The sequence below is a fragment of the Sorghum bicolor genome, chromosome 4 (assembly GCF_000003195.3).
Source record: "Sorghum bicolor cultivar BTx623 chromosome 4, Sorghum_bicolor_NCBIv3, whole genome shotgun sequence".
NCBI lineage: Eukaryota > Viridiplantae > Streptophyta > Magnoliopsida > Poales > Poaceae > Sorghum > Sorghum bicolor.
The window spans coordinates 44,041,396-44,113,484 of NC_012873.2; the positions used below are offsets into that span (position 1 = coordinate 44,041,396).

General features: G+C 41.4%; 3 long non-coding RNA genes across 5 annotated transcripts; 2 read left to right on the plus strand and 1 right to left on the minus strand.

The window, feature by feature from the left end:
• Window positions 316-3,941, minus strand: LOC8056670. 3 transcript variants are annotated; one of them, XR_002452526.1, is made up of 6 exons: window positions 3,290-3,858; window positions 2,746-2,861; window positions 2,477-2,595; window positions 2,083-2,401; window positions 1,710-1,763; window positions 316-1,140 (listed from the first exon to the last, which is right to left on the minus strand). It is a non-coding gene; the product is annotated as an uncharacterized LOC8056670 (long non-coding RNA). The 3 variants fall into 3 exon arrangements; XR_002452527.1 differs by having other exon boundaries at window positions 1,710-2,401; window positions 2,477-2,603; window positions 3,290-3,941; XR_002452525.1 differs by having other exon boundaries at window positions 1,710-2,401.
• LOC110435092 lies at window positions 26,314-30,072 on the plus strand. Its single transcript, XR_002452755.1, has 6 exons — window positions 26,314-26,728; window positions 27,964-28,109; window positions 28,229-28,351; window positions 28,526-28,579; window positions 28,745-28,833; window positions 28,908-30,072. It is a non-coding gene; the product is annotated as an uncharacterized LOC110435092 (long non-coding RNA).
• Window positions 31,727-33,011, plus strand: LOC110434438. Its single transcript, XR_002451937.1, has 3 exons — window positions 31,727-32,052; window positions 32,131-32,157; window positions 32,814-33,011. It is a non-coding gene; the product is annotated as an uncharacterized LOC110434438 (long non-coding RNA).

A 72,089-nucleotide genomic window follows, 5' to 3' on the forward strand; every position in this document is an offset into this window, starting at 1 on the left:
TACGTGTCAAAAAACGGTGTCAACGAATCTTGAAGACACAAGCATAGGAACCATTGTAATGCTACAAAAATTGAATTTTGAAACCTCTCCACAAGATATGGTGCTGACGTTGCATAGAATTTAATGTTTAGAGAAATCGAAGTTATTTTTGTTAACACATAGAAACCTCTCCACGAGATAGACATTCCACAGCACAGATGATTGCTCTAACAATATATAGAATTATGTACCAACAATGTATAAAATTGATACAGACAATATTGTATAGAAATGTAGGAAGTGCACAGACAATTATCCTAACAACATATGCCTAAGTGTTCTAACAATGCATATAAGAGTGCTTCAAACATGCATATAGCATATAGTTGTATACAGATGAACACATAAATGCTCAAGAATGTATACAAATTTGTTCTTATGAGTAAGCCATCAATTACATGAGCCATCAATATTTTACATTGACCCATCAACTCTATCAAAAAAGATCACACTATGCCACTGACACAAAAACCATCAAAGTCAGGCATAAAAAACTATGGAAGACATCTTTGACCATGCCACGCCATTGCCGTTGTCCACACCACCATCCGCCACCACTGATTCACTCCATGCTCATACATGTAGTTTCACAAATAATGAGTAATTTTAGTCGTTTATCATAAAGTTTTGCCTCATACATGTAGTTTCATAAATAACAGATAATTTTAGACCTCTTCACTTACCAACATATATGCATAAAAAATAACTAATACTAGAAGATTTACGAAGCACATAGAAAATAATTAGTGATATATTTACAGGTACAAAAAAGCATATGAAATCATGCTTGCTTGCATTGCTAGTTCTTAGTATTGCATAAAAATAGTTGCACAAAGACATGAAAATTCTAGAAACACATGAAGCATAGATACATCTAGCTACAACATCTCCATCTTGAAAAAAAAACATGAGACAGCATGGAGCATAGAAAGCTTTTACACATGAAACATAAAAATTGTGACCACATCCGTCCCGAACTTATCATGCAAAAGAAAGCTCGATCTAAAAATACCTCCAGCTAACAACATCCATCACACATGAAGCATAAACTTTTACACATGAAGGATGTCATTTTCACATCGGCGCTTCCTTCCAACCATCCTACATCACAATAAGGTATAGAAACATGTTTTAGATGGCGCAGAAACCTTACAGTGGCAAAAGAAAAAGCATGGAAACAACTTTTAGTATGCACATAAACCTTATAGCTGCAAGAAAGACATGTAAACTTATTTTACTGACACAAAAATCTATTATGGTCCCAACCCAAACCTTGCCTCCCACTTATACGAATGAATAATCAATAAAAAACAATGCGTAGAACCCTAAACCATTATTTTAACTTTGAGGGTGTATAATTAACAAAGGAGCAATGCATAAAACCTTAAATACCCTCCATTCAAGGGGATTATTGTACCAGAAACGTGGCAGCCCCAACCCAAAGAATACATAGAACAATGTATAGAATTGTGTACCAACAATGTAGAAGTAAAACTTTCAACTAAAATACACAAGTACACACACATACACAAACAACAAACTAAGATTCTTCATGGACATATGAACATACTACAAGTAAATATCCAAAATCAGGTTCGGGCATATATGCCAAATGCCATGGACTTATCGGTATAAATACTGAAATAGTCACCCAAAGATAACAACGGTACCTATGATTGGCCAAAAGCACCATGGGCAGCAGCTCTGCAACACCACTGCATCCTCTATGGCATCCATGTCCATGCCGCCAAAAATATATTAGTCTCACATATTTGGTCAAAGGGTGTTACTTGGGTCTATAGATCATGAAATGCTTTGAGACAATGAGAAAAGCAAGCGCAAAGTGATGCCACTAATGTATAGAAAGCCTTCCATGAATGCATGGATAACTATTAATACAGTGTATAGAAATGTTCCAACATTAAATATAAATGTGTTCCAACATTAAATATAAATGTGCTCCAGCAATGTATAAAACTGTGTTCCAACAATATATAAAATGTGTTCCAACAATGTATATAATTCCACATATTTCTAGCTTACCCGCTGGTTCAAGAAGCATAGAAAACAAATCATAGTACCTGAAAAGAAACTGAGAATCATTATTTATCTTGTTTGTTTCAAAAACCTGCACTAGTTATCATAAATAAATATTTTATTTAGTGAGATTGCCAAATCATAATTGCTATGTATAGAAACTCATGTATGCAAGTATATGGGCCGTCCCCTTGGCTCGTGTGAGCCAGCCGTGGCACCCCGCGCGAGGCCCTGCAACAGAGCCGCGCCGCCGGCACCTCATCCGACTCCATGGCAGCAGCCTCGTCGCCACCGCCCCCGACCATACGGGGCACCAGGATGCAACCTGCATTTAAGGCAACTTAAGTATGCATAGAAACTTCTTTATGTATTGCTGTGAAACATAATTTTTGTTCGTGACCTGCCGATTGTGACGTGCTGCTGGGGTGCCATCCGTGTGGGATGCACTGCAGCCAGGGGCCTCTGTGCATTCTTGGATTTCTAGCAGGCTTGATACATGCTGTGCATTCTTGATACATGCTGCAAAGCTACAACGCCATCAGGAGTTTACCATAGTTCAGCACTCATAAATATTGCAAACTTTCTAGAGTTGCATTCCCTGCACATTTCTCCACATGTTGTACACTAAAGTCAAGCTACCAAGTTCTACTTATTTTTTAAAAAACTCACAGTATCATGGCACGGTTACAGGCTCGACGAGCGATTGGCATACTCCTGAATCATCGCACTGAAGAGGGACGGTTGTTCGATTAACCTCGACGGTGAATCAAATTCTTTTACCAGACCTGAAAAGAAAATGGTAATACTTTAGAATGACATTTTGGAACACGAATTTTACCAGATACCAACAAACACCACTCAAAATGAATGAATATCTAATATATAAGCAGCATGACTGAAGAGACCTACCTGCATCCAACACCAAAACTCTATCCCAGACCATGACTGTTGGTATTCTGTGTGCGATGCTAATTATTGTACATGATGAAAACTCCTGTCGCGTGATCTTCTGAATTGTGGCATCAGTTTGGGAATCAACTGAAGCAGTTGCCTGATCCATAAATAAGATCTGGGTCTGCTTCAGTATGACACGGCCCAGACAGAGGAGCTGTCTTTGGCCTACACTCCAGTTCTCTCCGCTATCAGCCACTATGAACAACGCAAGGGAAGGGGGATCCACTGAAAGTGGGGGAGCTAGAAGATAGGACCGAACCTGAGGAAGGGAAGGGGCCGACGCCGCCGTGCTGATGGTGCGTTGCTGCACAGGGTTGCCGCCGGGCTGATAGACAGGGTTGCCGCCGTGCTGATGGTGCCTGGCCGTGCGGCCACCAGGATTGGACGCGCCGTTGCTGCATAGGGTTGCCGCCGTGCTGATGGTGCGTCGCGCTGCCGTAGCCTTCGCCTCGAGGGCCTGGCCGTGCGGCCCCCTAGGAGCACCGCGGTCGCTGGTAGGGGAGTAGCAGCCGTGGACGCCTGTGGTGATGAAGGAGGCGCCACCGCTGGTGGGGATGAGGAGGCCACGGTGGCACGGATCGCCGCCGACTGAAGCCCTCCACCTCCAGGCTCCAGCAACCAGCCGGTCTAGATCTGAGAGAATGAGCCACAACGACAAGAGAGAGAGGAGAGAGGATTTCGAAATAGCATGGTCGCATGGAGATAAGGCTGACGTGGGATTGGTGGGTCGTGGGTGGAAACATCCCACTCAACCATACACGAGATTTGCACCGGTCCGTGCATAATTTGGTCAAACCACCTACCAGCAGTTTTGGCTAGGGCAGCCGTGGACGCCTGTGGTGATGAAGGAGGCGCCACCGCTGGTGGGGATGAGGAGGCCACGGTGGCACGGATCGCCGCCGACTGAAGCCCTCCACCTCCAGGCTCCAGGAACCAGCCGGTCTAGATCTGAGAGAATGAGCCACAACGACAAGAGAGAGAGGAGAGGGGATTTCGAAATAGCATGGTCGCATGGAGATAAGGCTGACGTGGGATTGGTGGGTCGTGGGTGGAAACATCCCGCTCAACCGTGCATATATATATATATATATATATATATATATATAAAAGAGAACCCGAAGCTACAATGGGACCCGTCCCCGTTGCAAGTTCTTGAATCAATGATCCAAAAGAATGAAAATACTTAAAAAAATAAGTACATCTTGTTGCGTGCAACAACATCAAACAATCAGTTACAAATCACAGATCTATTTTAGATATGTAACACCCAAAATTTGATTTTAAATTAATAGGATTTAATTGGATTTATTTATGTATTTTTGTGAGCATTTAAATTTAGCACTTAAATAATTTTTGCGGAAAATAAAATTTATCATAAGTTTAGAAACATGTTTTGCATTCATGCTGGGGCATAGTATTTTTGTGAATTGCTGTTTTTGTTTATATCTTTAACTGTTCTGCCAAAACTCTTTTGGGACAAAGGATTTGGAAAATTAAATAAAAAAAAGAAAGAGAGCCACCTGCTCTCGGCCTGGTGGCCAAATCGGCCGAGGCCTAGCTTCTCCCCCCCCCCCCCCCCCCGCGCACGCTCTCCCCCCTCTCCCCTCTGGCCTGTTTCTTTTTTTCCTGGCCCAGTTTCCCCCGCAGCCCGAGCCAGCCCAGTCGTGCGCTCTCCTCTCCCCTCCCTTTCTCCCTAGACTCGCTGACCTCCAGGCCCCGCGCGTCAGCGCCTTTCCTTCTTCTTCTCCAATGAGTTTCTGAACCGGAAACGATCTCCGGAGGAAAGCGATCTCGGTTTCCTCGAGATCTTTCCTTCCTCGCGACATTGCAGCCATATAAAGGCCCAAAACCTCGCCCGCACCCCGTCTTTCCCCTCTATGCCGCTAGACTGAGCCCTAGCAGCCGTCTAGCTGAGTTTTGAATCTCGCTGACTTCCTCTCTACCTTCCCTCGCGGCCATGCTTCTCCGCGCTCTCTCCGGCCAAGAGAACGCCCTTGGTGAGCTCGCCACTTCCTTCTCTTCACTCCAGTGCCTTCGGTTTTGTTTTTGGTGAACCGTAGTGTCGTTTTGGTGAACTCCGGTGAGGAGCTTGACGTCGGCAGTGGAGGTCCGCCGCGGCCGCTCCTGTTCCGGCGAGGAGGCCGGCCAACCCTGCCCAGATCGAGTCTCAGCCGTCAGATTGTGAATCGATGATCGTGATCGGAAGATACCCCTTCGGGGTGAAAATTCTTAAAGAGACCCTCGGCTTTCTCTTAATTGAACCCGCGGTCCCTGGCGCCCTGGAGGAGTTTACGTTTTCCGGTTTTAAAAGCGTATTCCTGTCGGCTGAGATCTAAATGCGTTTTCCAGTATTTACAGAAATGCCATTGATTTTGTTTTGCTTAAAAAATACTCATATTAACTCCGTTTTTGTCCATTCAAATTTCGTTAGATTTGTATTTACGAGCTCTACATGTTAGAAATATTTATTCTCTGTTTTGAAACTTTTTAATTCTGCAGTAGCATTTAATTAATTATTTCTCTATAGGAAATCTTAGAAAATTCATATCTTCCACGTTTTAATTCCGATTTTCGTGAACTTTACGTTTGTGTGATTGTAGGGCTGCGTAGAATATTTTCATAAACTTTTATCTTTGGTTTATCACTGTTGGTGTAATGTTCTAATTATAGCTTGTTTGCTTTGTGTATGATTGTATACATTGGATTGCGTGTTGTTGATTGATGCTTGGGAATAGACGGTAAGCTGTACGTTGGTGATCAAGACCAAGCCTTTGAGGACCAGCAGGCTCAGGAGAGCTTTGATCAAGGCAAGTATAACTTGGGATCATCCTTGTTACCTATTCACTTATAACTACACATATATATCATATGCATGCTATCACCTTGTCGACCTTAGCAAAATCATAGATGATTGTTACCTATATTCCTTGCTACCTACTTGATATGCATTTGGTGTAGATGTGCTAGTGCTTGATTCAATCCATGATCTTGTAAGATGATTAATAGCTATACAATGAACGTTAAAAGATGACAAATAACTATATGAGATCTTGTCTGTAAGTGATCACCGGGACAACAGTGTAGCCATGAGGGCTATAATGGCTCTGGCTTTAGCTCAGTATGAAGACCTTTTCTAGCTTGTTAGAGGTTACCCGAAAGGGCGGAGCGGCTGAACCGTTTTGGGTATAGTGCGAGCCACTATCCTTATGTGTATAGGCTGCGCGTCATTGTGCCATTTGGAAGGGGGGTATCTATATCTGCGCGCAAAGGAAACATTGCGGCCCTAACATGTTAGACGAACTTTTGTAAGGCTTCATAGTGATCCCTGCCGACCTCCCTAGGAAGGGGGTTAAGACACTAGCTACCTCGGGCGAAAGGGTAAATCATGACTCATAGGTAAAGATGTACAACCTCTGCAGTGTGTTAAAACTAGTATACTAGTCGTGCGCAAGGTTGAGAGCGGCCTTGGGGGTTCTTGCTGTGACGATGATGAGCTTGTTAAGTTGTTATGTTCATTTGATTATCGTTTATGCTAGGAGATTAATTATGCTTACACTTGATCATGTGATTAATGGATTATTTATGCTACCTTGACAATTGCTCATTAATTAGGAACATGCTATCCACTATTAAAAGCTAAATGCAGTTAAACCAATGTCAGCTATTTGAGCCTCATGAACCTCTGGTTATACTTGCTGAGTACGATGTGTGCTCACTCTTGCAATTTCCCAACACCACAGGTTATGCTAATGATGATGATTGGAATGAGAATTATCGCTATGAGTACTAGGTTTGAAGTCAACCAGACAATGTTGTCCCTGTGTGGAGCTTCCGTCGAGAGCGTTGTTTATTTCATGCTATTATTTTTGTATAAGACTATGTGATATATTATATTCCGCTATGTAATAAACACTACAATGGTAAATTTGAGATTTGTCTACTTATGTGTGCGACTGTTTCTGGGGCACATATGAGTCTTTTATGCATCCTATTTTGTTCTTAAAATATGGGTGTGACAAATTGGTATCAAAGCTTTGTTGACTGTAGGACGCAAACCTAGTTAGCAATGGTCGAAAATCTAGGTCCTTTATTTTACTTACTTCATGCTTCCCACTATGGTCTTGTTATTTGCTAAAAGTTTTATGCTTCTCTATCTTGCTCTATTGTGAAATTATTGCATCCATCTGATCTATGTCTAAAAACTTTTTGTAGATGTCGCCCTGTACCCGTAGTGCTGCACGCATGGCTACTGAGGAGTACCGTGCCCTGTTCAACCCAAGAGGACAGCATGTGGAAGGTGTTCCTGAGCTGGCAGATGAGGAATCAAGGGTGGAAGCTCAGGAGGATGTGCCTGAGGATGAGGAGATGCAAGATCCACCTCCACCACAGTCTGCTCAATTAGCTAATGCAAGGATGGGGTGGACTACCGAGCTGTGGTTTCCAGAAGCAGATCCCAAGGCTTTCTTCCATGAGAATTTGGTGTTGACATTGGAACACCATTACCCAGATTTGCAAGCCACACTGGAGTATAACTGCACTGTGTACAAACACCCTCTGAGGAGATCACTTTGGGATGCAGAGCTGGTAGTCAAGACACTGGATGCCACTAATGGGATTCGAAAGGTGGAATCAAAACACATCTCTCGAATCAGCCGGGACACGATGAAGGAGAGCATGGCTGATGCAGCTTACCAGGCCTTGATCTTTTACCATGGTAGACGCTTTGAGGATGTTCAGTACAATGTGACATACCACTATCCTCGCTTTGTACTAGAGAAGATGACTTGGGCCATAGAAGTTGTATATGCTTCACAACCAAAGCTTCAGGCGCAAGTGGAGTTGACTTATGAACTGACCGTCAAGGTGATAGAGTTGGAGAATGAACTGCACCGTGAGGGGAAGCTGTTGGAGCAAGAGCAAAGGGAAGCAGATGACCTTCGAGTAGAGTTAGGCCGTCCCAAGCTCCACAAGAGGCTGCGTCTCGAACCAATCCTAAAGGATGCTGCTCCCGAGGAATAGAAAGAACCCATATGTAATAGGAACGTTAGTAGTTTGCGAGTTATTTTGAGTCTCTTGTTAGTGTGGTGTGAACTTGGTGTGCTTGCTGGATTGTTATTATGAATATATGTGATTTGGATTTTTGTAATGAGTGCTGGAGCTTTGTGGGCATGTCCACAAGTTCCCTAGTTAAGAACCTTAAGTAAGAACATGAATAAATAGTGGTTTGGGGTCATATCCTGTTTCTGTCTTTTGCTGTTTTTCTGGAGCAGTCTGCAATGATTCTGGTATAAATCAAATTCTATTCATGCAATGTTCATCAAATTTTTCTGGGAACAAGTAGACTTCCATATCTTTCCAATGCCACAAGAATGACCATATTATCTATTATGAGCTGTGAGTTATGACTGTTTAAAGTTGAGGTTTCTGCGCAGTCTGGAATTCTGGAACAGTTTCAGTTGTACCCAGTTTTGGATTAACCTAACGTTGGAATCTGTTAATATGATCTAAATGAAAGTTGTGGATGATTTCTTTATCTTTCCAAAGGTGTACAGAATGTATCCTTTTGAATTCTGGAACACGAGATATGACTGGCTTTCTGATGTGCTGATGTTGGACGTTACCCAGAAAATTTCAGATTCCGTTAACTCTTGTAATTGTCATGTTGGATATTACTAAGATGTGTTTCTATACTTTGGAATGCAGATGGCAGCAAGGGGAAGAGGCAGAGGCAGAGGTCATGGCAATGGTGGCAATGCCCCAATTACTGTGGAGGAACTTATGCAAACCCAAAATGAGATGATGCACGTTTTCATGCAGCACTTACAGCAGCAACCTCCACCACCACCACCACCTGTTCATGTGAGAGATAAGCGTGGAGAGTTTATGAAGGGAAGACCCCCAGTATTTACACACTCAGCTGATCCCATGGAGGCAGATGATTGGTTACGTGCTGTGGAGAGACAACTGAACATAGCCCAGTGCAATGACTTGGAGAAGGTGTTGTATGCTTCTGGACAGCTTCAGGGGGCAGCTCAGACATGGTGGGAGTCATATCAAGCTGCTCGTTCCAACAATGCTCCTCCTGTCACATGGCTGGAATTCTATAGAGACTTAAGAGCTCGATATATAAATGAAGGAATGATGGAGCTCAAACAAGAAGAATTTAGATCTCTCAGGATGGGCTCCAGGACTGTGGCAGAATATCATGACACATTTGAACAGTTGGCTCGCTATGCTCCGAACGATGTCAGGGAAGATGCTGATAAGCAGCGTCTATTCATGAAAGGCCTATACTATGAACTCAGGTTGCAGTTGGCTGGAAACACCTATCCTACCTTCTAGGCTCTTGTGAATCGTGCTATTGTGCTTGATAATATGTGTAAGGGTCAGGATAAGAAGAGAAGGATGCTGGCACAAGGTTCTGGGAGCAACAACCGTCAGCGTTTCAGTTCTCAGCAAGGCTATCAGCAGAGGTTCCAGTGACCAGTTAGTCAGTGGAACCGCAACCAGCAACCCCAACGTTTCCAGAATCAGTCACAGAGTGGGAACCAACGTCCCCCATTCCAACAACGTAACCATAATCAACAGCAGTATGGTCAGCAAACACCTCGCTCAGGGAATTCAAGTGCTACCTCCATGAAAAGAAGTGCTTCTAACACTCCTACAAGGTGTTTCTGTTGTGGGAAAGAGGGATATATGTCATATGATTGCCCGGAGAAGCTCAACAAGCCGAACAGCAACCAGAAGTCTACTGCTTATGCGGCAATAGTGAACAATGTGGCTACGGAGACAGTTCAGGAGGGACCAGAGATTATGATGGGTACGTTCAGCATCAACTCTATCCCTGCTACAGTTTTATTTGATTCTGGAGCTTCGCATATATTCATTTCACAAGCATTTGTTAGAGTTCATAGCATACCACTAGTTGTCATGAAAACCCCTATGCTAGTAAACTCACCGGGTGGGACTATACTTGTTTCTTTTTGTTGCCCCTCAGCAAGTCTTTCTTTAAGGGGGGTAGATTTTCCTATCAGTCCCATGGTTATGAGAACCTCAGGCATAGATGTGATCTTGGGTTTGGATTGGATGAAGCAACATGAGACAAATATTAATTGCAAAGAAAGAGTAGTGGCTCTGACAACCCCAAAGGGAGAACGAATCATTGTTGATGTAACAGTGCAAGCACCACTCACAGCTAAAGTGAACCAACTGAATGATGATGTTGATCCTCAGAATCTGGTAGTGGATGAGTTTCCGGATGTCTTTCCAGATGAATTGCCAGGTATGCCACCTGACCAAGACATTGAATTTATTATTGAATTACTACCTGGTACTGCACCCATAGCTAAAAGACCATATAGAATGGGGGTTAATGAACTAGAAGAACTTAAGAAACAAATTAAGGAATTACAAGATAAAGGGTTCATTCGTCCTAGTTCATCACCATGGGGTGCACCAGTTATCTTTGTTGATAAGAAGGATGGTAGTCAGAGGATGTGTGTTGATTATCGGTCACTTAATGAGGTCACTATCAAGAATAAATATCCCTTGCCTAGGATTGATGACTTGTTTGATCAACTAAGAGGTGCTTGTGTGTTCTCTAAGATTGATTTGTGTTCTGGTTATCATCAATTGAAGATTCAGAATTCTGATATACCAAAGATAGCTTTCACAACAAGATATGGGTTGTATGAGTATACAGTTATGTCTTTTGGTTTGACCAATGCACCAGCTTACTTTATGTACATGATGAATAAAGTATTTATGGAGTATCTTGATAAGTTTGTGGTGGTCTTTATTGATGATATTCTGGTATTCTCTAAAACCAAGGAAGAACTGATGCGACACGTTGTCCCGATCTTCACGACGTAGGATGAACACCGATAACTAGCTGAAGAACAGCCGGATAACTTGCTGCAAGCAGCGATAACTAGTGCAACCTGGCAAATAAAACTCGAAGCCAACCACCGTCTTTAACCGGCAACCTGAATCGAGGATTCGCCCAACCACACTCTCAAAGAACCAACCAACACAACCTACAATCAATCAAGGAAAACCTTGAAGGGAGTAGGAGCACCAATTGGGAGCGGATGAAGCCGCCGCCTATGTAATCCTGCGAGGAAATCACAAGAGCAAAGGGGTAGAGATTACTCTCTGAATTTGTTAGCACGCAGCTGAACAAAGGGGTTCTGTATTTCAATTATCAAAAGTCTGAGATTACAATGAGTCTTAGGGGGTATTTATACTAGCAACAGCCTTGCTAGATAGGTATGAAAACGAAATAGAGTTTCTGAGGGAAGGCAATGTGAAAGGTCCCCTCGAAATGGATTCCCGAGGTGGCTTCGCGTGACTGTTGGCCTCCAGAGCAGTTTCTAATAAACTGACCATAACGTTTTATTGGGAAGTCCAAATGATGAACCGTTTCTTGGGTGTGAAACTATACTCAAAGGGCTTTCCAGCAATGTATGCCAACTAGCATGAAACATTGTAGATTGGTACAGTTTTACTTGGCAAATTGTACCAACATTCTGTCACGACAGACTGTTGACGTTCTGAGCAGTCTGTACTAATTCTGGTCTGCAGGCAATATGGAGTATCCACACTGGTCGCCACTAGATTCATTGGAAAGTAGACTCTTCAAGCTTTCCAACAAGTGCTCATGGACCTTCATAGCTTTTGTGAGTAAAAAGTTATGAAGATTCTTTGCACTGGTCCGTTTTTGACTTCTACTGGTCCGTTTTTGACTTCTTCTGGAACTTGCACTGGTCCGATCTTCATGGTCCGATTCTTCCTTCTCTTCTTCTATATACCTGAGTACAATCAAGGTATAACACTTAGGTAGTATATAATTCTCATTAGTATTAAAATGAATCTCACAAAGTAGCGCGTGGACCTCTTGTTGTAGCTTCTTTGCACGACTACGTGTAATCGGTCCATCGATGACTTGAGCTGGTGTCGGTTTAGGTGAAACTTGAGTGGGTGTAGCTTGACTTGGAGCTTGTGACATCTTGCTTGGTGGCGTGGTCATATCATCCTCCCCCTTGAAAAGAAGTCGTCCTCGACTCTAAAGTGTCTTCACTTGTGAATGGTGAGAGATCAGCAACATTGAAGGAGTTGCTCACGCCATAACTTGCTGGAAGATCAATCTTGTATGCATTGTCATTGATCTTCTCAAGAACACGAAATGGACCATCTCCTCGTGGCAGCAATTTTGATTTGCGCTGCTGAGGAAAGCGATCCTTGCGCAAGTGTATCCACACCAAGTCCCCGGGTTCAAATAACACCTTCTTTCTATGTTTGTTCATACTTGTAGCCTTGCGTCCTGCCTTGAGTTCAATTGCTTTCTTGGTCTTCTCGTGTACCTTTTTGATGTATGCAGCACGCTTGGAGGCTTCCATATTTGTTCTTTCCTACAATGGAAGGGGCAACAAATCTATCGGAGCAATAGGTTTAAACTCATATACAATTTCAAAAGGACACATATTAGTGGTAGAGTGTACTGCCCTGTTATATGCAAACTCCACATGTGGCAAGCATTCCTCCCAAACCTTCAGGTTCTTTTTCACCATAGTCCGTAGCAACATTGACAATGTGCGATTCACCACTTCAGTTTATCCATCGGTTTGAGGGTGACAAGTGGTGGAGAACAAAAGCTTGGTTCCAAGCTTTGCCCATAATGTTTTCCAAAAATAGCTCACAAACTTGACATCACGATTAGATACAATGGTTCTAGGCATTCCATGCAGCCGCACAATTTCCTTGAAGAACAAATTAGCAATATGTGAAGCATCGTCGCTCTTGTTACAAGGAATAAAATGAGCCATCTTTGAAAATCTATCAACCACAATAAAAATTGAATCTTTTCCTTTCTGAGTTCTAGGCAACCCCAAGACAAAATCCATGCTTATGTCTTCCCAAGGAGTTTTAGGAGTAGGTAAAGGAGTATATAAACCATGAGGGTTCAGTTTAGACTTAGCTTTGTGACAGGTAACACATCGCTCCACGAATGTGATGACATCTCTTCTCATCTTGGGCCAATAAAAATGATCTTCTAGCAGCTCATAGGTTTTCCTTTGTCCAAAATGGCCTGTTAATCCTCCCCCATGAGACTCCTGCAACAAAAGCAATCTAACCGAAGAATTTGGAACACAGATTTTGTTAGCTCTAAACAAAAATCCATCATGTATATGATACTTTTCCCAACCTTTTCCATTTTTACAATGATTATATGGTTCTGAAAATTCAGGGTCATTATTGTACAGTTCTTTCAAACTTTCAAGTCCCAAAACCTTTACTTCAAGTTGGTTTAGCAACACACTCTTTCGTGACAGAGCATCAGCAACAACATTGTCCTTACCTTTCTTATATTTCACAATGTATGGAAATGTTTCGATGAACTCAACCCATTTGGCATGATGACGGTTCAGTTTTGCTTGTCCTTTCAAGTACTTCAAAGCTTCATGATCAGAGTGAATAACAAATTCTTTTGGCCATAAGTAGTGCTGCCATGTTTCAAGCACACGCACCAAAGCATATAATTCTTTATCATACACAGAATAATTCAGTTGAGCACCTCCTAGTTTTTCACTAAAATATGCTACAGGTTTTCCTTGTTGCATTAAAACTCCTCCTATCCCAATTCCACTAGCATCACATTCTACTTCAAAAGTTTTAGTGAAATCAGGAAGAACAAGTATAGGTGCTTCAGTCAAACGTTTCTTTAATTCTTGAAATGCATTTTGTTGTGATTTTCCCCATTTAAAGTCAACATCTTTCTTTGTCAATTCATTCAAAGGAGCAGCGATGGTACTGAAATCTCTCACAAACCTCCTATAAAAACCAGCAAGGCCATGAAAACTTCTTACTTGACTTACATTTGTTGGAGTTGGCCAATCCTTGATGGCTTTCATCTTGCTTTCATCCACTTCTATGCCCTTTTCTGAAACAACAAAGCCAAGAAACACAACATGGTCTGTGCAAAAACTGCACTTCTCAAGATTAGCAAACAATTTCTCCTTTCTAAGCTCTTCCAAGACTTGCTGAATTTGATTCACATGTTCCTCAAAAGACTTGCTGTAAATTAAGATATCATCGAAGTAGACAACAACAAATTTTCCAATGAAAGCTCTCAAGACATGGTTCATTAATCTCATGAAAGTACTAGGAGCATTAGTCAAACCGAAAGGTATAACTAACCATTCATACAACCCAAATTTTATTTTGAATGCAGTTTTCCATTCATCCCCTGTTTTCATTCTTATTTGATGGTATCCACTTCTCAAATCAATTTTAGTGAATATGGTGGAACCACTTAATTCATCAAGCATGTCATCTAAACGTGGGATAGGATGGCGATAGCGAACAGTGATGTTATTTATAGCTCTACAATCAACACACATTCTCCAAGAGCCATCTTTCTTAGGTACTAAAATTACAGGAACAGCACAAGGACTTAAACTTTCACGAACAAAACCTTTATCAAGAAGTTCTTGCACTTGCCTTTGTATCTCCTTTGTTTCTTCTGGATTGGTTCAGTATGGTGGTCGATTAGGTAGTGCAGAACCTGGAATGAGATCAATTTGATGCTCAATCCCACGAATTGGAGGTAGTCCCGCTGGTGTTTCTTATGGAAAGACATCTCCATAGTCCTGCAAAAGATGAGACACAACACTAGGAAGAGAGGTCATGTCGTTAGCTGAAATTAAAATGTCTTTGTACACAAGTACAAAGAGCACTTGTTCGGGGTTGTTCCTCCCTTCTCTCATTTCAGATTTTGTGGCTACCATGACTAAATTCTCTCCCTCTCCTTTCTTTTTCTCCCTCAAATTTGGCTTGTGGCACTCACTCACCAAATTGTGGATGGCACTCAATTTCTTTTGCTCTCCTTCCTCTCTACTCACTGGAACAATTTCAGATTTCTTTTGTAAATGTTCAGCCATGATTTGTTGGGGTGTCATAGGCTTGAGAACAAACTTTTTCCCCGTTAGATTGATAGTAAACTGATTTGTTCTCCCACAATGTTGGCTATATCGATCATATTGCCATGGCCTTCCAAGCAGCAAGTGACACACCGACATAGGCGCCACATCACACTCTACTATGTCAACATATTCACCAATCTTAAATGGAACGTTTACTTTATATCCAATCTTGATATCTCTCGAATCATTCAGCCACTGTACATGATATGGATGTGGGTGTCGTAGCAGCTTCAGGCCAAGTTTATCAGCCATCTCATGACTAGCAAGATTATGGCAGCTCCCTCCATCAATAATCACCTTCACCACCTTATCATGCACCTTTGCTTTGGTTTGAAATAAATTATGTCGCTGCCCATTTTCAGCTTCTTTCATTTGAACACTCAAGATTTGAGTCACCACAAGAGCAGCACCTTGCTCAAATTCACAGCCAGTATGTTCCTCATCTTGATGGGCCTCACCAACATGTCCTTCCTCAGCTTCCTCTTCACTAGCTGATTCAAATTCTCCACTATCATTCACAATGACCACACGATTATTTGGACACTCTCTTGATACATGTCGACGGCCTCCACACTTGAAGCACTGAATTCCACTACTCTTGGAAGTGGAACCTACTGAAGTAGTGTTTGATGCTGCTGGTTTTAAACTTGGGACAGCAGCGTTCTTTCCACTAACAGTACCCTCAAAATTAGATCGTGAGCCTCCACTTGAGCCTTTCACCATGGATGGTTCAGCAGAAAACTTGGTGATTGATTTGCTTCCTCCAGAGAAGTTCCTCATACCAAAGGACAAGGACTTGCTGCTCTTAGCATCTTGCTGCAATTGACGTTCAGCTTTGGTTGCTTGATGTACTAAATCAATAAGAAGACGGTATGGCTAAAACTCAACAATGCGCTGAATATTGCGATGCAGCCCAGCCATAAAACGTGCAATAGTTTGCTCTTCATGTTCATACACATTGGCTCTAATCATAGATTTCGCCATCTCCTTATAATACTCTTCAACAGAGAGACTTCCTTGCTTCAAATTCTGCAATTTATCAAAAAGATCACGCTGATAGTGCTTCGGCACAAAACGACTTCTCATTTCTCTCTTCATTTCATCCCAAGTTGCAACAGGATGTCTTCCATCTTCTTCACGATCACTGAGGAGCTGCTCCCACCATATCAGAGCATATCCTTCAAACTCCAGAGATGCCATTGCCAGCTTCTTCTCTTCTGAATAATTATGCAAGCGAAAGATTTTATCCACTTTCAGCTCCCAAGTGAAATAAGCTTCAGGATCAGACCCACCATCAAACTTTGGCATGGTAAACTTCAGTTTTCCCAGCCTCTCCTCATGATTGCCTCTTCTACGATGTCGGCGACCATATCGATATTGAGAATGATCATCATCTTCTTCTTTTTCAGATTCTTCATCATCATGATTTCTTCGACCTTGACTTCTTCCCCTACCTCGGTTCCTCCTTCCTTGTTCCCTTGAGCTTCTACTAGCAGCACTTCTATCACTCATATCTCCATCTTCACCATGGTTGCTTGCTCCAACATGAGGTTGGCGACGCCTTTTGATTTCAGTCATAAGGTTCTGAAGATCTTGTGTCAACCTATCTTGCTTTTCTTCTATGCTTTGTCGGAGTTCATTAAATTGTGCCAAAGTGACACAATCCTCTATTCCATCACCCATCTTCCTGTAAGGTTAGCTGAATACAAATAATTTGTATTGGTGGAATATGAAAATTTGGTGGCCCTCACAACTCACCTCTCTAACCACCAAAGCTCTTATGAATTCCTCTGCTGCAGATTACAAGAAAAACACATGTGTGGTGGCAATTGAAAGTGATGGCGAGGCGAATACAAGAACAGAGAGTACCGATTACGATGGTTTTTCTGTGGAGCTTGGTGGGGAGTAATACACAAGGAATGCAATCTGACTTCTAGTTGTTGTAAAGTTAAGCAACGATCCAAACTAGAAGTTCTCTGCCTAGTGCTGATCAAAAGATTCGAAGTGTATAAATAGATCACACACACGCAAAGAAATTTCAGAATTGATGCAAACAAGGAGTATGATTGGGATGCAAGTGTTGCAATCAGACCCAACCAAAGTAATGCACCAAACAAAGATAGCAAACTGGTTGCAGAACTTGATATGAAACTTTCAGCACTTGTGCACATAAATCAACTAATCTTTCAGACTTTCTCTCTGAACCTTTCTCAACTTTTTTTCACTTCACTTTTTTTTTGCACTTTCTTTTCTTTTTTTGACACACTTTTTTTTATGTAGAACTAAAAATAGAGATCATATTATGATACTTGCACAACTAAAGACAAATAAAACAACAACCAGTAGCTAGATAGGATCAAAGTTAACACAAAGGATGATATAGGTTATAGAGATTTTTTTTATGGGGATTTTTAGATATAAAAGAGGCACAAAGAACACGCGAAGGATAAATGATCAGCAACTAAAACAAAGACTCTAATGGACTGCGACTCAACCGAACTCACTAAAATAACAGATTGAAACAAAGGTCTAAGCAATATATTTTTCTGGCTTTTGTTGGATAGGACGAAGCAAAATATATATATAGCTAGGGAAAAAATTCCTACCGTGGTAACGAAAGCTCTGATACCAGATGATGCGACACGTTGTCCCGATCTTCACGACGTAGGATGAACACCGATAACTAGCTGAAGAACAGCCGGATAACTTGCTACAAGCAGCGATAACTAGTGCAACCTGGCAAATAAAACTCGAAGCCAACCACCGTCTTTAACCGGCAACCTGAATCGAGGATTCGCCCAACCACACTCTCAAAGAACCAACCAACATAGCCTACAATCAATCAAGGAAAACCATGAAGGGAGTAGGAGCACCAATTGGGAGCGGATGAAGCCGCCGCCTATGTAATCCCGCGAGGAAATCACAAGAGCAAAGGGGTAGAGATCACTCTCTGAATTTGTTAGCACGCAACTGAACAAAGGGGTTCTGTATTTCAATTATCAAAAGTCTGAGATTACAATGAGTCTTAGGGGGTATTTATACTAGCAACAGCCCTGCTAGATAGGTATGAAAACGAAATAGAGTTTCTGAGGGAAGGCAATGTGAAAGGTCCCCTCGAAATGGATTCCCGGGGTGGCTTCGCGTGACTGTTGGCCTCCAGAGCAGTTTCCAATAAACTGACCATAACTTTTTCTTGGGAAGTCCAAATGATGAACCGTTTTTTGTGTGTGAAACTAGACTCAAAGGGATTTCCAGCAATGTATGCCAACCAGCATGAAACATTGTAGATTGGTACAGTTTTACTTGGCAAATTGTACCAACATTCTGTCACGACAGACTGTTGACGTTCTGAGCAGTCTGTACTAATTCTGGTCTGCAGGCAATATGGAGTATCCAAACTAGTCGCCACTAGATTCATTGGAAAGTAGACTCGTCAAGCTTTCCAACAAGTGCTCATGGACCTTCATAGCTTTTGTGATTAAAAAGTTATGAAGATTCTTTGCACTGGTCCGTTTTTGACTTGCACTGGTCCGTTTTTGACTTCTTCTGGAACTTGCACTGGTCCGATCTTCATGGTCCGATTCTTCCTTCTCTTCTTCTATATACCTAAGTACAATCAAGGTACAACACTTAGGTAGTATATAATTCTCATTAATATTAAAATGAATCTCACAAAGTAGCGCGTGGACCTCTTGTTGTAGCTTCTTTGCACGACTACGTGTAATCGGTCCATCGATGACTTGAGCTGGTGTCGATGTAGGTGAAACTTGAGTGGGTGTAGCTTGACTTGGAGCTTGTGACATCTTGCTTGGTGGCATGGTCATATCAAGAACATGCTGAGCATTTGAGATTAGTCTTACAGAAGCTTAGAGAACATAAGCTATATGCTAAGCGTAGTAAATGTGAGTTTTGGTTGGAAGAAGTTCCTTTTCTTGGTCATGTTGTCTCTAATGGTGGTATTGCAGTGGATCCTAGTAAGGTGAAAGATGTGCTGAATTGGAAACCACCTACAGATGTAAGTGAAATTCGCAATTTTCTTGGTTTAGCTGGTTACTATCGTAGATTCATTGAAGGGTTCTCAAAACTTGCAAAGCCTATGACTGCTCTGTTGGAGAAGAATGCTAAGTTTGTATGGTCTGATAAGTGTCAAGCTAGTTTTGAGGAGTTTAAGAAGAGATTGACTACGACACCTGTGTTCGTATTGCCAGATCTGAGTAAGAGTTTCTCTATTTATTGTGATGCTTCTCGTCTGGGTTTGGGTTGTGTTCTTATGCAAGAAGGTAGAGTTGTTGCTTATGCATCTAGACAGTTGAGGAAACATGAACTGAATTATCCTACTCATGATCTAGAGTTAGCAGCTGTGGTTCATGCATTGAAGATTTGGAGACACTATTTGATTGGGCATAAGAGTGACATATACACTGATCATAAGAGTTTGAAGTATATCTTCACCCAGACCGACCTGAACTTGAGGCAACGAAGATGGTTGGAACTGATAAAGAATTATAATTTGGAAGTGCATTATCATCCTGGAAAGGCGAACGTCGTAGCTGATGCACTTAGCAGAAAGAAATATGCTAATGAGCTTCGGGCGACACCTGAATCTGAGGGGTTGTGTGCTGAATTTGCATATTTGAACTTGGGAATTGTAGTAAATGCGATGGAAATTGAGGTCACTCCTACTCTAGAGGAAGAGATATTGAAAGGACAATTGGAAGATGAGAAACTAAAGGAGATAGCACAGAATGTGGTACTAGGCAAAGCACCAGGATTCAGAATAGATGACAATGGTGTACTGTGGTTTGGAAAAAGGATATGTGTTCCTGAAGTGAAGGCTATTCGTGATATGATTCTGAGAGAGGCTCATGAGTCAGCATATTCCATTCATCCTGGTAGCACTAAGATGTATCTAGATCTGAAACAGAAGTACTGGTGGTATGGCTTAAAGAGAGATGTGGCTGAATATGTTGCTATATGTGATACTTGTCAGCGAGTGAAAGCTGAAGATCAGAGGCCAGCTGGACTGTTGCAACCAATGAAGATTCCGGAATGGAAGTGGGAAGAAGTGGGTATGGATTTTATAGTGGGATTACCACGTACACAACGAGGGTAAGACTCAATATGGGTGATAGTGGATCGTTTAACCAAAGTTGCTCATTTCATGCCTGTCAAAACTTCATATAGTGGAGACCGACTGGCAGAGTTATACATGGAAAGAATTGTTTGTTTGCATAGAGTACCTAAGAAGATTGTGTCAAATAGGGGTACTCAATTCACATCTCACTTTTGGAAAGCAATGCATGATTCATTGGGAACAAAGTTGAATTTCAGTACAGCGTATCATCCACAGACAGATGGACAGACTGAGAGGATCAATCAGATATTGGAGGATATGTTGAGAGCTTGTGCTTTGCAGTATGGGACTAGTTGGGACAAGAGTTTGCCATATGCAGAATTCTTCTGCAACAATAGCTATCAGCAAAGTCTTAAGATGGCACTGTTCGAGGCACTGTATGGTCGGAAGTGCAGGACACCTTTGTTTTGGAATCAGACAGGAGAAACACAGGTGTTTGGTACAGATGTGCTTAGACATGCAGAGCAACAGGTGCGGACTATTCGGGATAACTTGAGAGTTGCTCAGTCTCGTCAGAAAAGCTATGCAGATACACGTAGGAGAGAGCTGGTTTTTGAAGTGGGTGATTATGTCTACCTGAAAGTATCACCAATGAGGAGTGTGAAGAGGTTTAATTTGAAGGGAAAGCTAGCTCCAAGGTATGTTGGTCCGTTTAAAGTATTAGAAAGGCGTGGAGAAGTAGCATATCAGTTAGAATTGCCTGAAAGTTTATCTGGTGTGCATGATGTGTTCCATGTGTCACAACTTAATAAGTGTTTGCGTGTACCCGAAGAGCAAATACCATTGGAAGAGCTTTCTGTTAAAGGTGATCTCACTTATGAAGAGTATCCGGTCAGAATATTGGAGACAGCTGAGAGCGTCACCAGGAGTCGGGTTATTAGGATGTACAAAGTGCAGTGGAATCGGTATTCAGAAGCAGAGGCAACTTGGGAAAGAGAGGATGATCTCAAGAAGTCATACTCATATTTGTTTGAGTAAGCACCTTTCAATCTTGAGGACGAGATTCTTTTAAGGGGGTAGAGTTTGTAACACCCAAAATTTGATTTCGAATTAATAGAATTTAATTGGATTTATTTATGTATTTTTGTGAGCATTTAAATTTAGCACTTAAATAATTTTTGTGGAAAATAAAATTTATTATAAGTTTAGAAACATGTTTTGCATTCATGCTAGTGCATAATATTTTTGTGAATTGCTGTTTTTGTTTATATCTTTAACTGTTCTGCCAAAACTCTTTTGGGACAAAGGATTTGGAAAATTAAATAAAAAAAAAAGAAAGAGAGCCACCTGCTCTCGGCCTGGTGGCCCAATTGGCCGAGGCCCAGCTTCTCCCCCCTGCGCACGCTCTTCCCCCTCTCCCCTCTGGCCTGTTTCTTTTTTTTCCCAGCCCAGTTCCCCCCGCAGCCCGAGCCAGCCCAGCCATGTGCTCTCCTCTCCCCTCCCTTTCTCCCTTAACTCGCTGACCTCCGGGCCCCGCGCGTCAGCGCCTTTCCTTCTTCTCCAGTGAGTTTCCGAACTGGAAACGATATCCGGAGGAAAGCGATCTCGGTTTCCTCGAGATCTTTCCTTCCTCGCGACATTGCAGCCATATAAAGGCCCCAAACCTCACCCGCACCCCGTCTTTCCCCTCTACGCCGCCAGACTGAGCCCTAGCAGCCGTCTAGCTGAGTTTTGAATCTCGCCGACTTCCTCTCTACCTTCGCTCGCGGCCACGCTTCTCCGCGCTCTCTCCGGCCGTGAGAACGCCCTTGGTGAGCTCGCCACTTCCTTCTCTTCACTCTAGTGCCTTCGGTTTTGTTTTTGGTGAACCGCAGTGTTGTTTTGGTGAACTCCGGTGAGGAGCTTGACGCCGGCAATGGAGGTCCGCCGCGGCCGCTCCTGTTCCGGCGAGGAGGCCGGCCAACCCCGCCCAGATCGAGTCTCAGCCGTCACATTGTGAATCGACGATCGTGATTAGAAGATACCCCTTCGGGGTGAAAATTCTTAAAGAGACCCTCGGCTTTCTCTTAATTGAACCTGCGGTCCCTGGTGCCCTGGAGGATTTTACGGTTTCCGGTTTTAAAAGCGTATTCCTCTCCGCTGAGATCTAAATGCGTTAAATGCCATTGATTTTGTTTTGCTTATAAAATGCTCATATTAACTCTATTTTTGTCCATTCAAATTTCGTTAGATTCGTATTTATGAGCTCTACATGTTAGAAGTATTTATTCTCTGTTTTGAAACTTTTTAATTCTGCAGTAGCATTTAATTAATTATTTCTCTATAGGAAATCTTAGAAAATTCATATCTTCCACGTTTTAATTCCGACTTTCGTGAACTTTACGTTTGTGTGATCGTAGCGCTGCGTAGAATATTTTCATAAACTTTTATCTTTGGTTTCTCACTGTTGGTGTAATGTTCTAATTATAGCTTGTTTGCTTTGTGTATGATTGTCTACATTGGATTGCGTGTTGTTGATTGGTGTTTGGGAATAGACGGTGAGCCGTACGTTGGTGATCAAGACCAAGCCTTTGAGGACCAGCAGACTCAGGAGAGCTTTGATCAAGGCAAGTATAACTTGGGATCATCCTTGTTACCTATTCACTTATAACTACAGATATATATCATATGCATGCTATCACCTTGTCGACCTTAGCAAAATCATAGATGATTGTTACCTGTATTCCTTGCTACCTACTTGATATGCATTTGGTGTAGATGTGCTAGTGCTTGATTCAATCCATGATCTTGTAAGATGATTAATAGCTATGCAATGGACGTTAAAAGATGACAAATAACTATATGAGATCTTGTCTGTAAGTGATCACCGGGACAACATTGCAGTCATGAGGGCTACAATGGCTCTGGCTTTAGCTCAGTATGAAGACCTTTTCTAGCTTGTTAGAGGTTACCCGAAAGGGCGGAGGGGCTGAACCGTTTTGGTTATAGTGCGAGCCCCTGTCCTTATGTGTATAGGCTGCGCGTCATTGTGCCATTTGGAAGGGGGTATCTATATCTGCACGCAAAGGAAACCTTGCGGCCCTAACATGTTAGACAAACTTTTAAAAGGCTTCATAGTGATTCCTGCCGACCTACCTAAGAAGGGGGTTAAGAGACTAGCTACCTCGGGCGGAAGGGTAAATCATGACTCATGGGTAAAGATGTACAACCTCTGCATAGTATACTAGCCGTGCTCACGGTTAAGAGCGGTCTTGGGGGTTCTTGCTGTGACGATGATGAGCCTGTTAAGTTGTTATGTTCATTTGATTATCGTTTATGCTTTGAGATTAATTATGCTTACACTTGATCATGTGATTAATGGATTATTTATGCTACCTTGATAATTGCTCATTAATTAGGAACATGCTATCCACTATTAAAAGCTAAATGTAGTTAAACCAGTGTCAGCTATTTGAGCCTCATGAACCCCTGTTTATACTTGTTGAGTACGATATGTGCTCACTCTTGCAATTTCCCAACACCCCAGGTTATGCTAATGATGATGATTGGAATGAGGATTATCGCTATGAGTACTAGGTTTGAAGTCAACCAGTCAATGTTGTCCCTGTGTGGAGCTTCCGTCGAGAGCGTTGTTTACTTCATGCTATCATTTTTGTACGAGACTATGTGATATATTATATTCCGCTATGTAATAAACACTGCAATGGTACATTTGAGATTTGTCTACTTATGTGTGCGACTGTTTCTGGGGCACATATGAGTCTTTTATGCATCCTATTTTTGTTGTTAAAATATGAGTGTGACAAGATACCATAGCTCACAATCACAACTCAATGGAATCTCAAATCTCATAAATAGCAAATTAATATGATTCAGCACCTAATTGTTGCCTTCCTTACTCCTGCTTCCCTGCAGACCAAGCAAAGAGAAAGAGAGTAGAGAGAGACGTTGCCTTCCCGGCTCCAGCTTGCAACCGAGCAAAGAGAGAGAGAGAGAGTTGGGTGATGTGAGCTTGCACGAGCTGGATGTTGGCCGAAGGTGTTGCTGCTAATGATTCATGACGGCACGAGTCCTGTGCAACGCTAGCAGAGCAAGAGCACGCAGATGCAGGAGTGCGGCACCCAGATGCGAGAGGGAGTGCAGCGGTTGGGAGGCAGAGGAGACTGCGAGGAGTGCGGCGGCTAGGAGACGGATAGGAGACTGAAGGAGCTAGATTTTTTTCTATATATATGTGTGGTATTCTTATGTGGGCTTTGTAGGCCTGATGGGCCAAGGGAATAAGGCCTTGTTTAGTTGCCATTTTTTTTGTTTTGAGATATTGTAGCACTTTCGTTTTTATTTAACAATTATTGTCCAATCATAAATTAACTAGACTTAAAAGATTCATCTCGCAATTTACAGACAAACTGTACAATTAGTTTTTGTTTTCATATATATATAATGCTCCATGTATGTGCCGCAATATTCGATGTAATGAGAAATCTAAAAAAGTTTTTCGTTTTTAAGGTGAACTGAACAAGGCCTAAGTTGGTAGCCTGTGTGGAGATGAGGAAACGGGGACGCGGGGAAACGAGGACGGGGGACGAGCTACCAGACCCGACGGGGATTGGTTTTCTCCTGTTTTAGCTCCCCTGTGGGGATAATTTTAGTCCCATCCCCGTCTCCTAATAAGGGAATTCCCCGTGAGGAATAATAGATCGGGTCCCGTTGACATCTTTAATTCAGGAAAATAGCATATTAATGTCATACTAAGATTTTTTTTGACAACTAAATCGCAAAACTTTTTAAGCTTCTCTTTACTCCCATAAAACGACAACTATTTATTTTAATTAAATTTGACAACTTATTTAATTATAAGATATAGCCATTAATTTCGAAGACGTTTACAAGAATTTATTTATTTGCTTCAAGTCAATATATCACCAGCATGTAGCCAGAGAGGTCATGGTGTCAGATTTGATAAACATATGTCATGGCACATATATCTTGGAGAAGAATCATAGAATGATAGAACCACATATCGCTTATACAAAAGAAGAATTTCAACGACTGATATACATAGGAATGGTGTAGAATTAAACACGCAATTAGTACATGTTCAACTACGATACGAAACAAAAATACACAACTAACTAAAATATATGATGTTGTTGTTAAATCTTAGAGCTATAAATTGTTTTTAATTTGATCACGCAAGATGTACGTCCCGTTGCAACGCACGGGCATATTTGCTAGTTATATTTAAATGAACAAAATTGGACAAAGCTTGTAAAAATCGACCTAGGCTGGTTTGGGCTGAGACTGTGCACTTACTAGCTAAATCGGCCCATAATAGTTGTGGCTGGCCTCCGTGTAAAGCTCTGCAAACCGGCCCAGGCTAGTTTTGGCGCTCTGAGGCCAAATCATTATTTTCTTGTTGAAACTCTCATCTTCTAAAAACTTGTAAACTGCATGTGGAATATAAGTTTTTTAACTGGATAACCACACCCTTTATTTATATGAAAGGATCATCTCTACTATAATGGACCAATCAAAATTATGCTTGGTTCACTTAAGAAAAACACCCCCGCTGAGGGTGTCAATCATTGCGTACCCCAAAAAATGCACACAAAAATTCCTCTTCATTAAAATCAATGGCTGATAAAACACCTAGATTAGATCTAATGGCTGCTGATGAAAGTTTGATGCAAGGCTTCAAACTCAGCCTCCCTCCCACCCCGCGCTTTCACGGTGCTTCCGCCGGTCAGGGTTTCGAATACGCACCATGACCGACGCTAATACGCACAATCACAGAAAAAAAAAGAAAATTTCCCGTAAAAAAGCACCATCCTCCCTCCTCTCCCAGTGACGAAAACTTTTCGATTCGTGAATGCTAAAAAAAAACTTCCCGATTCGTGGCTAGGGTTCCTGTCGGTGCCGCTCGCCGCCCATCTCCAGACCACACGGCAGACCTCGCAAGTCGTGCTTGCACCCCTGAGGCCCTGACCCAGGCTGTGTGGCACCGGCCCTCGCCAAATCGTGTGGACCCGTGCTCGCCGAGCCACCCCATGACGTGCGGTGCGGTGGCCCTCTCAGCGTTCTTGCGGCAGCGACGATCTGACCTCACGGCGATCCACCTCCTGTGTCGCGTACTGGCGTTCTTGCGCAGCGGCGCCGCCCTCTCAGCCGTCGTAGGCTGCAGCTCGCCACCGCTGAGAAGTGAGAACAGCTCTCGGATAAAGCTCCTGTACTGCATCTGGTCATCACATCTGCACGGGCCGGAACTCTTGACGAGCGTCGTGAGTGTTGCGAAACGCCATGGTGGCCGCTCGCCCTGACGCTCCGTTGTCGACTGCCCGCGCTGCTCCATACCGCTGTCGCCGAATCCTCCTCTGCCGTGCTGCTCCATGCCGTGATGCTCCGCCATCGAAGCCCGCTCCACGCCACCTACCCGTGCTGCTCTGTGGCCTGTGTCGCCATGGTCGAGTCTTCCTCTACCGTGCTGCTCCATGCCGCCTGCACACTGCCGGTGTCACTCAATCCGATCCCTCGGTGAAGAAGGTATGCATCTTGGATAGAAGGCAGCAAAACGTCTCCCATCAGCTGGAGCAATCATCGATGGCCAAGACAGCAGGCTGATAATCTGCTACACCTACGTGAAGTGGTATTTGTCATCTGATCTCCTTGCTAATTCCTTTAATTGTTGTCTTATGGATCTTTTACCAGCCTCTGTCGGTCAGATTTATTTCTCAACAAACCCAATCATACCGATAAAACTATACAGTTACACTTGGATTCATTGCACTCATGTCGTAAAGTGAATGAATAATGCTGGTATTTTGTTTAGCGTATATGATTGTGGACAGGTTGTCCTTAATAATTTATTAGATGAAAGTGTTCCTTGACAAAGGCTTCACTATGAAATTTTATATGTGCAGTATAGATGATCGACTTTCTTGCTACTTTCGTAACATATAGTTGTATGTGGAAACACTTTTATAGTATAACTGGTTTGCCATGGTTCTTGGAGCCCTTAAAGCAATACACATATTTTTTAATTGTGCTAAAGCTTGTGCACGAAAATCATACTAAAATTGGTGGTCAGACGATCATACTAAAATCAATGAAGTAAGTTTTATTTTGTTCTTCATGGATTGGATAACAAAGCTGAAAATATAGGCAAGGTTTTTACTAACCAACTGGTCATCCACTAATTAAATTAGTGGTCTCAGTGTCAGGGAGTTATAGTTTAATTTGAACACAACTAAAAGTTACCATAGCGTTAGTATGGGTAGTACTATTGTGTTGTTTGGTAGTGGCGTTCCAACATGATCCCGATCGGATTTTCATTTATGTGTTCATGTTAACTAGACGATGCGCAGATAAACGGATAATCAATTTCATGGCAATACATGCTAAAATTAACAAACAAAAGTTCTTTGTAGGTAGCATACCTTGTCGAGAAATAGTAACCATTAGATTACTTCTGCTTTTTTGTATTGCTAATTTTTGTTGATTTATTTATTTTTGTATACATCGATTCTAAGCATCTTTTTATTTCCAGTTGTGATGGTTGTGGAGTGCAGTGGATTGAACCTGAATTTTCTACCGGTCTGAATCATAGGAACCATGCTAGGGTTGTATAAGGACAATAGATAAAAAGTCTGCATAAAAAAAAAGACCTAAAACAGGTTGATATTATTGGACTGGGTTATGGTGCTGAGGTGGATCAGAAGCAAGTATGCTATGATCTTTTGTCAGTTGTGATATTCAGAACAGAGCTGTGAACTCTCCTGCAAATGTCCTTACCCCTTGTCAGTAGATTTTTCATCAAACTTTAATTGTTCTTCATAGATTTATTATCAATACACTTATTGCAGTCATCCTTTGTCCTTTCAGTTGTGCTTATGGAGGAGGCGTCAAAGATCACTTCTACTGCCACAATACTAGATGTAGAGAAATGCAAAGGGTTAAAGTTACAAACCCACTAATGGGAACATCAAGAGAAAGCTAGCTATTGTTGGGAAGGATTTAACTTTTGGAAGGTTTGTACTTTGTAGTACTTGCAATATACATTTAGTGGCTTTATGAAAAACTAGAAGTAGATATGAAGGTGAAATAGTTTTATTATTTTTTCTTATGCTTGATTTTCCTATGACTCCAGTGGTGTCTACAACTGAGCAGGCCAGGCTACAACATCGAGCTGATGAAATTTGACATGGGAGGCTCTGCAGTTGTATTCGGTGCAGCTGAAGCTTTTGGACAAATCAAGCCTCTTGGAGTCGAGGTATTTCATTTTTCACGGCCTCATAGTTGCATGAGATGTAGATGCTTTACCCATATTAATTTATTTATTGAATTTCTATGATTTTTTCCTTCTCGCAAGGTCACTTTATAGTCGTTGCATGTGAAAATATGATTCGTAGTTGGGCACGACATGACAAGTGATGACAATCGACAGGTTGAACGCAGCCTGAACCTGCTGGCGTCTAACCCCTCCAATACAGGATGCAAGGTGAAGTCTGCGGTTCACGGATGGAGTTAGGATTAATTTGTATCTTATCTTGTTTTTCTATTTTACTGTAGTGTTAGTGCGGGCACACTACTTTTTAATAGGAGGTTGTTTCGGTGAAATGGTCCATTGTCCACATATATCTTATATATGAATCATATATGCTAGATCTGTGATAGATTGAGATGAGGAAGATGGTGAATGGACAGCCCCATTCATTCTTAACACCAGAGTACAAAGGAACATGGAAGCAAAAGGTATGAACATGATTAAGTGGATAAATTATGCTAGACATGCTGCACTGACATGGGTTGATCATTGTGTTGTTCAGAAAATCAAGAACCCCGATTATAAGGCAAGTGAAGGCCCCTTTGATTGACAACCCAGGTAATACATTTCCGAAAAGGCAAATTCACCTGAGGCTAATTAACCCTGCTGTATTTTCGGTTCATACACCAGGGTCCACTTGAGTGTTCAGACTCAGATTAGCAAATGCCAAGTTGGGTATGTGATGTCAATTTTTAATTCTGCCAGGATATGGCATTGCGTACTTCAGTTGTCATTTAATCTCTAGAACCAAAAAGCAGTTGATATTGTATTCTCTCAAGTCCTCCTATACTTTGTTAGATAGATCGTAGGTAAATTCTTAGGTTATTATATTTCTTTAAGCCAATGTTGATCTTCACAAATATGTTACTCGACTTCTCAAATGCTGCAGTGAAGATGAAACTATTTACCACTTCTTAAATTGTGTTGTGGCTAAATAGATGAGTACACTGGACATACAAAAGATCATGCACCAGTTAATTGGGAGCTTTGAGGGTAGCTTCTGAATTTAGGGGAGGTTGAATACCTCTGAAGACATTTTGCTGCCAAGACGTGTGATTTTGCAGATGTATATGTCTTTGAAATTGTTCTTTTGGCTGCCGATTTGGTGTTGCTGGGTGCAATGTAAGTGTTGACTGCCTTTGGTGGGAATATGTAGCCATTGGATTGGGTTTATTCTTGCTTGGATCATAAATACTTTTCAAAGATGCTTAATTAGTTGACATGAATACCTTTTAGTTATTTAATTTATCTGGTTTTATACTCCCGTAGCATTAGCACGGGCATTATACTAGTAACAGATTAAGAGATCAATCTGTCCAATCATCAAAAATCCAATCTAATGCACTTTTTACCCTACTTTCCCATCTATTACTGTTCCTCCGTCTTCGTTGCGGTCTTCGTTGCTGTTGATGGCCGGTGGTTCAATGACGACAAAGCTATAGAAAAGCTATAGAACGACAAGCCTGGCCAGGGCAGATTGTAGCTGCCGCAAGCCTTGATGGGGTGCCTCCGAAACTTGTGGGGTTTTGAGTTTCGAGAGACCTTTCACTTCTTCGGGTACGTATTGTATGTATCACACTCATTACTAGAGGCACCAAGTGAAGTGTTTGTGTGCGAACATGTTGTTAGATGATGACTGACCTCAAAAGTGGGCCAAGCTGATTTTGGTTCACTTCTACAGAACGATCTCTAACTCTTTGTCAATGTGTGACCTAATTAAGGTCAACATATTAAACCATATTTTTGGCTTTACCCTATTTCATATATTCTTGTATTTTTCAATTTCCATCACAGTTGCGTCTCGCCTAAAAGGCCGATCGCATATGGTATTGATCCCCTGCGATCTTATTTATTTCTATGCTACATCCTACTTATTGCGAGGATCAACAAAGGGCACTCCATTATCAAGATGTTTGATGACAGGGTCATGGTCAATTTCACCGACCCACTGGGTTAAGAGAGAGCATTACCGTGCCTACTAAGTTTGAGGGATTCCCCAATGAACTTCGCAACCTGCTATATGAGAGGCACGTTGTCAATTTAAAAGCTGCTCTTTCAAGTTGCTCAGCAGTTTTAATAAATTAAAGGGAAAGAGAGTTGATCATCCTATTAGGCAGAATAGCCATTTTAGTCCCTCAACTATTATTCGAGGCTCAATTTCATTTCTAAACTTTCAAAACGTCTGTTTTAGTCCTCAAACTCTACTATTAGACTCAATTTCATCCTAGAACTATGAACATGATCGTTTTAATCCTCAAACATAGTATTTTGAGCTCAATTTTATTTAAAAACTATCAATGTGTATTTTATTCTGTAAACTTTTATTTTTAACTCAACTTTGTCCATGTTGTACATCGAACGTTGCACATGATTGAAGATAGAAAAATAATATTTATAAACTCTTTCGTGGCAATTCATAATTCCAAGCTTATTTTTAGTATTACCTTATAATTGTACCATCTATATATATCCAACCAAATTGATATTTGTGGGAGCAATTATAATTGTATCGAACACTATTTATTATTCAAGAATACATGGATATATTGAAATAATAGCAGATCTATAATTTTGATAATTTATGGATGAAATTGTGCCTAAAATATAATGTTTTCTTTTTGAATAGACAAAATTGAGTTGAAAATAAAAGTTAAATGTACTTTGATAGTTTATGGATGAAATTGAGTTTAAATACAAAATTTAAGGACTAAAACAGTCATCTTCATAGTTGTAGGATGAAATTGAGCTTAAAATTAAAGTTTGAGGACCTAAATGGTTGATTTAAAAGATTAGGAATGAAATTGAGTCTTGAGTAATAATTGAGGGACCAAAATAGTTATTGTGCCTATCTAAGTTACCAAATGTTGTCTTAGCAATACATGTTTCCATGATAGCTCTAGGATCTTCATTTAGGGGTGTTTGATACTGCTTCGCTCTATTTTTTTCAGCTCCGTGTTGCCAAACATATCTAGCTCCACGAACTCCGCTTCGCAAAAAAGGTGGAGCTAGAGGCCAGCTCTATATTTTTCTGGAGTACCTCAAGGGGTGAGGTACTCCAGTTTTTAGAGTTTAGTATTCTTACATGAAGTTGTGAGTAATTACCCACCTTGCCACCCATTAATCACGGATTAATTCTCATAAATGCTTCCCCTCCCGATGTTGCGACCTCATTTCTTCCTGTGCGTGCCGCCCCTCATCTCTTCACCTGGGCGCCGTCTCTATTAATTATTTATATTTTAATTATGACCTTTATTAATGCTCCATCATTTTATTTCTATTTTTGTCAGAAAATATCAAGAGCAATTTCTATCAGGGGCATAATGGACCATTTGCATGGAAACAACCCATTCATTCCTGGAGCCGGAGCATAGCTACGTACTAAATAGTACCTCCTGCTTCACAAACTCCACAGTCGAGCTGCTTCATGGTGGAATTCGTGGAGCAGAGATGTAAAAACTAGAGTGAAGCAGTCCTAAACACCTGTTAGTATAGGAGGAAGAATTTCAGATTCATTTCGAACTTCACTATCAGTTAGCATGGTTGAAGCTTTAACCCATACACAAAGTTGGTTGCGCTCTCCTTCAGGCATTTTGAACATTAGAAAAGTTGTGGAGGAAATTCAATCTTATGAGTAAACTGAAGGAAAGGTATTGTTGTACGTTGTACAGTGCTCCCTTCTTTTCTACAGAAGTAGTCACTAACATTTTCTCTTTTACTTACTGCAGAAATTTCGGCAAAGAACTCCATCTATGGTACTATGATAAGTTAGTGCCTGTTATCTTTCCACTGCAAATGTTGTGAGTGTTGGTGTGTTTATAGTGTGGTGGCCCTGGCACAATTACTAGAAAAGAAGGTTATGAGAGTTATTAGAGCATCTCCAAGAGCTTGGCTAAAATTAGTAGCCAAATTTTAATGTTTAGCCATTTTGTAAAATAGATAACTTCTTAAAAAAGAAGAGATTTACAACAGCTTTGCTATCAGATAGCTAGTGCCAGTGGTTGGCTATATATGGCCAACGAAAATCAAGGGATAGCAAACTTTCTATTTTGCAAAACCAAATAGCACATCTGTTGGAGCCTATTTTTCTACTATAGAAGTTCTAAAAGGCCTCCATAATAAGAATAGCAAAGCTGTTGGAGTTGCTCTTAGGAAGCACATCCTTTTCCCCGATACTGCAAAGAAATGATCCTGAGCATTGAGATGGGCCCCTTGTTAAGTTTAATCTGTATTTTCTTTCCTTCTTCATATTGTAATAGAATAAAGTATGTACGTTCAGTTTTATTTCCATCAATTTGGGCTTGATTTCAATTCATGTTGTTCTTGAGCAGTGCAGAGATATGACAAAAGTCAATGTACTGTTCTATTTGTAGCCACCAGTATTTTCTAATTTGTTACTTTGCATTTTCAGCACTTTTTGTGTGGTCAATGTTTGAAGCACAATCCAGCTTTGTGGGAGCAGAGTGAAGCTTTGGTTGTGGGCAGTTAAAAAATGAGTGCCTGAATTTTGTAGCTCAGTTAATAGTATGATGCTGCTATAAAAAAGCTCTAATTCTACATTATATATGGGAGCACAGTTGTCTTACTTGTTCTCAGATTTGTGTTTAAATGTGACTACTTGAGATCATTTCTTATCTCATATTTATGTACAAGAGAAACTCTGCATTGGCTCTTGAGTTGTTTATATACCCATATACATTATGTTGCCTTGCTCTGTATATAAATCTGCATTTGTTGTTGCTTTGCATGTTGTTCTGGCATCCTTTGCATGTGGTCTCCGGCGGGCACCCGCACGTCTTGCCGCAACGCTGGCATTTAGAAAAGCCACTGTGGCCCATGTGTTCTATCCGATCCAATCCAGCCCGCCCAACAAGACAACATGTTTTTGATCCATCTAATCCACCTAGATTACACCTGGACCCAACTAGCAAGCTGTAGCAATTCAACCCACATAACCCTCCCAAATCCATTTTAACTCATCCATGCACAGGCCTAAGAGCATCTACCATCATAATGCCAGAGTTCTAGTCGGCCAAGTTGGCTCAGATGGTATGTAGCAGTATTATGCTTGAACATTTGTACTACAAACCGTGTATGTACTGGAATGTAGTACTTGTGCAATGCTAAAAGTCCAGATTTTGGTCAGAACTGCTATCGTTCTGCAAAGATCATTCATGCCACTAACTTTTATCCACGTTAGACATAGACTCCATACGAGGTGATACTCTTCTAGCTTGCTCAGAAGAAGTAATCTTTCTGGTTACAATAGTAGGCTGCTTAGTTTCAAGGTGGCAAATGACTTCAGCTTTCCTATTGAAATTGTGCTGGTAATCTGGAAAAGCTAATTCCTATTTCTGAAATTGTGCACCTTGCTTCAGAATTGGCAGGGGGACTAAACTATTGGTTTTGTGATTTGTAGAGTCAACTGTCCTTTTTCTTCGCATTGAACTGATGCATCTTTCACTTCAGAATTGGCAGGGGAACTACAATGTTGGTTTTGTGATTTGTAGGATCAACTGTCCTTTTTCTTCGCATTGAACTAATGCATCTTTCATGTGGACAGTTTGTCATATGAGTACTAACATTTTCAGCTCGGTCTAGAGACTGCAACTGCCTGCAATTCTGATGCTCTGTTTATCATCTGTTCCAGGATTCCATGAACCAAACGGTTCCAGCAAAACTCACTTCTACAGGATTTCGAAGCTCCGAGGAAAAGAAAGAGAAGATTTTGTACTAGACAAAGGATGAAGGATGTATGAATTAGCAAGCCAATAGAGTAGAGACCAAATTATAGATGTAGAAAGATTTGTCCAATAAGCTATTTGTATATGATTTGGCAGAATCAATGTAACAAGGCGTTTTTATCTGAAATACATATAAATGTTTTCAAACGAGGTATGTATTTCTTTGAGTGTAACTGAAATACAACGCAATTGATTGTTCCTCTGATTCCTTTCCAAAAATCTAGAATGTGATGTCTGGAAGTTTATAAGCAATTAAAGTGTACAATCTGTAGGTGAATTCAGGCTTTCTCTATATCATTTTTGACAAAAGAATGACAGATGCTTCTTTGAGAAATTTGTCTCGTAAATTGCTGAGACAATCTAGAGGAGTGCACATATCATACATAGGTACCAAATTCATTGTCCAGAGTTATAGGATCCATGATAATAAAATTTAGTACTCCCTCTATCCTAAATTATAAGTCATTCCAAGAATCTTGAAGAGTCAAAGCATCTCAAGTTTGACCAACATTATAAAAAAATTAAAAAGATTTATGACATCAAATAGATATTACTATAAAATATAACTAATGATGAACCTAATGGTACTTAGTCAGTATCATAAATGTTATTATATTATCATATAAATTTGGTCAAACTTAAGATACTTTGACTCTCCAAGATTCTTGAAATGACTTATAATTTGGGATTGAGAGAATACAACATAATAAAAAGAGCAATTTCCCTTTCTTGATGCCTAGTTTCCCATAGGTGGACAAAAAGCTAGCTGAGTTGGCTTGTTCGCTTCCAACCCGTCCCAGACATGGCAGGCACAATATTGCATGGAGTTGATCTACTGGAAAAATGAGTAATATAGCATTGGTGATGGAAGGTAAATACATATTTGGAGAGACCCCTGGATTTCGAGAGGTTTCTCGCATCGCGTTACGGCGCTGTGTGGAAGGAGCAGGTTCTTCTGGGTGGCAGACCTAAAGCACTCGGATGGTTTAAATTGGGACTACAATAAAATTGCTAGCATCTTCAACGCAGCGGATAGGGAGGCCATCTCCAAAATCCGGCTTGGACAAAGAAGAAGTGAAGATTTTATTACCTGGCAACCGGAGAAAACTGAAAAATTCTCAGTACGCAGCGCTTTGATGGAGAAGATTCGCGATTCAAGTCAAGCTTCAAGTAATAGACTAGAGGGCGACAGCAAATTGTGGTCCAACATTTGGAACTGCCAAATACCACCTAAGGTGAGAATTTTTGTATGGAAACTTGGCGCGACATTCTGCGAACAAAGCAAAACAAATTTCGGCCTTGTTTAGTTCACCTCAAAAACCAAAAACTTTTCAAGATTCCGTGTCATATCGAATCTTGCGGCACATGCATGGAGCATTAAATTAGATGAAAATAAAAACTAATTGCACAATTTGTCTGTAAATCGCGAGATGAATCTTTTAAGCCTGGTTACTCTATGATTGGACAATGTTTGTCAAATAAAAACAAAAATGCTACGGTGTCGAAATCCAAAATTTTTTCAGATCTAAACAAGGCTTAGAAGAAATTTGGAACCATCTCCAGAGTGTGATCTGTGTGGCCAGGGAGAGGAGACCTGTTTCCACGTTGCTATGGTTTGCCCCCATGTGCGTGCACTAAAGAGAGGCCATGCGCCAATTCTGGGACCTGCCGCATGACGAACAATGCTGCTTCACTGGAGGCGACTGCTGTTGATCTTGTTGGATAACTGCACAGAAGAGCAACATTGTACATTGCTGCTGCTGCTTTGGAGAACATGGTACGTACACAATAACATTGTACATGGTGTAGGTCCTACCTCGGTGGTGAGTTTGTGGGCTTCCTTCTCAGTTTTTGGGACATCATGAACACATATATAGCCCCTCCATATGAAAACAACGCCAAGGGGAAGGAGCCCTGCCAAAAGATGATGGAACAAGGATGCCCAAGCAGCATGCAGTGCAGATGGGTGGGTGAAGATTAACATAGACGGATCCTATGTGGAGACCCTAGGCGAGGCAGGCGTGGGTGTCATAGCCAGAGATGAAAATGGTTGTGTTGTCTGCTCATCCTGTAAGGAAAAAATAGCCCGCTATTTTTGCCGCTATAGCCTGAAATAGCTTGAAAAAATCGTGCTGCTATTTGCGTTCATACACAATTTTACCGCTAAAGTACGCTAATTATGGTTTATAAAACGCTAAACACCTTGGCCTTAGCTCGCTATTTAAAATATGGGCGAGTAGTCATAGAAACAGTTTGTGCAAGAGTAATGTCAGCCGTGAAAAATCCAGAGAAAGATAGATCAGAGATCAGCGTCATTATTGCGAGACCAGGGGCCTTACACATCTGTTGGGCGATTGGAGAATAGCCCAAGTAAAGAGAGATGGAAATAGAGCAGTGTAAAAGTACTAAAGTTAGATGGGTAGGAGCAACTGCGTGTGCCTTAGATTTCCTCAAGAATATCTTGCCTAATAAAGTCTCTCTTTATTTGAAAAAAAAAGATCTGATGGGATAGGATTCATGGAGGACTTTAATGCTTACGGCGCTGTTGGTCTGCATGTTCTATTGTTGACTGCTTGGGCAATTTCCTATACAGTAGCTTAGCTTGGCTAACGGTAGCCTGTCATGCAGATGATGCATACAAGCAATGCTCTATATAGCCAAGCATAGGCCTTGTTTAGTTCCGAAAAGATTTCGGATTTCGGTACTGTAGCACTTTCGTTTGTTTGTGACAAATATTATCCAATTATGGACTAACTAGGATCAAAAGATTTGTCTCGCGATTTCCAGCTAAACTGTATAATTAGTTTTTGCTTTCGTCTATATTTAATGCTTCATGCATATGCCGCAAGATTCGATGTGACGGAGAATCTTGAAAACTTTTTGCTTTTTGGGGTGAACTAAACAAGGCCATATTCTTGGGAACATTACAAAGAAGATGGCGAAACATGGAAAATCTGCATGCAGTGTTTTTGCTCGTTGTCACTGCCAGTGAAAAAGAAAAGCAGAGTTCAATTGCTTTCTTGCATTCTCGCTCAAGATGCATGCTGCTAAGGAAGAGACACGGCGATGCTTGTTGAATGGAATCGGCATTATTAAGCTGAGATTCATTATTATTACGCTCCGCAAACCACTTGCAGATTACTGAAAAATATTCTTCTGACTTGAAAAGTTCTGTCTCGAATTCTCGTCAGACATGATCCCATCTCTGAATCTTGCCAACCTAATTAACAAGAACAAAGATAATTCAGAAATCCAGGTATTCACCATGACACCATGGGAAGCAGGTGCCAATTAAGCCAGCGAGCCAGCCCAACAAGCACTGTTGCTGAGATCGTTTGATTTCAGCCCAAGCAGAATGCCGAGCAGATCCACATTTTGGACATGTAGGCCTGATATTTGCATGGGCTGAGAGTTGTCTGGAGACAGAGCTTCAACAAACAGGTTTCAGATGTTCGGGAAGGAGGTTGGATTCTTCCATGTCATCGCAAGAAGCTTCTTGAATCTTTTTGTATGGAAGTTCTGAGCTACAGAAAAATCCTAAATGACAAATGGGTATGATCTGGTCATATTTGTTGTGTTTTTTCAGCCGTTTCTAGTACATGCCTTCAGTGGCGGAGCCAGGATTTAGATCTTGGTTATTTCTTTGTTGATGTCTAGTGGGCCACCACTCAGCTATTGCCTCTAACCTCATGGGCAATGTGCGCCCTCACCGGTCGCCATGTAGGCGTAGCATAGAGACAGAGGCCACGCCCACGCTGCACGTCTCGCGCCGCTAGGAGCTTAGGACAACGGGAACCAGCAGTGTCACCACTATGTCATGCCTGGTCGGCTAGGGTTAGATATTTAGAAATGAGGATTATGGAATTGTCTTCCACTCATACCTTGTTCACTCACACGAAAAGAATAGTTTGTTATACATGTTGTCATGCGCATATTCCGATTTGTCTTGAAAATGAGTTTGGAAGTAAGATATGATTTGTACTAATATTTGGTGGCATGTGCATATGGTCTGGAGATAAATAATTAGGTTTTCATTTGTAGAAACAACAAAATAGAATAATTTTGACAATCGAGCTAATATAGAACCTATGTGGAAAAAGGAATACAAGGATAAACTAAAAAATGAGAGAAAAAATTTATTTACTAAATATAAAAATGCTAATGTATTATATATATATATATATATATATATATATATATATATAGAGGATATGATATGATATGAAGACTAGAACTGACTAGGCCTAGGGGCACTGGACGAAGGAGATGTAGGATTGTACGTGATCTGTGCGGACTGAGGAAGACTGATATCCAAATCCAACACGCAGCTACTTACACACGAACGGTCTTGCTCCTCCGTGACGAGCAAAAGGCAATCGAGAGTGGCAAAGCCGATGAGTGGCGCCGATATGGAGCGCGGTCCTTTCTCGTTCTTTGAGAACAACATGATGCGGCTAAAATCTGCTCGTATATCAAAATAAACGAGCCATCATCATTCATCATCACGATCGCAGCAGCACAACCAACTATGGATACTCCACTAGCACGTACAGCACGTAGTACAGTACCATGTAGCAACTCACTGCGTACATTGAGTGTGTTTGGTTTGCAACCCAACCTGGCCATGGCTCATTTGAGATAGTTTTTGGGTGTTTGGTTGGCTGTACTGGGTCTGGGGCCTGGCTAATCAGAGCCAGCCGTACGTCTGGAGCCTGGCCAGGATTGAACGGCCAAATCGATCGTTCCATCCTAGCCAGGCCAGCGCTAGCTCTTGGCTGAGTTTCCGTCACCGCCTGCTACTTCTCCTTCTCCGGTGCGTGCTCCCCCAAAATCTCTTCTTCCCGGCCTCGTCGTGACCTTGTGGAAGGAGCGGTGGCGCGAGTGGTCCCCCGCGAGTGCGGCGACACGTCGGACGGCGAGCTCCGAGGAGTTGTTGAGGTTGTCGAAACCGACGGCATAAAATCCCGCGAGGAGGAGCTGCAGCACGGCGTGGCTGCCGATGTAGCCCACCCGCCCGTGACCAGCACGGTCCTCCCGACATTCGCCCGTGACCCACGCCAGCACCGGCCTCCCAGCTCGTCTCCTCGACCCCCGCCGCCTCAGCCTTCAGCACTCCTCCTTCGCTCGACGCGACGACGCTCGATCCCCTAGACAGCGACCTCGCCCGGCGCTTCGATGCGCTCAAGCCCCGCGCCGCGCCGTGGCGCCGAAGGCGACGCCAACCGGAGCGGGAGCTACTGTTGGCGGGATGGATGAGTTGGAGGCGCGGTTCGCTGCGCTGAAGGGGGCGGCGGCGGGCCCGAAGAAAGAAACGAGGGTGAGGCTGGAGGATCTGGGAGGGGTTGTCGTCGGAGGATGAGGCGGACGAGGTGGACAAGGTGATGCGCTGGGCGATGGACGCTGCATGGCTTGACGTCGCTGCCGCGGGCACCGCCGGCGGCAAGGCGAAGAAGCACGCTGACGATGTGGAGGAAGAGAAGGATGAGAAGAGCAGCGTGAGAGAATGCTGCATGTTCCTTTCCCGACCGAGGTCCGAGCGCACCAAGCTTCTCTCGCCGGTTCGTGTCCAAGATGCTGCCGTCAAGATGCTTGAGAGAATGCTTCAAAGGGAGGTAAACTCACCCTCTCCAGGAAGAGGTGACTGTATACAAACCAAGTCTACTCAACCAAACACGAATTTATCCTAACCAGGCTTCACAACGCATGCAACCAAACAAACAGATCTTGGCTTATTAGAGACTGGCTTGGGCTAGCCTGTCTTAGGCCTTGTTTAGATGCGAAAAGATTTTGGATTTCGCTACTGTAGCACTTTCGTTTGTTTGTGACAAATATTGTTCAATTATAGACCAACTAGGATCAAAAGATTCGTCTCGCGATTTACAGTTAAACTGTGTAATTAGTTTTCATTTTCGTTTATATTTAATGCTTCATGCATGTGTCGAAAGATTCTATGTGACAGGGAATCTTGAAAACTTTTTGGTTTTTGAGGTAAACTAAACAAGGCCTTAGTTTAGTTAGTCAGACTTAGATAAGGAATGAACCAAACACATCTAATGGGCACGGATCGACCAGGCCTTGTTTACTTCCATCCAAAAACCCAAAATATTTTCAAGATTTCTCGTCACATCGAATTTTTAGACGCATGCATTAAGTATTAAATATAGACGAAAATAAAAACTAATTGCACAGTTTGGTCGGAATTGACGAGACAAATCTTTTCAGGCTAGTTAGTCCATGGTTAGACAATAATTACCACAAACAAACGAAAATGCTACAGTGTCGCAAAATTTTTCTCTTCATAAACTACAAGGCCCAACCTCTAGAGCACTGCGACTGCGAGCTCCAGAAAGGCAAAAACACGAGCGGGAGAAGCCGAGAAAGTAGAATCCGAGGGTACACGCTTGCGCGATAGCGGCAAAAAGAGGACGGACGGACGCACGAGGAGGCGACGGCAGAGGAGAAAGAAAGCCCGGTCCGCGCACATGCCTGCCATCGATGGCCATCCGTCCTCTGCCCGGCAAGCAGAGGGCCCAATCATAACAGATTCCCCCCACTCGAGAGCTGTCCGTCCGGACCGGCCGGTGTCAGCGGGGCGCGGGTCCCAAGCCGCAGGCCCTGGTGGCCTGGTGGCCGCAGCGGATCCGTTGCCACGCCCGCTCCCCACGTGCGCTCGGTCGCGCGGACGCGGGAGACACGCGCCGTTCGTCAGACACTCGAGGCCAGGGGGTTCTCCGTTCAGTCCACGGGCGGGTTTTGCGTGGCTGTGCTGCTGTGCCACCGCTGCTGCCTGCTGCCGCGCTGCGCCGTCCCGTAGTGGAAAGCTGGTCCCTGGTCCCGGTGCACGCGTGGGGTCAGCAGGATAACGGGGGCGGTCAGTTCGGAGGATAACGGGGACGGGCAGTTTGGTAACCAAACCGATTCGGGCCTAGCGACCCATGACGTGCATGCCGTTCCCTTTCCGCTTTCGCTTCCCGTGGAAAAGCACAGCTGTCCTCTTGCATATGGTCTAGCGACCCATGACGTGCATGCCCTAGCTCCTGTTCTCTACTCCCTCTGAAAGTTTTAACTTCTAAAATTGTCATAAATTAAAATTTTAAAACTTTAATTGATTTTTTTAGAAAAACGCTAAGATTTATAATGCCAACTTAGTACCATTAGATTTATAAAAAAAGTCTACATAACCTCCTCAACTATACACGATGAACTACTTCACCTCCTGAACTATAAAATTGGATTTTCTTTCTCGTGAACTTTTTAAAACCGGTCAAATAATCACCTTAGGCGGTTTTAGATGGTGGTTTTTTATTTTTCTTTTTCTATTTATTTTCGCTAAATATTTGAAAAATTATAATAAATCACAAAAAAAATCATAAAATAAAAAATCTATTTTTATTGGACTCCACATGAGTAAACCTACATACTTCCTCCATACCCATAAAACAAGCCGTTTTGAACAAGGTTTGGGTCAAACATTAAGAATATAAATTATGAATAACTTTTAAGTCGTTGAGTTTAAAAATATGAAAACCACATGAATAGATTTGTCTTGAAAAATACTTTCATAAAAATATATATCTATACCACTTTTTGATAAATATTTTTATAAAAATAAGAAGTCAAAGTTAGACTTTGGAGACCATACGATTGTCCAAAATGACATATTTTATGGGTATGGAGGGAGTAATGAACATATAATATGATATGCTTTAATATAAAGTTTTTACTACAACTTTAGATCTATGCTTAATTAATTAGAATAATTCATATGTCTAAAGATACAACAAAAAAAATTATACTAAAGTATATCATATTATATGTTCACTATGTAGATCTACTCATGTTGAGTCCAGCAAAATTAGAAATTTTATTTTATGATTTTTCTGTGATTTACTACGATTTTTTAAAGATTTAACAGAAATAAATAAATAAATAAAAAGACAAAACTACTGTCAATATAGCAAAACCACCATCCAAATAGGGGGTTATTTGATCAGTTTTGAAAAGTTTAGAGAATAAAAAAAACCGATTTTATAGTTCAAGAGGTGAAGTAGTCCATTGTATATAGTTGAGAGAGTTATGTAGACTTTTTTCTTAGATTTATCATAGAATATATTTTCATAAGATACTCCTTTTATGTCATAGATATTGATGCTCTTTTCTATAAGGTTGATCAAATTTAAAAAAAATTGACTAGCCTGGATTATAGAAGTTAAAGCTTTTAAGGAACACGAGCATGCTCCAGCCGTCCGCCGCCTCTTCATCTGAAGCTTGGTATTGAAAACTACCTCATTCATCATGCATCCGATCAAATTTCAACAACAATGGCTACCCGGGGCAACAAACCTCTTCTTCTTTTTTTGTTCTTTGATTCCAACAAGAAAACGTACATGGTTTATGGGGAGACGGATCAGAGAGCAATTTTACTATGATGTTGTAGCTTCGCAAAACAAAACTTCTCAGGAGTATTACAAAGAAGCGTGATATAAGGTCCTCCGCGGTGGTGGAGTAGTGCTCAAAAAATACAGGTCCCACATCTAAGTTTTAGCACCACTCTTTAGAGGCCGCAGCGGTAGCCATTTGTGGCATCACTTCATAGAGCTTACTAAAGAGTCTCCTCTCTATTCTTGTGGTGAAGCCAACATTTGATAGAGAAAATACTATTTTATGAAATGAGCATGACTGACACTGGCAAAATCTTCTCTTTGCATTTGGGCAGCACTCGAAGCGCACACTGCTGTAGAGGGCCAAACCATCACACTACCATGGCATACCATGGTTGCACGTTCAAGTACAACACATGTGTGCATTGTGGTTGGTATCCTGTAACGAGTTGCAACTATGTCACAAATTTGTAACACCCTAAAATTTATAACTCATGAAGTAGGTGAAAAATGATTTAATTTGTTGTTTTCTGTGCTCATGAAATATAGGAAAATAATATTTTCATTTAAATAAAATTAATCCTAGGGTTTATAAACGTTGCTGTGCATTCATGCTGGAGCATATTTTATTTTATGCTGATTGCTTTTGTTTTGAAATTGTTTGCATTCAAAATTTTATTTAGAAAAGGCTTTGGAAAATGAATTAGAAAAGAAAAAGAGAAAAAAACATAGAAAGGAGAACTTACCTCAGCTCCATCGGCCTGGTGGCCCAGTAAGCCCGCAGCCATCCTCCCGCCCCGGCCCAAACTGAGGCCCATGCCGAGCCGGCTAGCTGGGCGCACTCCCTCCCCTCTCTCTGTCTGGATGACGAACGGGCCCCACCTTTCTTTCTCTCTGGCAGCTCGGGCCCACTGGACAGCGCCCATCCCCTACCTTCAGCCGTAATCGAGCAGGATTCCTTCTACGCCGAACCCGATCCCAGGAAGCCGCGATTTCTTGCCTTTTGCGCGAATCAAATCCCTATAAAACTCTCTCTCCACTTCGCAACTCTTTTTTTGGCATCCAGGACACCCTAACCGAGCCCTAGCCGCCGTCTTCCTCAGCTTGGAAATCTCGTCGAGGTCGGGGACGAACTGCCGCTCGCCGCGAGCCCCGCTCCTTGCCCTTCGGCCCCAACCGAGCACCTCCTTGAACTCGCGGTGAGCTCCTCTACCCCGTGGTGTTTTCCTTTCGCGAAACGGTGCTCGGAATCGAGAAGCCCGTCGTCGCCGGCGAGGAGCCGGCAGGCTGCTGGCCGGACCGCTGACCAGCACCCTGGACACGCCGATGCCGTCCATTTGCAGATCGACGGCCAGGAAACACCGATACCCCTTCGCTGCGCATTTTCTTTAAGAGTCCCTGGATTTCATGGTTTTCAACCCGCGGTCCTTGGCGCCCCTGGAAAACACGCCTTGCTGAGCAGAAAGCGTAGTTTCGTCGGTTTAAAACAAAATATGTTTTCAGTTATTCACAGTTTTGCCATTGAATTTGTTTTGCTTATAAAATATTCGTTTTAACTCCGTTTTTGTCCATTCAAATTTCGTTAGATTCATATTTACGAGCTCTACATGTTAGAAGTGTTTATTCACTGTTTTGAAACTTTTTATTTTTGCAGTAGCATTTAATTAATTTCTTTTCTACATAAAATCTTAGAAAATTCATAACTTCTCCGTTTTAGCTCCGATTTTCATGATCTTTTCGTCTGTGAGATCGTAGCGATGCGTAGAATCATTTTTTAAACTATTTATACTGTTTTTATATGAATGGTGTGCTGTTCTAATTGTAGTCTTGTTTGCTTCGTGTATGTTTCCATCGATTGTTTGTGTGATCGATGATCGAGTTTAGACGGAGAGCAGTTAGCAAGAGCATTTGGATCAAGGCAAGTATAGCATTTGGATTTTATTTCTGTGACCATGATCCTGTGACTAGATTAATGTTAAGTAATAAATGATAAAAATGACTCTTTAGCCACTTGATGATTTATCTGTAAGTGATAACCGGGACAACAGTGCAACCATGAGGGCTATAATGGCTCTGGCTTTAGTTAAGTATGAGTAACTTTTCTAGCTCGTTAGCGGTTACCCGTTGTGGCGCAGTTGGGGAATAGCAGACCGTGGATTCCTGCGGGTGAATCACACGGACTGACTAATGAAACCAAGCGGCCCTAACTTGTTAGACGAACCTTTGAAAGACTTCATAGTGATCCCTGCCGACCTCCCTAGGAAGGGGGTTAAGAGACTAGCTACCTCGGGCGAAAGGGTAAATCATGACTCATGGGTAAAGATGTGCAACCTCTGCAGAGGGTGAAAAACTAGTATACTAGCCGAGCTCACGGTCAGGAGCGGCCTTGGGGATTCTTGCTGCGACGATAATGATTCCTATGTGTTAAATATGCTCATTATTTATTATTTAATGCTATACATTATTTATGTCACATTGATCATGAGATTGTGAGAGCTATACAATCTAGCTGCTATACTTGTGGAGTTCGACATGGACTCACTCTTGCTATTTCCCCCACACTTCAGGAGATGTGTTAGGCTTGTGATCAACCAGTCAGTTGGATCCTGTAGAGAGAAGTTAATACCCGAAGTTTGGAGTTGTCTATCCGCTGTTTGTTATTAAAGGTTATCTCTTTTATACTAAGTACGTTATATATTTATGCATTGTCTTTTGATATTACCTCTTATTTGTAGCTATATGTGAGATTTGACTTCTAAGACTCACATATGGTGCATATCTGGTTTTATCCTTAAAATCGGGTATTACAAACAAATTTGATTGAATTTGGGTTGGAATGGATAGGATTTGGTGAAGAATTGAAGAGCATTAGGAGGAAACATAACAATGGAGGAGTTAGGGAAGGTTATGAGGATGCTACGATAGCCAAAAAACAAAAATTCTGATCTCATAAATCAGGATCAACTGCTATTATAGATCACGAGATTACCACTAGACGTGCAGGTGCAGCGAAAGCGACTCGATGTAGACGTGCGCGTCATAGCAGTGCCGTGTAATTGCGTGGTCGTCTGTCAAGTCAATCTCTCTTGTGTGGTTCGTCCTTGTGCTCCAGATGCAACACCTCCGAGGTATCCCACACGTATGGGAAGAAGCGTTGCGTCTCTGAACTGCTAGGTCCGTGAGGAGCAACAAGCGCGGGCATGGGTGAGCGGCGGCATCTGCCAAATGGCGTGTGTTAACCCTAGCCGCCCCTTACCCTCTCTTTTATAGACGTCACCTAATCAACCCCGAGATGAAGCCTCGATTAGAAAACCCTAATCCTTGTCTAATTTGGATCCAATCCAAATTAGGCTTCCAGCCCCTTAAGTGTATGACCCTATGGGTTTACATACATATAGACATGAGCCAAGTACTTCTACTCGCCCAACAGTTGACAACGGGCTCTAGCAACGCGTGACAACTCCTATACGCATGCAAAGATCATATCACACGAACCACTGCAAACACATACATGTTATTTCCTTGCCACATGATATTTGGACCAACTCGTGGTTTAACACTTAACCCAAGCACGGCCATGCATTTGTTGATCCAATCACTTGAGTGATTCAGTGATATCTCTCTCATATAGAGAGGGGCAAGTTCCATCTTAATTATCTATGTCTCACAACTTGTTTCTGATAAACCTGAAGACTACCTTTATGACTACCCTGCTACATAGTAGCGTTTAATAGTTCCTAAGTAGGTCGTTTCACATCTTGAGAACATACCACAATCTCAGGTCTAAGTACATAACGTACATGATGTATAAAGAGATAATAAGAACATCTCAGATTGGGTCAGTCCAACCCCATGTCATACATGTGCCCACACTATTAGTTTGACATCTCTATATCTATGACTTGTGAAACATAGTCATCAACTAATGCATGTGCTAATCTAATATTTATGTGTGTCATCACACGAACTCTGATCAGGGATAATTTTAGAATAACCACATAAGTAAAATAGTTTCACAAACAATTCATATAATTATCAATCAATACAAGTTTGTCTAAAATAATGGATATTCATTGAACTCATAATATATGTCATGGATACAAGTAATATCATCATCTCTATGATTACCTCTAGGGCATATTCCCAATAGTCTCCTACTTGCACTAGAGTTAATCTTTAAGGTATCTAATACCCATAGACCTTAAGTGTGCCTCATGCTTAGGGTGTGGAAGAGCCTTTGTCAAAGGATCTGCAATATTCAAATCTATATGTATCTTGCACATCTTAATTTTACCTCTTCTAACGAACTTTCGAATGAGATGAAACTTCCGCAGCACGTGTTTGTTCTTTTGGTGATTCGTAAGCTCCTTAGCCTACGCAATCGTCTCATTGTTGTCACAATGTAGATTTAACAGGCTCGATGCATTTGGAAACACACCAAGTTCAATGAGGAACCTCCTCATCCAAACACCTTCCTTTGCAGATTCAGAAGCTGCGATGTACTCGGCCTCTATTGTAGAATTGGTCACCGTCGCCTGTTTGGAACTTTTTCAGCTTAATGCACCACCATTTATTGTGAACACAAAACTTGATTGAGATTGTGAATCATCTATGTCAATTTGGAAGCTAGCATCGGTGTAACCATTTACAACGAGCTCCTCCTCACCTCCATAGATTAGGAACACATTTTTAGTCCTTCTTAAGTACTTAAGAATGATTTTAACAAGTGTCTACTGACTTTCACCTAGATTATCTTGGTACCTGCTCGCAACACTTAAAGCATACGAGACATCTGGGCGAGTACATATCATGGCATACATGATGGAACCAATTGTTGAAGTGTATGAAACCTTACTCATGTGTTTGTGCTCTTCATTTGATGAAGGACACTGCTTATCGCTAAAACGCATACCATGTGACATAAGCAAGAACCCTCTTTTAGAGTGTTCCTTGTTGAACTATTTTAACACCTTGTCAATGTATGTATCTTGGCTTAATCCTATTAGCCTTTTGGACCTATCTCTATAGATCTTAATGCCCAAAATGTATGCTGGTTCTCCTAAATCCTTCATAGAAAAACTATTATTCAGTGAAGTCTTTACAGATAGCAACATTGGAATGTCATTTCCAATCAATAATATGTTATCCACATAAAAGATTAGAAATACAACCATGCTCCCACTTTCTTTCTTGTAAACACAAGGTTCTTCTTCATTCTGATGAAAGCCAAATCCTTTGACCACTTCATCAAAGCAAATATTCCAACTTCGAGATGCTTGCTTTAACCCATAAATGAATTTCTTAAGGTTACATATTTTTCTAGCATTATTAGGATCAATAAAACCTTCAGGTTGTATCATATACACATCCTCTTTTCCAAATTTCTATTTAGAAAGGCTGTTTTAACATCCATCTGTCATATCTCATAATCAAAATATGCAGCGATTGCTAGAATGATCCGGATAGATTTAAGCATTGCTACTAGCGAGAAAGTCTCGTCATAGTCAATTCCTTGAACTTGCCTAAAACCCTTTGCAATAAGTCAAGCTTTATAGACGTGAACATTTCCATCCATATCATTTTTCTTTTTATAGATCCATTTGCAGTCTATGGGTCTCACCCCAATAGACGGATCAACCAAGTTCCAAACTTGATTATCTCCAATGGAATCTATCTTGAATCTCATGACACTTTGCCATTTCTCAGAATCTGGGTCCATCATTGCTTCTGCATAATTTGTAGGTTCATTATCATCTAGCAATAACAATTCCCCATGCAGTTCATGAAGTCTTGCTGATCTTCATGGTTGTGGCAGTGTTTCTACTACCACGGCTGTCTCAACTTGTTCCTCTACGTTAGCATCAGTCGTAGAGTCATTCCCTACTGGCTCATCTTGAACTTCTTCAAGATAAACCTTTTGTCCATTTTTGTCCCTTTTGAGAAACTCTTTCTCTAAGAAAACACCATTTCAAGTAACAAACACTTTGCTCTCTGTCTGGTTATAGACATAATACCTTGAAGTTTCCTTTGGGTATCCGACGAAAAAACACTTGTCCGATTTGGGTGTTAGTTTATATGATATAAGTCGTTTGACATAAACTTCACAACCCCAAATTTTCAGAAAAGACAAACTAGGACACTTACCAGTCCACATCTCATATGGTGTCTTAACTACAGACTTAGATGGTACCCTATTTAATGTGAAAGTAGTTGTTTCTAGAGCGTATCCCCAAAACAATAAAGGTAGGTCCAACTGGCCCATCATTGATCGAACCATGTCCAACAAAGTTCGATTACGTCGCTCGGACATGTTGTTCCTATGAGGCATTCTAGGTGGAATAAGTTGTGGAACAATTCCACAACTCTTTAGATGATTGCTAAATTTGTAACTCAAATATTCGCCTCCACGATCAGACCACAAAGCCTTAATTTTCTTGCCATGTTGATTCTCTACTTCATTCTAAAATTCTTTGAACTTTTCAAATGTTTTAGACTTATGCTTCATTAAGTAGATATATCCATATCTACTAAAATCATTAGTAAAAGTTATGAAGTATTGGAATCTACCTCTAAGTGTCATGCTCATTGGTCCACATACATCAGTATGTACAAGTTCTAATAAGTCAGACGCTCTCTCAGGAAAACCTATGAAAGGCGTCTTGGTCATCTTGTCTAGTAAGCAAAACTCACATGTCTCGTATGACTCAAAATTAAACGAAGTTAAAAGCCCATCATCATGGAGCCTCTTCATGCGATTCTCACTTATATGACCCAAACAACAATGACAATGCCACATATAGGTAGGAATTCACTCATTAAGTCGAGGCCTTTTAGCATAACATTACAGATAGGTGCATCATCAAGATTTAAAATAAATAGCCCATTCACAATGGATGCAAAAGCCACAAATATGTCATTCTTAGAGATCACACAACCATTGTCTTTACTCATAAATGAATAACAATCCTTCATCAAACATGAAGGTGACACCATGTTTTGACTTAAACTAGGAACAAAATGACAATTATTCAATTCCAAAATAAATCCTGATGGTAGGTGGAGTTGCATTGTCCTAACATTCAATGTAGCAATTCTTGCATTATTGTCCATGCGGAAATCAACTTCTTCCTTTTCCATGCTTCTATTTCTTATCATTCCCTACATCATATTGCAAATATGAGCAATCGATCTGGTATCAAATATCCAAGAATTAATATAACAGTTAGCGAGGAAAATATCTGTAACATAAACAACAAGTGTACAAGCAGTGGGAGTACCTTTACTACTGCCATCCTTATTCAAGGGCGCCAAGTACAACTGCATTTTCTCTTCTAGTGATCTTTTCCCTTATAATGAAAGCACTCAGCATCAGCAGCTGGTCCAACATTGGGCGTAGGTGGGTTTGGCTTATGGATCTCATCCTTGGCCTTACCTTTTTTTCTTCTTCCAAGAATTGCCCTTCTTTCTCTTAAAGTTATGCTTGTTTTGGATTGCCAACACTTTGCTACTGCCTACACCTTTCTTGATGTTAGTCTCTACTATTTTCAACATGCCACACAATTCATTCAAGCCCTTCTCTGCCCCATGCATATGGTAGTTTGAGATAAAGTTTCCATAACTAGGTGGAAGAGAAAAGAGAATGAAATTAGTGGCCAACTCTTGGCCAATTGGGAAGCCTAGCTTCTCCAACCTCTAACCAACCATCTTGATTACATGTGGGCCAACTGCTATGCCCTCTGCTAGCTTGCACTCAACAAAAGCCTTTGAGACTTAGAACCTTTTAGTCCTAGCCTCACCTTGGAACATATCATTAAGCGCCACGATCATATTGTATGTTGCATGGTTATTGTCAAACCGCATCTGCAGTTTTGGTTCCATACAAGCAAGTATGACGCAACTCACTTCAAGATCAGCATCACATGCTCTCTTGTAAGCATTTTTCTCTACAGTAGGTGCATTATTAGTAAGCTCATCTAGTATTGGGTGTCTAGAATTTCTTCCTTTTTCTTAGCCCTGAGAACAATTCTCAGGTTGCGGATCTAATCCACATAGTTCATTCCCTTCAACTTATCTTTCTCAAGCATTGAGTGTAAAGTAAATGTTTGATTGGTGGGTGCCTTTAATCTACAATAAAAGTAATGCAAAATACTAAGACAACATATCTAAGACAGAGTAATTAAATGAAATCTACTCCCACTAAAATCAATATCCCTTGATTAATACTTAGTGATTCAAGACCCACAACTAACAAGTCTACTAGCGAGCTTTAGCATCACTACTAGTAGACATGGTAGATCGGTAAACAACTCCTTGCTAATCATATCACATATGACTCTTGTTGTTGTGGTGGCATCCCTATGCTTGTGTTGCCCAACTACTTATGCTCCATGGTCCCTAACCGTTAGGATGACCTTGTTCAAGTAACTAACCCTTCTGTAGTAAGTATCCGATACGAACCTTCCTAGTCAAGGAAAATTAGTGGCACCCTAATTTCATAGATCGACCACCGATTGTACAAGAATGACACTAACACAAATATGACTTGGTATAACCCATTTTCACTTTGGGGATCTCCATCTCTGTCTATCTATTCATCATGGTGATTGCCATCTCCATGATCCATGTACGCCATCCTTTTGTGATGAAGACTATCTATCACTAACATAATGCAGTAAGTAAAATTACATAGTCATGGATAGGATCATCACAGATTGGCACGTAGGCCATTACATGAAGTTGACAATATCTATGTGGCTCCAGCCATATTGTCATAATCATGACACGCAAGCCATGAATTAATTACACACATGCATCATATACACATAAGGGCTATAGCAGTCATGAATCCCTGCAAAACAGAGTTAACCGATTTCGACGTCTAAACTTGCAGGGCCAAGAACTCTATTTTCCTAGCCCTTTTTCGCAATTCTAATTTTGCCAAACATAGTTACACGGTAAATTTTTTCTCTATGATTTTCGTTTAGAAATGGTCTCAATCTAAGTTATGGATCAAAAGTTAAGGCTGTTTTACCGAACAACACTTTTCTCAGCAATCCGGCGCTCGACAGTAGATCCCATCTACTACCGTCACACATCATATATGCCCAACACTTGACCTAAAATTCAATTAGATCAATCTGATTGATCTCTATCTCACCATGACTGGGTTTATATGTATCACTTAACTCGAATGGCGGAATTCTGACCTGTACGAGTAGATTATTACAATACCAGCACGACAAGACCATGAACCAAGATCAGAGACTCATCAAAAACCGCACATATATCTATATATACCCAATCGAACCTATAACAAAGCAACAACAGATCTAATACCATTGAAGGGTTATGAGGATGCTACGCTAGCCAAAAAACAAAAAATTTGACCTCATAAATCAAGATCAACCGCTAGTTATAGATGACGAGATTACCACTAGACGCACATGTGCAGTGGAAGCGACTCGATGTAGACGTGCATGTCGCAGTAGTGCCATGCAGTTGCATGGTCATCTATCAAGTCCATCCCTCTCATGCGGTTCATCCTTGTGCTCCAGATGCAGCACCTCTGAGGTATCCCACATGTATGGGAAGAAGCATCATTCCTCCAAACTGCTAGTTTTGCAAGGAGCAACAGGCGTAGGCGTGGGTGAGCAGCAGCGGCGGCCAAATGGCATGTGTTAACCCTAGCTGCCCCCTTACCCTCTCTTTTATAGGCGTCCCCTAATTAGCCTCAAGTTGGAGGCCCAATTAGAAAACTCTAAGCCTTGTCTAATTCAGTCCAACCCGAATTAGGCTTCCAACCCCTTAAGCGTGCGACCCTATGGGTTCATGTACATATAGACATGAGCCTAGTACTCCTACTCACCCAATAGTTGACAACAGCATCTAGCAAGGCGTGACAAATCCTATACGCATGCAAAGATCATATCAGATGAACCACTGCAAACCATACATGTTATTCCCTTGCCACATGATATTTGGACCAACTCGTGGTTTAACACTTAACCAAGCACGACCATGCATTTGTTGATCCAATCACTTGAGTGATCCAGTGATATCTCTCTCATATAGAGAGGGGTAAGTTCCATCTTGATTATCTATGTCTCACAGCATGTTTCCCGACAAACTTGAAGACCACATTTATAACTACCCTACTACGGAGTAGCGTTTAATAGTCCCTATGTAGGCCGTTTCACATCTTGAGAACATATGACAATATTAGGTTTAAGGACATAATGTACATGATGCACAAAGATATAATAAGAACATCTAAGGTTGGGTCAGTCCAGCCCCATGTCATACATGTGCCCACATTATTAGTTTGACATCTCTATGTCTATGACTTGTGAAACATAGTCATTAACTAATACATGTGCTAATCTAATATTCATGAGTGTCCTCACATGAACTCTGATTAGGGACAACTTTAGGATAACCATACAAGTAAAAGAGTTTTACAAACAATTCACATAATTGTGAATTGATACATGTTTGTCTATAATGGATATTCATTGAACTCATAATATATATCATGGATACAATCGTAATATCATCATCTCTATGATTACCTCTAGGGCATATTCCCAACACGCTCTGTGTCAACTACCAAGCTCCTATCATTCCCTCTAGATTTAGCAATAGCTTGACCCCAAACTATAGGATAGAGCCGCTTCATGTCTTGAATATCTTCATAGGAAGACGTGGAAGGTTGCAGGTATGTAGCTACTACATATAATGAACCAAGTACCATAGTGTTAGGAGATACATGCTTCTTTAGTTGCAAACATGCACCATAGGGTGTATCTTAGTGGTTTTTGGTATAACCAACTTATAAGCCACCGGTCCCACTCTTGCTAGAATCTTGAAGGGACTATATAAAGAATCTAAATGATAACTTGTGATTGCTGTTGTTGACATTTCTAATATCACTACACATAAGTTGTCATACCTAACATGATATAAATGTGGTTGTACTTATGATCATAACACTCCCTTAAGCATATAAAATAAAGGTTATCCGCAAGCGCATAGATAAATAAATCTGTTATAGCATTTCACCCAGGTATGTTTTAGGTATCATTATTTACATTTTTACCACTGGGAAGGATCGTGAGACAAAATTTATGACATGAATAAATGTGCAAAACTATGATTAAACCAACCACTCTTATGCTTTAGCAGGGGTAAATCAAGTAAAACACACACACACACACACACACACACATATATATATATATATAATGATAAATATGACAAATGCATCATGATAATGGTATTTCAGAGATATAAAGTAGAGACTCATTTAAAATATAGTAAGGCTAAGCTCGAGATTCAGCTAGAGTGAAGGATTCCTAAGTAATTCCTGAATACTAAGTCTTATGCACACTCTAGACTATATACTCTCATTTATAGTATAACAACTTTGAATAATGCATAGGAAACATCAACTAGGGAGGATTGGAAACAGAGTTTGCTCCTCCTTTGTGACCCAGTTCTACTTGTTCTATAAATGGGGAGTGGACTACAGAGGACTCAACAGGTTTATCACACTTGTGATTTACCATGTGACCTAACATATAGAGTACATGCATAGGTAAATAATATCTAAGCACCACGCTTACATAATACGTACCACTTAACCCACTTGAGTACTAGATTAAGTGCTCTACGAACATATGCAAATACTTGTCATCAATTATAACTATATCAAATATATAACTAGAGAAAACTAAGAACATAATAAGTAGCAACATAATATTGAAATAGAACAAAGTTAAATATATACAATGGTAAAATTACCAGTCTCCAAACGAACAGATCTGGAATCCTAAGCAACTTGCCCAACTCTACTTGAACCTTGCTAGAAAGCCTCTACTAATAAGAAATTGAAGAACTAGAGCTCTCCTTCTCTAATATCTGAAAACCCTAATTTCTAGACTTCTTGGATCTAATGTATTGTTTGTCTATCTATGCCTGGGGTTGTCAGGGTCTTGTTTTATAGCCTAGTAGAAAGAACGTCATCCCTGGATCAAACTGACTTAAGGAATGATGAAGATGCATCCTAAGAGGTGGTGGAGGAAGCTTCTAGAAGGAAGAGGCGAGAGTCCCTGGTGGGGGCCCAGTCGGCATGAGCATAGGGCCGGCTAGCCCTACAACTCCTCCCCTTGGGCTCCCATCAAACATGGAGTCTCTTGATGCCTTTTTGAATCTTCTAAACCAAAATTTGTCATGATTATGTTTTTGTTAGTTAAAAATCCCTAAGTTTCTATTGGTGATTATTCATATGCACAAAGTTGACAGTTTATAATGAATAATAACTACCGTTAACACCTATGAAAAGCTACTGGTGACTGAATGTGGGGTTGAAGTTTCAAATATACCATGTCCCCCACCTAAAACTTCCTTTCTATTTTATTTTCATTTGCATGATGCTTCATTCTTTGATAGTAATGAAGCAACTGTTGCTGAATCAGCTTATGAAATAAATTCCTTTCAATTAACAAACATAAGCATGGATTAGGAATGCCAAGATGCCTTGCAGGATGTCCATATAATACCTCAAATTGTGTTGTGCTCAGAGCTAAATGAAATGATGTATTATACCAATACTTTGCTAAAGGTAAATGCAAAAAAGCCTCATGGCACCGATTGAGTCTTTTATTTTGCCGATGGTACGAAGAGCCCATCAACAATTGAGTATCTAAAAGAGTGCTAGTAAAAATCGTATCACTATGAGATATTAACCTTTAGCATTCCATGTTATATATATATATATGTTATTAAAATAAAGCTAGGAAAGAGCTGTATGTGGATGAGACAATGCCAAGACATGATCATATTTTGTGAACTTATCCACCACAACTAAGTTGACATCCAACTTTCCTAATTTTGGAAGCCCTTCAATAAAATCCATACTAACAATAATACATGTTAAATCAATAATATGTAAAGGCTAAAGAAGACCTCACCCTTAGTCTGCTGACAAACTGTACCACAAAGGTTACAACCACTTGCTTTAGCTTTTTTCTAAGAAAATCGAGACTCAATTCTATGATAAGTGGCCTGAGTAACCCCTAAGTCTACTAACATCCAAAGCTTGTAGAATTTGTTGTTGAGCCAACATATTTCCCCCCCACACACTCTACCCTTATGCCTTGTAAAGAAAATGGACCCCTTGGCCCATTTGGTTTGGCTTTTGTGTTTGATGATCAATATGACCATTTGGACTAATATTGTTTGCAAGTATATTCGATATAGTTCAACAGGATGAAAAGTGGGCTTGGACCAACATGGAGGAATGAGTTGAATGATCAACACCTCCATGAAGACCCTAGGAGCCTTGTTGAAGACCTATAAGTTAAGCTAGGAGTCCAAGACATAAGAAGCAAAAGCCAAAAATATATAGAAGATAAAAAAGAAGGCACATATGAGAATCTTGGGCTATGGCCCACCTCATAGTTGGAGTGGCTAACCCATTATTAGACCACCATGGGATTGGATTAGTCGGATGTTTGGCCGCATAGAGGCCTTTAGACTATGCGCTTGCACTATTTGGGTGCCTCATGGTGGGATCACTAGGAAGTGAGGCGGACAGGTGGGTCCCTGACTGCAAGTGAGCATTGGAAGCATGAAAGCGCCATTAGGGTACCTCATGGTCAAGCTGCCAAAAGGTATGATTAGACCTCTAGGACCCAGAGGCTAACCAATGGGGTAAAAAAAGGAGCTAATGGTGGTTGGAGTGCAAATCACCGTTGGCATGGCCTCACGGTTGGACTGTTAGCTATGATGGTGGGACCACTAGGGGCCAGTGCAAGCAGATTGGCTACCCACAAAACTGGTTCAATTAATCGTTGGTGGTCATTAACAGTGAGATCCGACCACGAATCAATGTATAAAATAAGGGAACTTAGCAAACCAACATCACATATGCATATACTTTTAACTTAGTTGAAAGGTTCTAATATGGCTAGAGGGGGGTGAATAGCCTATTCAAAAATTCTACAAACTCACTAGAGCAAGGAGTTAGTAAATAACAAAGCGAAGCTTTTTGCTCTAGCTCTAATGAGGGTTTGTAAGCCACCTATCTCAACAATTCTAGTTAGTAAAGTCACTAGGCACACAAGAGCTATGTCACTACAAGCTACACTAGTAAACTAAGCTACACAAGGCAAAGCTAGCTACTAAAGCTAATTACACTACTTTGTGGGAATGTAAATGGATAGGATTTGATATTTATACCAATGTGTAGGGGATGAACCAATCACCAAGATATGAACAATTAATCACCAGGAGAATGCCAATCAATCACAATTGAGACACCAATTTTTCTCCCGAGGTTCAGATGCTTGCCAGCATGCTAGTCCCCGTTGTGTCAACCAACACTTGGTGGTTCAGTGGCTAAGAGGTGTAGCACGAACCTCGTCCTCACTAGGAGACCATAAGAACCTACCCACAAATGAGGTAGCTCAATGACACACGCAATCCACTAGAGTTGTTTTTTGGCACTCCGTTGGGGAAGGCACAAGAACCCCTCACAATCACCGAGAGATGGCCACGAATAATCTCAACTCATGCCAATTCTCCTCCACTGCTCCAAGCCATCTAGGTGGTGGCAACCACCAAGAGTAATAAGAACTCTGCAGCCACAATGATCCCTAGTGCCACTAGATGCAATCACTCATGCAAATGCACTTGGAACACTCCCAATCTCACTATGATGGTAAATCAATGACGGAGATGAGTGGGAGTGTTTGCTTAGGCTCACAAGGATGCCAACTATGTCAAAGTGCTAAGTGAGACACCCAAGAGTCAGCCAACAACTATTTAAAATCATCCCCAAAGAATAGAGTCGTTACCGTCTAGGACAGTCCTCTGTCGGGGGCATTAGACGCGCTGATGATTAGGCACTGGACGCTGCCTAGCGTCTGATGCTACCCTGACAGCCACTCTAGATCACTGCCACATGTCCTCAGTCAAATGTGACCCGTTAATCTCCAACAATCACTTAAACATTAAAGTTCACAGTTACAAGGTGTCAGACGTGTTAGGTGCTACGCACCGGATGCATGACCCTCACATCAGATGCTACTCAAAGAGTTCAGAAACTGCTCGAGGGTGCATCAGACGTGTTCAATGGTGTTCCATCAGACAGACATCAGCATCCGACGCGCACAGCCTAACACTCGCTCGTGATAGTTGCTGACGTCACAACTCACCGGACGCTAAAATAGTGCACGCCCAGCATCCGATGATAACCCATCAGACATTCTGATGCTCATCACAGAAGAGCAGCACTTAGCCATAATGCACTGGACACTAGGCTAGCGTCCGATGCCGCTGTGGCTAGCGTTTGGTGTACTCCTGCGAGTTTGCCAAACTTTTCACCGAAGCAATAGAAAATATGCATTACATTTTCTCAAAAGTACCATCCCAAACCCCTCTCTACACTTCAAACTCCACCTCGTTTTTAAAGTTTGCCAACACCACCATGTGTGTACGATCGTGTGCATGTGTGTTAGTATTTGCACAATCATTTTCTTCAAAGGAGTAAAGTTAGCTCACTATGTTCTAAATGCATGCACATGAACAATGTCACCTAGTGGCACTCGATAGACCGCTTAGCCAAAGAATTCCCCTCTTTATAGTACAACTATCTATCCTTAATGTGATCACACACAATATGGTGTCTTGATCACCAAAACCAAAACCCCAAGCAATACCTTTGCCTTGATCTCATTAGGGTTTTATTTCTCTCTTTCTTCTTTTTAAGTTGAGCACTTGATAATCTTGTGATCATCACCATCATCACCATGATCATCTCTTGCTCCATCACTTGGCATATACTAACTTTACCTAATCTACACAAAGTTAGCATAAAAAGGTTGGTACTTTGGGTTTCATCAATTATCCAAAACCAAACTGGGGCATTCACTAGTTCTACATGTATTTAGAGATATCTATTTTATAGGTCATGAACACGAATATATGGGACTTATTCATCAAAAGATGCTTTTCAACTCACATTATGCAAAGAAACAAAAGTACACCAACAAGACGTACACCAATGAAGACCACCACGCAAGGCTAGGCCTAGGAGCCCACCACACGAAGGCGATGGCTGAGAGGTGGTTGGCCAGGTCCGGCCGACCCTAGGGTTTGGCCGTACCCCTACCAGCCCCTCTCGCCACCGCCCTTGGCCTGCGGCTGCATAATGCAGTGTGGAGGCGGTTCCCTATTTGCTCCAGTGTAATCTTCGGACGAGCACCGCCTTTCCCACCTGCATAAATAGGCGACCAAGCTCCCCAATTCACAACACACAACAATTGTGCAATCCTCACTTCCACTTCAAAGTTGTAGCATTTAGTTTCTCGTTATTAGTTCTTGAGCAAGGCAAAGATACCTTGGAGAGCTTGACTCCTTGAAACAAGACCTTCTTGGGTATGAATAGAATTATGATTACTTCTAAGTTCATCCTCTCATTATCCAATTATATTCTTATTTATGAACTAGAGTATAGTTGTCATGTTATAATCTTGATATATGAACTAGTGTATAGTTTATGTGTCATGAGAGTATCATCATTAACATTGTGCTTAATAAAACATAGAACTTATATAATGAAGATTGGAAGTAAGTTGAGGTGGTGGTTTATCGTGCCGCAAGGTGTGCCTAATTATTTTGCTTATCGATCCGTCGGGTTAGAGTCCTGGGAGAAGTCATGTAGTCTCTGTATACGCAAGCATGGTGTAATACCCCATGTTTTAGCGGCTATTACCTGTGCTACTAAGAGCATCTCCAACAACTTGGTAAAATTTACTTGTCAAATCTTGAGTTATAGCAAGTTGCTAATTTGTTTAGCAAAAGAAAAAAGGATGTGTCTCCAATAAGTTGCTATTCTCACTTGGTAAAAATAGAGGATGACAGATGGGACCCGCTCACTTGATAAAAGAATATGTGTCTCCAACAAGTTGCGCTCGGGATAGCAACTTGGGATAGCAACTTGACAAATCTCGGCAGTAGAAACCTCTGGATAGCAACTTGGGATATTTAGCAAGTTGAGATAAGGAGTTGTTGGAGGAGGATTTTTATGCTTTTAGCAAATTTGGTAGATAGTATGTTGAAATACCAAGTTATTGGAGATGCTCTAAGTGGAGTTAACTAAATAAATCCTAGTTCATGTACTCAAGTATTATTAGGTTTCTCACAAAAGAAAAACTAATATGACCAAAGTTTAACTTTCTATGTCATAAATATACCTAGTGAAATATTAACAAATATTTTATAGCTAATAGCACACGCATTTTAATTAATTTGTATGTGTGTACGTGCACTAAGGCCAGTCTCAATGGGGTTTCATTAGAGTTTCATGCACATTAAATATGCTGATGTGGCGCTATATTAATGAAGAGAGAGATGATAAGAGTTTTATGGGAGTAGAAAGAGTTTCATCTCCATGAAACTCCTATGCACTGTTTCCAAAATATTGATGTGTTGGAAACTGTGACATGAAACTCCCATTGAGGATGGCCTAATGCCTTGCATACCTAGCTTAAGCATGTCATATATAAGTATATATATATGTGTGTATGTGTGAGCGAGCATGCATCTTTGTTGCATGGACGGACGATTGGCTAATAAACTAATTATTGGGCCTCTGTCATAGAGTCTCACTGATTGAATAATTTATAATCAAATTGATTGAGCCGGAGATATTAACGTCCCCTCTGTAGGCCACGGTAGCTCCACACTATTCCACCAGAGTCTACCAGACCGAGTGGCTTCTGTGTTCCACACTATTCCACCAAAGTCTACCAGGGTCGAGTGGCTTGTGTGATTAACAATTTTCATCTATCCGATTTTATCCGCTAGACTACCCAGTTGCGGCCGAGAGTGCCCCAGGGCCTATAAATAGCTCCACTGCGTCCTGGCCCAGGACACAATGTCGCTCCTTCAGTGTGACGTCGACTCAAAGGACACAATGAGCACTCAAGTTCACGAGCTCCTCCAGTGTGACGAGATGATATAGGAAATAGCTAGCAAAGTTGAAGTCGATAGTAGTACGTAGATTAGTAAGTAGCTAGTAACAGTGATAGGTCTTGCTATTCAAGTGGCTCTTCCTTGCTACTAGTAAATTTGTTATGCAGGCCGTAGAAATAATACTGCTAGAGAGCAGTAAAAGATTATTTTATATATCGGTGTTATGATAAGGCAAGCAGTCTACATGTTATTATCCTTTATTTATTTTCTGTACTGACTAACAAGGCAACTACTAACGTGGTAACCTTGAGCTAACTTTTACTTTTAAAGCCATTTACTTTCCGTGCGTGTTTTACCTTTTTATTTGTGGTGTTGCTTTTTATTTCGCGTGCGTTTTATATTTTTACTTTTGTCTTGCCCTTCTATTTTGGGTGTGTTTTACATTCTTGTTGGGGGTTGCTTTTACTCTTCACGTGTGTTTTATAATTATGTTCTGGTTTCATGTTTACGCTCGGCACTAGCTATTTGTGTTCCGTTTTTATTTATTAAATTCTGTGATGTTGTGTGGTTAAGCCGTTATAATGCTTAAAGTTTTCATGCACTTCGATCTTACGTCGTTATGCTGTCCAAATATTTTGTAACGCTAGTGTTGTGATAGCAGTCTAATTGTGCCGGTCACGGTGGAATGAGACTGTGTTCTCCAATGGGAATGGCGCTCTTGCTCCGAAGAGGTTGCTTGGTGATGGATCCGTAGGAGCGACCATGCACTAGTAAGTCAAGAGATGCAATTTCTAAAGGGCCAAAGAGCTCTGCTCTTCTAGAACATACATGGGCTCATGGTGTTCTAGTAGAGGCCGTTGATGTTTGTGTACCCCTCTATATTACAGTGTAAAAGCGTGAAATTTCACCCCTTGACTCCCGGGTTAAGAAGCTAGCGGTCATATGTGGCATCAGTTTAAACTATTGTTTATTTTCAAAATGCTGTTTTTATGATGTGTTAAATATTTCTTGCTTCCGTGCATCTTGTTGGTTTGGCTAATACCATGTACTTGTTTGCTGAGTATGACTTATTGTACTCACCCTTGCTCTTAACTAGCTATGTTTTTGCAGCTTAGGATTATGGACTAAGGCGGGAAGGGTTAACAATTAGATATAGCTATAGCAGTAGCTAGTAATTTGAATACTTTTACTTTTATTTATGTAAAATGTACTACAAATATTAATGAATAAAGAAGAATTGTTTTTGATCTACTTTTTGTCTATGTTTATTATACACCTTGCAGGGTACTTTTATAATGCGGCGGCTGTCTTGTCTAGGCCCTAGTTGGGGGAATGACACATGGTGCATGTGTATGGAGGGCCAGGTGATTGTATGGTCCCTTTCTGTAACACCCTGGTATTACGAGCTCGCTTAGCATCTCACTTAAAGCCTAAAGAAAATCAACAAATCAAATTGTGGTGTTTTAATTTTTGTTCGGTGTGAAAAACATTTTTTGTAAACTCAAGGACACATAGTCTATGATTAGAAAGTTCGGTTCTCGAAGAATTAACTTGAGCAAATTACTTAAATAATGTCAACAAGTTTTGCTTCTATCAGTTAGTAGGGAATGTGATGACATGAAATGCTTTGTAGTTGAAAATAGCAATGTTTAAGCCTTTTAAAAATTGATGCAAAAGTGCCGTTGACGGTTGTTAACCATCAATTTTATGTCAACCAAGGAGAGAAAAGGGGATAAAAACTGAACATCACCATAGATTTAGGGTTTTCACTCACAATTTCCACGAGTTTTGGTGAATGTCTGTTTCTGCATGGGGTTATCGGAGATTAACCAAAAGAGGCTCACATGTCAGATTTACATAGAGAGAAGACCACATAGGTAATCAAAGAATAATCTAGAAGACTTGAGAAGGCAACCCTATAAAGTGGGACCCACTTCATAGCTGGCTAGGGGCGCCCGCTCGGTCCCCTCAGCCAATAAGGAGCAGCCTCGCGGATCCTACCTCCACCGCCTTTGAGGAGTAATATTGACCATCTATTCAGGTTGGTATGATCCGAGGGTTGTGGTGCTTTCTAGGGGGCTATATATTTAAGGCCTCACCCCCTGGAGGCGGAATTCATTACTCTTGCCATTGAGAATTAGAGGTAGCCATTAGTAAAGCTAGGGATTAGATATATCTCCACCAGAGAATTAGAATAGCTACTCCAAATCTTCAACTTCTACATAGGTTTAGAATAGATAGAGTAAGAGTTTTGTGCTTGTGCTCAGATTTCTAGATCTTCATTGTCAAGGATTGGTATTATCTTGTATCCTCCTTGTGACTTTATTTTAAATATCATTATGCTTCTATTTATTATGTTTTTAGTTTATACTAGTTCTACATTTGATATGGTCATGATTGGTAATGAGTTTATATATAAGTTTGCAAAACGCTTAACTCTCTTCGTGGGAGGATTAGGTGATAGATGTCATGTAAGCATGGTGCTTAGATGTCGTTTATCTGCAAATACATGGCTAGGTCGTGTGGTAGATCGCAGAACTAACATTTCTGTTAAGTCCTTCGTATTCCAACCCCCATTGGTAGGATAGGTAGAACCGTAGTTGCTACAAAGTCTAGCTATGCCTTGGCTTTCTATAGCAATGTTCCTTACACATAGATGAAGAGTCTTTTGTGCTATATATGATAATGTACCATTAGAATAGATGAATGACTTGGTAAATTATAACTACTTAGGATTTTTTATCTCTTGAACTAATCAAACATTGACCTACTATTAAGCTGAGTAGTCTTTCTCTAATCTCTGTGTGATTTATTCCTTGAACTTTTATACTTTGTATTATTTATCTATCATGGTTTACACCTTTGTCAAGTATATTACTATGTAACCCATCACTCATAAGTAATCATGCTTTGCAAATTCATATCATTGTTTAAGTCCTTAGTTCTTTCCATTGAGCTAAATATAAATAACGATACTTGGAATACTTCTTAGTGAAGTGTTGCACTACTACAGAATGAGGCATTGGTCGATGCCCAAAATGGCCAAAAACCTCGGCCTTTTTGCGGCCCGGGGTTAAAGGCCCCTTTAACACCGGTTCGTAACACGAACCGGTGCTAAAGGGTCCTGCCCAACGGCTACTGACAGGTGCTGTCGGGGCAGGGACCCTTTAGCACCGGTTCGTGTTACCAACCGGTGCTAAAGGGTCCCCTTTAGCACCGGCCCAGTGCCATGGGCCGAGGCAAAGCCTTTAGCACCGGTTTTTGCCCTGAACCGGTGCTAATGCTTCGGTTTATAGGCCCACCTTCTCCTCCCCTCTGCCCATTTGAAACCGAGAGCACCATTGTTGTTCTTAGAGCTTCTTCTTCCTTGTTCTTCATTTGTTCTTCATCTCCGACGCCCATCGTTGATCTTCTTCGACTCCGTCATCGTTTCTTCGTGCTTGGAGGTGACTAACTTTCGTATTTCTTGTCTTTTTCATGTTGTTTTTGGCTTGTGATGTTCCCATTATTTTTAGCTCAAATCCACTTTGTTATTTTGAATCATTCACATGAATTAGTATCCATATATATATATATATCATATTTCATAGTTGGCTAGTATTAATGTAGTTTGCAATAATGAATTATAGTATCTTTTTATGATCTTAGAAAGTAGGATAGTTCAAATTAATTGGTTTGTTAATATCACTTGATTTATTTTTATTACTACATAATATCCATTGTATAATTTAGAAGATTTGTTGAAGTAACTAGACAAATAAAGGATATTATTAGGATCTTCTTTAATCATACATGTTTACTAGTAAATGTGGAATTTATAATTGTTTAAAAATTGAGTATGGATAGTAGATGGCAACCGTGACCGGGTCTTCGGTCTCTCAACGGGTTCAAAAGCGATACCGGCCGGAACTCCCTCTCATTACTTGTGGCAAGTGTGGGCAGAAGATTGTGATGGAGTACAAAGTGTCAAAAGAGAGAGTAAACAAAGGTCGTATATTCTACAAGTGTCCGGATCGTAATGTGAGTTATTTCCAGACATTTGCTTATATATGTGCTTATTTTTTAAATGATATTAATTAAACTTTTGATTCTTTCTTTTAATTTCAGTGGAACGGTACCGGCGGATGTACAGGTTGGTACTTGTGGGGGTATAAACCCCTATACCCTCATGGGCCTATATGGGCCGCACCATCAGAGGTGGCTCGACCCACAGGATGAAGACATGCGGCGCACGACTGATCGGCGTGCACCGCAAGGCTACAAGATATTGTACCAAATAGGATACTTCGCTTGTAACTCTGTCCCTTCAGGATATATAAGGAGGGGCAGGGGTCCCCTAGAGGACAGAGCATACAGATTATCTCTCAACACAAATCAATACAACCAGACGCAGGACGTACGTATTATGCCAACTCGGCGGCCGAACCTGGATAAAAAGCTTGTCCGTGTCTTGCGTCACCATCGAGTTCGTAGTTTGCGCACCGTCTACCGATAAACTACTACCGTGGGTACACCCCAAGGTAGACTGCCGACTAGCTTTCGTCGATAGTGGCGCGCCAGGTAGGGGGTGTGCGTGCAACTTTTCCGGCGAACAAGATGGCCATCATCCCCGACTTCGCGGCCATGGCGGGCGGCTTCACGTTCACCGTCAGCTTCAACAGCTTCACCGCCACGACCACGGAGGAGATGTAGATCCGATCTGCGCCAACCACTTCTTCATCGACGTCGGCGGCGGCTTCAACCACGCTGGCTACGGTTTCGACCACACCAGCAGCGTCTCCGACCACGCCGACAATGCGTCACCTGCTTCCCTACTACAAAGAGAGGCAGATCGACGACATCGATCTGCTCGGGCTAACGACCAAGTTGTTTGGCCTACTTGCTCTGACCACCTGTCGCAATAATAATCGCCGCGAAGAACGGCGCTACGACAACCGCGACCACCGTCACGATAACAAGTCCAAAAGCTCGAGGGCCAGACAATTTTGTCGTCACCGACCAGACTTTCATCCAAAGATAAGTACACTTCTAATATCTTATTTATTTTTGGCATAATATTTTTTATTATCCTTCAAAAACAACTTTTTGTTTAGCCACACTAGTTTTTTCTCGTACACGAGCTTTCCAGAGCCGGTACTGTCTCCGACTCCTCCCTACACGTGCACGAGATCCGCCCTCTGCGTTCCGGGTGGTCGGCAGTAGCTCTCTGGCAAGGCTGGCAATCCCACGCGTGTCTAGGTTCCGCACCTCATGCTGATTGTTGGCTAGACCAGAGCTGGTACAAGCTCTAGGATGAATTAACTACTTGTGCTAATTTTATAACAAAAAATCTAAAACTTATCTCAGTACTGATTTTTATCTAAAGTTTATTTATACATCATGTACTACCTATTCTTTATATTTATTTTTCAGGGGTTTGGCCCAGTCGACAAGCTACGCTCGGGGACTCGTCGACTATTCCCTACGCTGTGCCCGGGGACTGTTCCGACCACCGAGCACGTTTACGTTCCCAACCACGCTCGGGGACTTGTCGACTACTCTCTATGCTGTGCTCGAAGACTGTGCCGACCACCGAGCACGTTTACGTTCCCAACCACGCTCGGGGACTTGTCCACCGGTCCCTACGCCGTGCTCGGGGACTGTGCCGACCACCGAGCACTATACGCTCGGGGACTGGTCGACCAGCTCACCAATTTATGAACTTGGGGACTGCACCGACCACCGAGCACTATACGCTCGGGGACTGGTCGACCAGCCCACCAATTTGAGAATTCGGGGACTGTACCGACCACCGAGCGTTATATGCTCGGAGACTCGTCGATTAGTCTATTCAATTGAAGACGAGCATGATATGCTCGGGGACTGGTAAATTCAATTTTTTAGACCTTGCTACAAGGCTCATACTTCGCCTTCCAGCAAGCTCGGGGACTACATCGGTACGATGCATCTGGCGATGCATCTCAGTTACAGAATTTCTTTGAGGACTTTTATTTTGACCCTGGCACCACGTGCCTACGTCACCTACTACCAGGCTCGGGGACTAAGTGGGCACACTTCACCTTGCGGTGAATATGCTTGCTTTTTTGAGGTCTATACTTTTCAGAAAAGTAAAGTGGGCACACTTCACCAGGAAAGAAATCTTTTTTAATTAAGAGCACCATGCATTCTTCGAACAACCTGCTTCTTCGATGTCAATGTTGATCAACTGTCTTTTGAGTTGGTCAAAATACCGTTGCAACTGTTTGGGCGACTTTCCTACTTATTGAAGACGTCAAGCCTCACTGATCGAAGAAGCTCAAGACGGCGTGTTACATCACAATACATGGTGCTCGGGGACTAGCTGTGGGGGTATAAACCCCTATACCCTCATAGGCCTATATGGGCCGCACCATCAGAGGTGGCTCGACCCACAGGATGAAGACATGCGGCGCACGACTGATCGGCGTGCACCGCAAGGCTACAAGATATTGTACCAAATAGGATACTTCGCTTGTAACTCTGTCCCTTCAGGATATATAAGGAGGGGCAGGGGTCCCCTAGAGGACAGAGCATACAGATTATCTCTCAACACAAATCAATACAACCAGACGCAGGACGTAGGTATTACGCCAACTCGGCGGCCGAACCTGGATAAAAAGCTTGTCCGTGTCTTGCGTCACCATCGAGTTCGTAGTTTGCGCACCGTCTACCGATAAACTACTACCGTGGGTACACCCCAAGGTAGACTGCCGACTAGCTTTCGTCGACAGTACTGGGAGGAAGAATACATTGAACACATTAAGAAATCTTTTGCACAGGTGGTTGAGGCTGAAGGTGGTGAGGCAGTGAGCCGACAAAAGGAGTTCAATGATGTTGATCAAGCGAATGATCTATCTATTATAGTTGGGATCGGACGCGAACTAATTATGTTGCTTAAGTGCATTTTAGTTTTGGTTTTTTTAGTGCTAGTTGTGATTGTATTTTTTGTAGCCAAGCTTTCTTGAATTAATCAACTATGTATCTTAGACATGTTGTGCAATAAGATGAGAAACTATATGTGTGCATGGTTTTCATAATATATATGTTATATTTAATGCAGATGGTAACACGTAATTGGATGTATAATGCCGATCGGTGCTCTGAAGAGTTCATTAATGGCGTGCACTATTTCTTAAGTGTGGCCGAGACAAATAAGAGGGACGGTTTCATGTGCTGTCCATGTGCCGTGTGCAAGAATTTGACGGAATATTCTAACTAAAGAACTCTTCATTCGCACTTATTAAAGTCTGGTTTCGTACCAAACTATATTTGTTGGACCAAGCATGGAGAAAGAGGGATTATGATGAATGAAGGTGAAGAAGAAGAAGAAGAATTGGACTATGCCAATATTATTGCTCAGTACGGTGGCTTCAATGATGTTGCAATGGGGGGAGATAATGAAGAAGAGGTAGCGGCAGAAGATGATCGGGGCGATGATGCTTTTGGTGATGCCATCCGTGATGCACAAAGAGAATGTGAAAGTGATAAAGAGAAAGCCAAGTTCGAGCGCATGCTAGAGGACCACAGGAAATCGCTATATCCCACCACTGAAGAGGGGCAAAAAAAGCTAGGTACCACACTGGAATTGCTGCAATGGAAGGCAAAGAATGGTACATCTGACAAGGCATTTGGGCAGTTATTGAAGATCATAAAAAAGATGCTTCCGAAAGGCAACGAATTGCCCACCACTACGTATGAAGCAAAACAGGTTGTTTGCCCTTTGGGATTAGAAATCCAGAAGATACACACATGTCCTAATGACTGCATCTTCTACCGTGGGGAGGAATACGAGAATTTGGATGCATGTCCAGTATGTAAGGCATCATGGTATAACATTAGAGGAGATGATCCTGGCGATGTTGAGGGTGAAGAACGTCATAGGAAGAAAATTCCTACCAAGGTTATGTGGTATGCTCCTATAATACCACGATTAAAACGTCTCTTCAGAAACAAGGACAATGCAAAGTTGTTGCGGTGGCATAAAGAAGACCGTAAGATAGACAATATGCTGAGACACCCTGCCGATTGATCCCAGTGAAGAGCGATAGATAGAGAATTCCCAGATTTTGCAGATGATGCTAGAAACTTGCGGTTCGCCTTAAGTACAGATGGTATGAATCCTTTCGGTGAGCAGAGCAGTAGTCACAGCACTTGGCCAGTTACTCTATGTATCTACAACCTTCCTCCATGGCTATGCATGAAGCAAAAGTTTATTATGATGCCGGTGCTTATCCAAGGACCGAAGCAACCTGTCAATGACATAGATGTCTACCTGAGGCCATTAGTTGAGGAACTTCAACTTTTATGGAGCAAACCAGGAGTTCGCGTGTGGGATGAGTACAAACAAGAGCACTTTGACCTGCGAGCATTGCTGTTTGTAACAATCAATGATTGGCCAGCTCTGAGTAATCTTTCAGGCCAGTCAAACAAGGGATATAATGCATGCACACATTGTTATGAAGACCTTGACTGTGTATTTTTGAAAAATTGTCGAAAGGTCATGTACCTTGGCCACCGTCGGTTTCTTCCTGTGAACCACCCAGTACGAAAGAAAGGCAAGCATTTTAAAGGCAAGCCAGACCACCAGACCAAACCTCTCAATCGAACCGGGGATGATGTACTCGAAATGGTCAAGGATATAAAAGTGGTATTTGGAAAGGGACGAGGCAGCGAATCTATTCCCAAGGATGCTAAGGGACACGTACCCATGTGGAAGAAGAAATCCATATTTTGGGAGCTACCTTACTGGAATTGCCTAGAGGTCCGCAACGCGATCGACGTGATGCATCTGACAAAGAATCTTTGTGTGAACTTGCTCGGATTCATGGGTGTCTATGGGAAGTCTAAGGATTCACTTGAAGCACGACAAGACTTGCAGCGCATGAAAGAACGAGACAACTTTCATCCAGAAAAGACAGATGATGGACGTCATTACTTAAGCCCTACTAGCTACACTCTGAGCAAAGAAGAGAAGGAAAGCATGTTTGAATGTCTTAGCAGTATCAAGGTCCCATATGGATTCTCCTCCAATATCAAGGGAATAATTAATGTGCCAGAGAAGAAATTCCTGAACTTGAAGTCCCAAGACTGTCACGTTCTAATGACACAATTGCTGCCGGTGGTTTTAAGAGGAATTTTACCTCCACACGTACGTCTAGCCACTGTAAAGCTATGTGCATTCCTCAATGCAATTTCTCAGATGGCAATCAATCCAGAGCAACTAGCTACTCTACAGAATGATGTCGTTCAATGTCTCGTCAGCTTTGAGTTGGTGTTCCCTCCATCCATCTTCGATATCATGACACACCTCCTAGTTCATCTGATCAAAGAGATTCGTATTCTCGGTCCTGTGTTCCGACACAACATGTTCCCCTTCGAGAGATTCATGGGTGTCCTAAAGAAATATGTCCATAGTCGTTCCTGGCCTGAAGGAAGCATTGCCAAGGGCTACGGAACAGAGGAGGTCATAGAGTTCTGTGTTGACTTTATTCTAGACCTTGACCCAATTGGCATTCCTGAATCTTGACACGAGGGCAGACTCAGCGGAAAGGGAACACTTGAGAAGAAAACATATATTGGTACGGGAGACGATTAATTCAATAAAGCACACTATACAGTTCTCCAGAACTCCTCATTGGTGGAACCATATGTTGAGGTACACAAAGATTTCCTACGGTCCCAGTGGCCCGGGAAGAATGAAGCTTGGATAATGCGTCAGCACATGGAAACTTTTGGCGATTGGTTGCGCAAAAAATGTCAAGGTGATGAAAACATTGATGAGCAGCTTTATTTGTTGGCCAGGCAACCATCATGGCATGTCCTCATGTACAAAGGGTACGAGATAAATGGTAACACATTTTACACAGTTGGCCAAGATAAAAGGAGCACCAACCAAAATAGTGGTGTACGCGTGGATGCCACAGATCCAAATGGAAACAGACAAACATATTATGGACGCATAGAAGACATATGGGAACTAGTCTATGCAGCTAATTTTAAAGTTCCTTTGTTCCGGTGCCAATGGGTGAAGATGACCGGAGGTGGGGTAAAAGTCGACAAGGAGTATGGGATGACAACCGTGGACCTTAACAATAGTGGGTTCAAAGACGAACCATTCGTCCTTGCTGCAGACGTGAGTCAGGTGTTCTATGTCAAAGATATGTCTACGAAACCAAAGAGAGGAAAAAATGATGACCACTCAATCAGCAATGAGCCAAAGCGCCACATTGTCCTTTCTGGGAAAAGAAACATTATCGGAATTGAGGACAAGTCAGACATGTCAGGCGATTATGAAAGGGATGATCGAATTCCGCCCTTCATAGTCAACAAAGACCCAAGCATTCTGTTAAACAATGAGGATACTCCATGGTTATGGCAGGATCATAACCAAGGGTCATACGTCAAGAAGAAGTTCACTGTTGTGTCGGCTTAACATAAAGTCATGTTTAATAGTATGTGTTGTAACAAATTTGTATGAAACTATATTTGAGAATTGTGAATTTTGATGAGTGTAACAAACTTTGTATTCATGATTTTTCTATTTTAGACCATCTAGAGTTCGGTCAAAGAGTGTTTTTGTAAAAACCAATGCTTTGACTTTGATCAAACTTGGTCAAATGACAAACTAAATTACTTAAAATGAGAAATTTTTGAATACCAAGTTGTTAGATATCATCAAGATCTAAACTTTTTATATACACAATTTTTCCATTTGAGAAAGTTTAAGTTAACAATACCCACCAAATCTTGAATCTAACACAAACTATATGAAACTATATGTGTCAATTGTGGATTTTTAACTACACCTTCCCAAAACTTTGTCAAATGCAAAAATGGTCTATATATGAAATGTAGATTTTGATGAGTGGAACAATATTGGTATTCATGACTTTTCCATTCGAGACCATCTAGGGTTCCGAAGCCGCTGCGTGGCTATGAATTCTGTGAAAATTCAAAATTCAGTGGTTCAAACTTTTCCAAAAGAAAAGTTGACCATTAGACAAAATGTAGAACTTGATGAGTGTAACAAACTTTGTATTCATGACTTTTTCATTTGGGACAATCTAGGATTCGGTCAAAGGGTGTTTTTGTAAAAACCAATGCTTTGACTTTGGTCAAACATGATCAAATGGTCCATTTGATGACTTCAAATGAAAAAATTTTGAATACAAAGTTATTAGAGATCATCAAGATCTACATTTTATATATTGTCCATTTTTCCATTTGGATAATTTTTAGCCAATCCTAATCACATTTCTATAAAATCCAAGACGGGTTTTGGTCAAACTTGGTCAAATGACAAACTAAATTACTTAAAATGAAAATATTTTGAATACCAAGTTGTTAGATATCATCAAGATCTAAACTTTTTATATACATAACTTTTCCATTTGAGAAAGTTTAAGTTAACAATACCCACCAATTCTTGAATCTCACACAAACTATATGAAACTATATGTGTCAATTGTGGATTTTCAACTACACCTTCTCAAAACTTTGTCAAATGCAAAAATGGTCTATATATTAAATGTAGATTTTGATGAGTGGAACAATATTGGTATTCATGAC